Genomic DNA, 72,089 nt, shown 5'->3' on the forward strand with positions numbered 1-72,089 from the left:
GAAAGGGGTTGGGGGTACGGGTGGGGAGACACGGCAGAGGAAAGATAAAAACGGCAACAAAACCTGCCTGACACAATTACAGCCACATCTGCATAACAGAGACAGAGAACTCACTTAGGAGTGGTAATTAGATTCTCCAGTGATTAGGGACACTTTCCAAACATGGAGAGAGGAAATGCAAATCCAACCTTGAAGTGGAAAAAGCGTGTAAAGAATTGAGTATCGCTAGTGAGTGGCGGGACGGGAGGATGGCCGACCGGAGAGCTAATGGATTCCAGGCCTGACCCTGCCAGCAAGCAAAGGTTTTCAACCCAGATCTGCTTGTCGGGATCAAGGAGGATAGTGTTGAAGACCTGCAAACCTGCTGTCTAAGTAAAGGGAACGGTAAGAGCACAGGCCCCGCTGAAGCATGCCTGGGTGTTCAGGAACTGCAGGGAGCCTAGTGGCTGGAGCTGGGGCATGAGGGGAGAGTGGGCAGAGAGGAGATCGTAGCTCACACAGGCGTTGGGCATCTCCTATGGGTCCTGGATTTTACTCTGAATGAGAGAGAGGCCATTGGAGGGTTTTGGGAAGAGCAATGATGTGACAGGATTTTCCCTAAGGGCAATTCCACTTGCCATTTGCCAGACTGTACACGGCAAGGCTAGAAGCAGGGAACCCAGTTCCGGAGGCAAATGCAGCAGTTAGAGGGCCTAGGTGGTAGCCATGGACATGGTAGGAAGTGCTTGGAGCCAACAGAATTGGTTGCTGGATGGGATGTAGAAAATGGGAGAAAGGATTCAAGGATGATGGCTCAAGATTTTAGCCTGAGCAACTGGGGCTACTGTTTTGGGATGGGAAAGAATGGGGAGGGAATAAAGGTTCTGTTTTGTAGATATTAGGCTTGAGATTCCTGTTAAATATCCAGGTGGAGATGTGGCGAAGGCAGTTGGAAATTGAGTCTGGAGTTCAGGGGAAGAGGTCTGGTCTGGAGGTATAGATTTGCATATAGATGGTACTTAGAGTAATGAGAATGGATGAGATCACCTAAGGAGTGAGCACTGACAGAAAGGAAGGGAGGGAGGTCTGAGACTGAGCCCAAGGCTCTAGCTATTTAAGTTATTTCTGGCAGATAGGTGGTATAAGAGCATGATCCGTCTGGGTAAACTGAGGCCTATATTTCAAGCATTCTATTCCCATCCACACCAACTCCTACAAACCTCTCAGGGCCTCAGATCCCAGAGATGGGTACTGAGGCATCCAAGTATCATTTCGGGAAATGGAGACAGAACAGAGCTAACTGTGACCTGGACAAGTCCCTTCCCTTCCCCAGACCTCAGCTTTTGCTTCTGTAGAAGGCGTGGTGGATACTTGGTCTCTGAGGGCCCTTCCAGCCTGAACTCTCTGAATTTCACTCCAGAAAGTCCAGTGCACTCTGGGGACATAACTGACCTCAGGGAGACTGTTGGGTTGATACCCTGTTCCCCTCATCTGGCTCTCATTATCTACAATATAGAGTTGATCCCTGTTACTGTGGATTCTGTATTTGCAAATTCTCTTACTCACTAAAATTAATTCTTCACCCCCAAATCAAAACTCAGGGCGCTTTGTCGGTCGTTCACAGACCTGTGCAGAGTGGTGAAAAATTTGAGTTGCCAGAGGCATGTGTTCTCAGCTGAGGTCAAATGAGGCGACCCTCTGCCTACTTGCTTCAGCTCTCCTACTGTAAACAAGTGCCCTTTTCATGGACTATTCAGTGCCACATTTTCCTCATCTTTGTGCTTTTTGTTGGTGATTTTGCTGTTTAAAATGGTCCCCAAGCACAGTGCAGAAGGGCCGTGTTGTGTTGCTGAGCAGAGGCAGCTGTGATGCGCCTTATGGGGAAATCACGGGTGTTAGCTGAACTTCCTTCGGGAGTGAGTTTTAGTGCTGTTGACCACGAGCTCGTTGTTAGTGAATCAACGATATATATTAATAAGATGTCTTTAATAAAAAACACACATAAAGCAAAGTCATGTGTTGATTGATTGACGAAGATGTTGTGACCAGGGGCTCACAGGAAGCTAACCTTGTATTTCCCCAGGAGCGATTGTTCAGGATTTGCTAATCCAGTGTCCACAGTGACTCGCAGACCCTAACTACTGTGGATAACCAGCAGTGGCTGAATTTGGTTTGTTAAACCCCAATACGCGCACACGTGAGGTAACTGCACAAATGCTAACGCGTAGCCCTGTGAGAAGCAGATGTCCTGACGAGCGTACAATACCTGTATACAGTCCTTTTGGTCTGTTCTCTTATCGTATCCAGTCAAAACTATTTTCTAAAGTTACTTAGTTTAGTTCTTTTCTTTCCCATCCCCTTCAGTGTAGGTATATGGTTCATTTGTACACAATCTGGTTTACTTCTTAGTGTATTCCATCTTGAGTTCCCCCAACATTCTGGTTATTTCTTTACAATCTGCATACAGTGACATTCACTTTTTGTGCTGTTCAGTGCAGTAGGTCTCGACAAATGTACAGAGCTGTGGATCCACCACCCCAGACATGATATAGAACAACTCCATCACTCCCCAAATTCCCTTGTCCTGCCCCTTCATGGTCAGTCCCTCTCCCCAGCACCAACCCCTGGCAACCACTGATCTGTTTTCTTGTCCCTAAAGTTATACCTTTTCCAGAATGTCATATAAATGGAATCATATAATATGTAGCCTTTTGGATCTGACATCTTGCACTTAGCAAAATGCATTTAAGACTGAGCCACGCTGTATGTCAACCAGTAGCAAAGTCATATTCCACTCCATGAGTTTGTTTATTTATTTGCTGGTTAAGGAACACTTGGGTCGTTCCAGTTTTTGGTGATTTTGAATAAAGCTGCTGTAAACATTCATGCACAGATTTTTGTGTGAACATGTTTCCATTTCTCTTAAGCCAAGAAAAGTGGGATTGTAGGGTCATATGGTAGGTGTATGTTTAACTTTATATGACACTGCCAAGCTGTTTTCCAAAGTGGCTGTATCACTGGCAATGTATGAGAGTTCCTGTTGCTCTACAAACTCATCAGCACTGGGTAATATTTTCAGGTATAAAAAAATTTTTCTAGCCATTCTAACAGATTTGTAGTGTTAGGTATCTCATTGTGCGTTTAATTTAACATTTCCCTAATGACTAATGATATTGAACATGTTTTCATGTGCTTATTTGCCAACCCTGTACCTTCTTTGGAGAAATGCCTGTTGTAATCTTATGTCCATTTTTTAGTTGGTGTTTGCTTCTTTATTGTTGAGTTTTGAGGGTTCTCTATATATTCTGAATACAAGTCCTTTGTCAAAAATGTGATTTGCGTGCTTCCCTGGTGGCGCAGTGGTTAAGAACCCGCCTGCCAATGCAAGGGACGCGGGTTCGAGCCCTGGCCCGAGAAGATCCCACATGCCATGGAGCAACTAAGCCCGTGTGCCACAACTACTGAGCCTGAGCTCTAGAGCCCGCAAGCCACAACTACTGAGCCCACGTGCCACAACTACTGAGGTCTGTGCACCTAGAGCCTGTGCTCCACAAGAGAAGCCACGACAATGAGGAGCCTGCGCACTGCAACGATGAGTAGCCCCCGCTCACCGCAACTAGAGAAAGCCCACGCACAGCAACGAAGACCCAACACAGCAAAAATCAATCAATAAATTTATTTTAAAAACCCAGGGCTTCCCTGGTGGCGCAGTGGTTGAGAGTCTGCCTGCCAATGCAGGGGACGTGGGTTCGTGCCCCGGTCCGGGAAGATCCCACATGCCGCGGAGCGGCTGGGCCCGTGAGCCATGGCCGCTGAGCCTGAGCGTCTGGAGCCTGTGCTCTGCAACGGGAGAGGCCACAACAGTGAGAGGCCCGCGTACCGCAAAAAAAAAAAAAAAAAAAGAAAGAAAAACCCAAAAAACCCCCAAAAATGCGATTTGTAAATATTTTCTTCCCATCTGTGGCTTGTATTCTACTAACAGTGTAATTTGCATAACAAAAGTTTTAAATTTTGAATAATATCTAATTTATCATTTTTTCGTTTTTCCCAACAAACAAGTTTCTGCCATTTTTAATTGTATTTTGAGCAACAAAAGATTCCAAGGTTACAAAAAGAGAATAGAACTCTAGCCCTTGGGCCTGGTCCTACTGCCCTGTGGAGGCCAAGTGCCGCTGTGAGAACTGAAGCCCCAACAAAAGAAGTTTAAAGCAAAATTAATGTTTCTTTAAAAAAAAAATCGTTATATGATGCTTTCTTTCTTTTTAAATTTTCTCCCTCAACATAAAAATTAATTCTTATATCTGGTTACATAGTCTGCTCCCTCCTGCTGCCAAATTAATCTCAAGGACAGCGCAAGAATGTCATGTCGAGGCGCTCCCTAATCAATATTCCGGTCTAGGGGAAAGAAGAAAGGTGTCACTGAGTGGTGGGGGGACTCTTTTTCCAGCTTGTGTCATCCCAATGGTGGTTACTCTCAGCACCTGAGTGGCTTATGGGATAGGACAACCCCACAGGCACTTCCCTGCAGGACAGTTAGCACCAAGGGCTAAGGTTGGGAGAGACTGCAGCCCTGATCTATCTACTGTGCAGGGAACAGAGTTCCAAAATGTGAAGCATCAGGCAGGGAGGGCACCACCAGAGAAGCAGCAGCATTCTAGAAATTCCTTTCCTTTGGGACATATGTGTGGGTTCCAGTCTTTGGTGGCCAATGGAATCTGTAGCTATGTGACAGCCCTTTCAAGTAGTACATATGCAAACTGTTTTAGACCACAAGGGTCACTCAGACCATAGCTTCTCATCTAATTCCACAAAAAGATAAGAGACAAGTGGGATAAGGAAAGGAATCAGCACTCCCGCTCTACTGAATTGGGCTTGGAAACCAATCAATGCATATTATCTATTTTCTGGCCAAATCTAATGGGGAGAAATCAAAGATGAGTCAAATGCTGCTTTTCCCTTTAAGACTCTATCTGCTAAATTACAATATTTACCACTTATTTTTGGAGTGGGAACATTCCAAATGGCTTATTACCTCAGCTGAAGTGTCTTTAGAGGAGTGACTAATTGTGGATTTTTCTGCCTTCACCTAGAAATGGTTAAGGGTTGGGAGGCTCTGGGCAACAGACCCCAGTGTCAATCTGTTAAATGAAGAAAAACACCCCTACCTGTGGGCAGAGATGGACCTGTACCTACAGATATACTACTTCTAGTACACTGATAAATTTTTTTAACAAAGAAAAACACATTTTCATTGTCAAAATCTTTACAGAACATATCCAAAACCAGAATTAGAGCACATGGACACCCAGTAGCAAGAGCACCTCAATCGCAGGTGAGTGAATTATTTGAAATGGAGCACTTGCTCCAGGTTCCCAAGTGCAGGAAACTGCCCTTTTCTTACAGGGATGGTGAAGAACAAAGAATACCCTTCCTTCTTCCAACTGCACAGGTCCCATTAGTGGGTCACTGGCTAATCGCTTGGGTGGGCCTTTGGCCCCAAGTCTTGGCCTTCCCTGTGGTAAATCCCAGTCAGTTCCAATGAGACTTCACCACCCTTTACACATTCTTCTGTCTTGGGTTAATAAAGTGCAACACATCATGTACCCTACCCTTCCCCCCCCCCCCCCCCCCCGCTCCTTTGCAAGCCTGTGGGTCAGGCCTCAATAGGAGCAGAGATCTCTTGGTTATCTGATCAACCCAGGTGTCTTTCCCATGGTCTCTTTCACAAGTACATGGTATCAGTTAGGAACTGGAACCAAATATAAAGGTGCAGAGAAAGGTAAAGCTCTCAGAACACATTATATCTATATATAGAAAATTCAATTTTGAACATGGATACATTTTTTTTCTTTTATGAATCATACTTTTGGTATTATATATCTAAAAACTCCTTGCCTAATCAAAGTCACAAAGACTTTCTCCTATGCTTTCTTCTAGAAGTTTTATAGTTTTTTGGTTTACATATGATCCATATGTAAAATGGTCCTTATGATCCATTTTTAACTAATTTTTAAAAACTTTATTTACTTATTTTATTTTTGGCTGCATTGGGTCTTCATTGATGCGTGCGGGCTTTCTCTAGTTGCGGTGAGTGGGGGCTACCCTTCCTTGTGGTGCGCGGGCTTCTCATTGTGGTGGCTCCTCTTTGTTGAGGAGCACGGGCTCTAGGCGCATGGGCTTCAGTAGCTGTGGCACGTGGGCTCAGTAGTTGTGGCTTGAGGGCTCCAGAGCACCCACTCAGTGGTTGTGTCTCACAGGCTTAGTTGCTCCACGGCATGTAGGATCTTCGTGAACCAGGGCTCGAACCCATGTCCCCTGCATTGGCAGGCGGATCCTCAACCACTGCGCCACCAGGTAAGTCCCCATTTTAAACTAATTTTGAGTTAATTTTTTGTGTAAGGTGTGAGGTATAGGTTGAGATTCATTTTTGTGCATATGTGTGTCCACTTGTTCCAGCACCATTGTTGAAAAGACTAACTTTGAGAAGTCTTTTTAAGTCAATTTAAGAGAATCTTTTCATGTGCCTCTTGGCCATCTGTATGTCTTCTTTGGAGAAATGTCTATGTAGGTCTTCCACCCATTTTTTAATTGGGTTGTTTGTTTTTTTGATATTGAGCTCCATGAGCTGTTCGTATATTTTGGAGATTAATCCTTTGTCCATGGCTTCATTTGCAAATATTTTCTCCCATTAAAAAAAATTCTTTTTATAAGTTTATTTTCATCTTGTTTAAGGTTTCCTTTGCTGTGCAAAAGCTTTTAAGTTTAATTAGATCCCATTTGTTTATTTTTGTTTTTATTTTCATTACTCTAGGAGGTGGGTCAAAAAAGATCTTGCTGTGGTTTATGTCAGAGTGTTTTTCCTATGTTTTCCTCTAAGAGTTTTATAGTGTCTGATCTTACATTTAGGCCTTTAATCCATTTGGAGTTTATTTTTGTGAATGGTGTTAGGTAGTGTTCTAACTTCATTCTTTTATATGTAGCTGTCCAGTTTTCCCAGCACCACTTATTGAAGAGGCTGTCTTTTCTCCACTCTATGTTCTTGCTTCCTTTGTCATAAATTAGGTGACCATATGTGCATGGGTTTGTCTCTGGGCTTTCTATTCTGTACCATTGATCTATATTTCTATTTTTGTGCCAGTACCATACTGTCTTGATTACTAGCTTTGTAGCTAGTAATAGCTACGAAGTAGCTTTGTAGTATAGTTTGAAGTCGGGGAGCCTGATTCCTTCAGCTCCGTTTTTTTCTCAGGATTGCTTTGGCTATTAGGAGTGTTTTGTGCTTCCATACAAATGGTAAAATTTTTTGTTCTAATTCTGTGAAGAATGCCATTGGTAGTTTGATTGACAGGGATTGCATTGAATCTGTAGATTGCTTTGGGTAGTATAATCATTTTCACAATATTGATTCTTCCAATCCAAGAACATGGTATATTTCTCCAACTGTTTATGTCGCCTTTGATTTCTTTCATCAGTATCTTATAGTTTTCTGAGTACAGTTGTTTTGCCTCCTTAGGTAGGTTTATTCCTAGGTATTTTATTCTTTTTTTGCAATGGTAAATGGGATTTTTCCCTTAATTTCTCTTTCTGATTTTTTGTTGTTAGTGTATAGGAATGTCAGAGATTTCTGTGCATTAATTTTCTATCCTGCAACCTTACCAAATTCATTGATTAGTTCTAGTAGTTTTCTGGTGGCATCTTTAGGATTCTCTATGTATAGTATCATGTCATCTGCAAACAGTGACAGTTTTACTTCTTCTTTTCCAATTTGTATTCCTTTTATTTCTTTTTCTTCTCTGATTGCCATAGCGAGGACTTCCAAAACTATGTTGAATAAGAGTGGCAAGAGTGGACATCCTTGAAAAGATGCTCAACATCACTAATAGTTAGAGAAATGCAAATCAAAACTACAATCAGGTATCACCTCACACCAGTCAGAATGGCCGTCATCAAAAAATCTACAAACAATAAATGCTAGAGAGGGTGTGGAGAAAAGGGAATCCTTTTGCACTGTTGGTGGGAATGTACGTTGATACAGCCACTATGGAGAACAGTATGGAGGTTCCTTAAAAAACTAAAAATAGAACTACCATATGACCCAGCAATCCCACTACTGAGCGTATACCCTGAGAAAAACATAATTCAAAAGGACACATGTACCCCAGTGTTCACTGCAGCACTCTTTACAATAGCCAGGACATGGAAACAACCTAATTGTCCAATGACAAATGAATGGATAAAGAAGATGTGGTACATATATACAATGGAATTTTACTCAGCCATAAAAAGGAACCAAATTGGGTCATTTGTAGAGATGTGGATGGACCTAGAATCTGTCATACAGAGTGAAGTAAGCCAGAAAGAGAAAAACAAATATCATATATTAGCACATATATGTGGAATCTAGAAAAATGGTACAGATGAACCTATTTATAGGACAGGAATAGAGGTGTAGACATAGAGAATGGACATGTGGACACAGTGGGGGACAGGGAGGGTGGGATGAATGGAGAGATTAGGTTTGACATAAATACACTACCACGTGTAAAACAGATAGCTAGTGGGAACCTGCTGTATAGCACAGGGAGCTCAGCTTGGTGCTCTGTGACGACCTAGATGGGTGGGATGGGGGTGGGTGGGAGGGAGGGCCAAGAGGGAGGGGATATAGGTATACATATAGCTAATTCACTTCATTTGTACAGCAGAAACGAACACAACATTGTAAAGCAATTTTACTCCAATTAAAAAAACCAAATAAATTGAAAAAAATGTCAATTGAGGAAAAAGACTGAGTTTCACAGTGGGTTGAGATGGTGGTCCGATTCTGACACTGATTCCAATGTGTGTTTTTTTTCAATGCTACCAAGAAATTAACTCAATTCTGACACTATCTACCTGGAGCCAGCATCATATCCCACAGCTTAAGGGCTCAGTCCCATAAGATTGCCCTCCCCCCCCAGATGCCAATCAATAGTCCAGTTACCTGTGCTTCTGACTGACTGGCTATAAATCAGAGGTTCCCACCATCCCCTCCTTAATTCAAGTAATTTGCTAGAGCAGCTCACAGAACTCAGCGAAATAGTTTACATATTGCTTATCAGTTTATTATGAAAAGATATGATAAAGGATAGAGATGAACATCCGGATGGAAGACGTGAGTAGGGCAAGGTGTGTGGGAAGGGACACGGAGCTTCTATGTCCTGCCCGGGCACACACTGCCCTAGCACCTCCATGTGTTTACCAACCTGAAAGTTCTCTGAACCCCATTCTTTTGGGTTTTTATTGAGGCTTTATTACATAGGCATGACTGATTAAATTATTGGCCATGGGCAGCTGATTCAGTCTCCAGCCCCACTCCCCTCTCGAGGTTAGGAGCATGGGACTGAAAGTTCCAGCCCTCCAATCACATGGTTAGTTCCCCCTGCAACCAGCCCCCATCCTTAGGTGCTTTCCAAAACTTACCTCATTAACATTAACTCAGGTGTGACTGAAAGGAATTTGTTGTGAATATCAAGACACCTTTATCGCTCTTATCGCTTAGAAGATTCCAAAGGTTTTAGGAGCTCTGTGCCAGAAATAAAGACCAAATATACACTTCTCATTATAAATCACAATATCACACATGGGAACTGGAAAAGGATGGAGGAGGAATCAGAGATGGTCCATGTATCAAATAATCCATCAGCAGCTCAAAACCAGAGGTGTTTAAGAGGAGATGAGTCACCCAGGAAATTATAGAAAGGCTTTGGATTTTCCATTCAGTCATTAAGGTGGGGAAAGGCTGTTGAGTCAACCTCAGGCAGATCTGAGGTCTCAGATCTAGCTGATGTCTGAGTACCCCCAGCAGTGAGGTGCATTCTCTCCCAGGTTCTGGCTCCTTGGCACGGCTGGCAAGGTGGGTGCTGCAGCCTGGGCTGGGAGCCAGGTTGACTCATCAGCCCAGGGTGTGCGTCTAGGGGAAAGGTTGTGTTGTTTGCTCTCACGGTGAGCCCTGTGACAATAACAGAACCAAGGTGTCCTGGTGCTTTGACTGCTTTCTCCCTGGGCTCTTGATGGAGATTGACAGGATCTAGCATCCCAGGTAATTCTATTGTCAGTTTCAGCAGCCTCCTGTACCTCATTAGACAAAAGCAGAGAGAAATGTCAGCTGCAGAGCAGAGGGGGCCTATTAGAGTGAGCAGCTTTCGGAGATGACAAGATGACAATCTGGGCCTTCCAACCAGCCCCTCTAGGTCCCGGGTGGGAAACTGGGACATTTGCAACAAAGCACTGTGTCGGGGGGTGGCCAGGGTGGACTGTTCGGGTTATGCTGCAGGCTCTGCTCATTGAGGGACGGAATGAGGGGAGGCTAAGAAAGGCTGTATTGGTCCAGCCCTTGGGTCAGAGGTTCCTCCTGGTGGTGGGACCTATCAGGGACGTGTCTCTGGGTGGCTCTGGTGTAAGCAGCAAGTGGATACATTGTTGGGGGTCAAAGCCTTAACTGATTTATCCAAACCTTTAGGATTTCACTCAGGATAGATAAATTGTAACAGACTATGGGAGAGAGAATCCTGGGCCCACAGGAAAATAGGAATCTTTCACTGTCCCACACTAATATCCTGCCCCCAGCCTGGGCCAGAAGCACACACAGACTTACATAGATACACACATAACACACCCAACACTCACATATAGAGCCTCATGTACAAATGCATACAACACTCACTCATCTACTTGTACACATTTTTTTTTTTTTGCGGTACGCGGGCCTCTCACTGTTATGGCCTCTCCCGTTGCGGAGCATAGGCTCCGGACGCGCAGGCTCAGCGGCCATGGTTCATGGGCCTAGCCACTCCGCAGCATGTGGGATCTTCCCAGACCGGGGCACGAACCCGTGTCCCCTGCATCGGCAGGCGGACTCTCAACCGCTGCACCACCAGGGAAGCCCTACTTGCACACATTTTTGAACGCACAGAGCACTAGACCAAACATATATGCCCAAACCACACAGACACACGACACATACAGGTTCATGTTAGAAGCATTCGTCTACAAAGTTTTTGTCTGTGGCTTATGGCATCAGCCTCTTTGCAATCTATTTACATCTTGGATATATACAGCTCACATGCACATTCACACACACCCACCGTTCTCACAACATACAGCATGCACTCAAACACCCATGCCACAAACATACTCATATACACATAAACATACATGCCTCTTCCATGTTCACCGTGCATGAAAGCTCCCCACCACACCGGGCCACTCTCCACGTGTGGACACCCACGTACTTATACTCTCTCCCGCAGGCTCTTGGCAGGCTAAGCCGACATCCACGCAGACCAGCGGAGCCGGGAGTGGTTTCCGCCTCCCTCCGGTCACTGACATGCAGCACCTGTCCTGTCTTTAGTTCCTCACACTCCGGCTTCAACTGGGTTGAATGTCAGAGGCTGCCTGCACAGAACCCAGAGCAGCCGTCCAGAAGCAGCTGTCCTGGGGGAATGAGGCTCCCTGAGCCTGGGAGGGGTGTGTGCCAACCTGGAAGGTCCATCAGGAAAGTGACCCTGGAGTGACCAGGTGCTAGTGACCACCCCACCCCTCAGTGGTGCTCTGGAGCGCCGTGGCCTGAGTCAGCACATGACGTCTCTTTCCAGCCCTCTTTACTCGCGCTCAGAATCCTGGACATTTGGGGGGTTCTAGGCCTTCCCCAAACTAGAAGAATGAGTGGCGCCTGAAAGAGATAGCAGCTCAAAGAACTCAAGTCAGATTCTGGGCTGCTGCCTTTTCCGTTAGCATTTGCTTCTGCATCACTAAAGCCCCGTAATCTAGAACATGCCTGGAACAGTGCATTTCAGCTGAAAAAATATGAAGGTACGTCAGCCTGGAAATAGGACCAACACTGCTTTTTCTCTCAGGGCCGTCTGTACATTACAAGGAGACATGCAAATATGAGGAATTTTTGCTGTTACCGTGACCAGCACCAGGGAGGTAAATCATTTTCTTCTCCAGTTCACATGTTTCTGGCCCAACCCACTCCCCATACCTTGCACTATCTGTCACTAGTCACCGTTATTTGAACATCTGTTAAGTCCCAGGTACTATACTAAATACTTTACAAATATCTCATTTAAACTTCACAACATCCTTGTTTAAGGAATATCACTCTACCCATTTTATGGTCAGGGATCCGAGGTTCTGAGAATCTGAGTAGCTTATCCAAGATCACACAGCTAACGAACAGCAAAGATAGGATTTGAACTCAGGTGGTTGTTCCTCCAACCCATGCTTTCCCCTCTGCACCAAGCTTACATCTATTATCACCAGCCATAGAATGTAAATTCTGTTCATATATCCATTATCTAAGTCTAAAACTCCCTTCCCATCTATGTTCATCTATCAGTCTTAAACTATAAACCAGATCATAGATGGCAGGAACTGTGTCTATTGAATTCATTTCACAGTGCTCAGCATACTTCCGGGAATATATAGTAGATTACTATCTTTAAAAAGTTACGGTTCTGTGAATTTCAAATTGTGCCTGGAGTTAAGAGACCAAGTTCTAGCTCTGTTTTTATTTATTTATTTTTAAATTTAATTTTATTTATTTTTTTATACAGCAGGTCCTCATTAGTCATCAATTTGATATGCATCAGTGTATACATGTCAATGCCAATCGCTTAATTCAGCATACCACCAACACCACCACCCCCAGCCGCTTTCTCCCCTTGGTGTCCATACGTTTGTTCTCTACATCTGTGTCTCAATTTCTGCCCTGCAAACCGGTTCATCTGCACCATTTTTCTAGGTTCCACATATATGTGTTAATATACATTTGTTTTTCTATTTCTGACTTACTTCACTCTGTATGACAGTCTCTAGATCCATCCATGTCTCAACAAATGACCCAATTTCATTCTTTTTTATGGCTGAGTAATATTCCATTGTATATATGTACCACTTTTCTTTATCCCTTCATCTGTCGATGGGCATTTAGGTTGCTTCCATGACCTTGCTATTGTAAATAGTGCTGCAATGAACATTGGGGTGCGTGTGTCTTTTTGAATTGTGGTTTTCTCTGGGTATATGCCCAGTAGTGGGATTGTTGGATCATATGGTAATTCTATTTTCAGTTTTTTAAGGAACCTCCATACTGTTCTCCATAGTGGCTGTATCAATTTACATTCTCACCACCAACAGGACAAGAGGGTTCCCTTTTCTCCACACCCTCTCCAGCATTTGTTGTTTGTAGATTTTCTGATGAAGCCCATTCTAACTGGTGTGAGGTGATACCTGATTGTAGTTTTGATTTGCATTTCTCTAATAATTAGTGATGTTGAGCAGCTTTTCATGTGTTTCTTGGCCATCTGTATGTCTTCTATTTAGGTCTTCTGCCCATTTTTGGACTGGGTTGTTTGTTTTTTTTAATATTGAGCTGCATGAGCTGTTTATATATTTTGGAGATTAATCCTTTGTCTGTTGATTCATTTGCAAATATTTTCTCCCATTCTGAGAGTTGTCTTTTCATCTTGTTTATGGTTTCCTTTGCTGTGCAAAAGCTTTTAAGTTTCATTAGGTCCCATTTGTTTATTTTTGTTTTTATTTCCATTACTCTAGGAGGTGGATGAAAAAAATCTTGATGTGATTTATGTCAAAGTGTTCTTTCTATGTTTTCCTCTAAGAGTTTTAGAGTGTCTGGTCTTACATTTAGGTCTCTAATCCATTTTGAGTTTATTTTTGTGTATGGTATTAGGGAGTGTTCTAATGTCATTTTTTACATGTAGCTGTCCAGTTTTCCCAGCATCACTTATTGAAAAGACTGTTTTTTCTCTTTGTATATCCTTGCCTCCTTTGTCATAGATTAGTTGACCATAGGCGCGTGGGTTTACCTCTGGGCTTTCTATCTTGTTCCAGTACCATATTGTCTTGATTACTGTAGCTTTGTAGTATAGTCTGAAGTCAGGGAGTCTGATTCCTCCAGCTCCATTTTTTTTCCTCAAGACTGCTTTGGCTATTCGGGGTCTTTTTTGTCTCCATACAAATTTTAAGATTTTTTGTTCTAGTTCCATAAAAAATGCCATTGGGAATTTGATAAGGATTGCATTGAATCTGTAGATTGCTTTGGGTAGTATAGTCATTTTCATAATATTGATCCTTCCAATCCAAGAACATGGTATATCTCTCTATCTGTTCGTGTCATCTTTAATTTCTGTCATCAGTGTATTATAGTTTTCTGCATACAGGTCTTTTGTCTCCCTAGGTAGGTTTATTCCTAGGTATTTTATTCTTTTTGTTGTAATGGTAAATGGGAGTGTTTCCTAAATTTCTCTTTCAGATTTTTCATCATTAGTGTATAGGAATGTAAGATTTCTGTGCATTAATTTTGTATCCTGCAACTTTACCAAATTCATTGATTAGCTCTAGTTGTTTTCTGGTGGCATCTTTAGGATTCTCTATGTATAGTATCATGTCATCTGCAAACAGTGACAGTTTTACTTCTTCTTTTCCAATTTGTATTCCTTTTACTCCTTTTTCTTCTGATTGCCGTGCCTAGGATTTCCATACTATGTTGAATAATAGTGGTGAGAGTGAACATCCTTGTCTTTTTCCTGATCTTAGAGGAAATGCTTTCAGTTTCTCACCACTGAGAATGATGTTTGCTGTGGGATTGTCATATATGACCTTTACTATGTTGAGGTAGATTCCATCTATGCCCACTTTCTGGAGAGTTTTTTATCATAAATGGGTGTTGAATTTTGTCAAAAGCTTTTTCTGCATCTATTGAGATGAGCATATGGTTTTTATTCTTCAGTTTGTTAATACGGTGTATCATATTGATTGATTTGTGTATATTGAAGAATCCTTGCATCCCTGGGATAACTCCCACTTGATCATGGTGTGTGATCCTTTTCATGTGTTGTTGGATTCTGTTTGCTAGTATTTTGTTGAGGATTTTTGCATCTATATTCATCAGTGATATTGGTCTGTAATTTTCTTTTTTTGTAGTATCTTTCTCTGGTGTTGGTATCAGGGTGATAGTGGCCTCATAGAATGAGTTTGGGAGTGTTCCTTCCTCTGCAATTGTTTGGAAGAGTTTGAGAAGGATGGGTGTTAGCTCTTCTCTAAATGGTTGATAGAATTCACCTGTGAAGCCATCTGGTCCTGGACTTTTGTTTGTTGGAAGATTTTTAATCACAGTTTCAATTTGATTACTTGTGATAGGTCTGTTCATATTTTCTATTTCTTCCTGGTTCAGTTTTGGAAGGTTATACCTTTCTAAGAATTTGTCCATTTCTTCCAGGTTGTCCATTTTATTGGCATAGAGTTGCTTGTACTGGTCTCTTAGGATGCTTTGTATTTCTGCGGTGTCTGTTGTAACTTCTCCTTTTTCATTTCTAATTTTATTGATTTGAGTCCTCTCCATCTTTTTCTTGATGAATCTGGCTAATGGTTTATCAATTTTGTTTACCTTCACAAAGAACCAGATTTTAGTTTTATTGATCTTTGCTATTGTTTTCTTTGTTTCTATTTCAGTTATTTCTGCTCTGATCGTTATGATTTCTTTCCTTCTGCTAACTTTGGGTTTTGTTTGTTCTTCTTTCTCTAGTTCCTTTAGGTGTAAGGTTAGATTGTTTATTTGAGATTTTTCTTGTTTCTTGAGGTAGGCTTGTGTAGCTATAAACTTCCCTCTTAGAACTTCTTTTGCTGCATCCCATAGGTTTAGGATCGTCGTGTTTTTATTGTCATTTGTCTCTAGGTATTTTTTGATTTCCTCTTTGATTTCTTCAGTGATCTCTTTGTTATTTAGTAACGTATTGTTTAGCCTCCATGTGTTTGTGTTTTTTACATTTTTTCCCTGTAACTCATTTCTAATCTCATAGCATTGTGGTCAGAAAAGATGCTTGATATGATTTCAATTTTCTTAAAAATACTGTGGCTTCTCGTGGTTGCCCGGGCAGTGCGCGGCTGGAACCACCAGCTGCTTCATCCCATGGCCAGGGGTGGCGTCCAGGTGGCAGAGCACCTAGGAACTCAAGGCCTGAACCCGGGGCCAGACCCCCTGCACTCCCCATCATGGTCAATGGCCCACCAGTACCTGCCTTACTGTGGGCCCAGGAGATGGGCCACGTCCTGGCAGGCCGTGCCCGCAAGCTGCTACTGCAGTTTGGGGTGCTCTTCTGTACCATCCTACTCCTGCTCTGGGTGTCTGTCTTCCTCTATGGCTCCTGCTACTATTCCTACATGCCGCCAGTCAGCCACCTCGGCCCCGTGCATTTCTACTACAGGACCGACTGTGATTCCTCCGCCTCCTTACTCTGCTCCTTCCCTGTTGCCAATGTCTCACTGGCTAAGGGTGGACGTGATCGGGTGCTGATGTATGGACAGCCGTACCGCGTTACCTTAGAGCTTGAGCTGCCAGAGTCTCCTGTGAATCAAGATTTGGGCATGTTCTTGGTCACCATTTCATGCTACACCAGAGGCGGCCGAATCATCTCCACCTCTTCACGCTCCGTGATGCTGCATTACCGTTCAAACCTGCTCCAGATGCTTGACACACTGGTCTTCTCTAGCCTCCTGCTGTTTGGCTTTGCAGAGCAGAAGCAGGTCCTGGAGGTGGAGCTGTACCCAGAATACAGGGAGAACTCGTATGTGCCGACCACCGGAGCCGTTATCGAGATCCACAGCAAGTGCGTCCAGCTGTACGGAGCCCACCTCCGCATCCACGCCCACTTCACTGGGCTCAGGTACCTGCTGTACAACTTCCCGATGACCTGCGCTTTCGTTGGTGTCGCCAGCAACTTCACCTTCCTCAGCGTCATCGTGCTCTTCAGCTATGTGCAGTGGGTGTGGCGGGGCATCTGGCCCCGACACCGCCTCTCTCTGCAGGTAAACATCCGAAACAGAGACAGGTCCCACAAGGAAGTCCAGCGGAGGATCTCTGCCCATCAGCCAGGCACAGGGCCCCAAGGCCAGGAGGAGTCCACTCAGCTGTCACCCATTACAGAGGATAGTGAGAGCCGTGCAGATCCCTCGGAGCCAGAAGGCCAGCTGTCTGAGGAGGAGAAACCAGATCAACAGCCCCTGAGTGGCGAGGAGGAGCTAGAGCCCGAGGCCAGTGACGGTTCAGGCTCCTGGGAAGATGCAGCTCTGCTGACGGAGGCCAACCTGCCTGTTTCTGCCCCTGCCCTTGCCCCGGAGACCGTGGGCAGCTCTGAACCCTCCACAGGCACTGTCCGACAGCGCCCCATTTGCTCTAGTTCCTGAAGAGAATAGGGCAGAGTCCCCACACTCCAGCCCTCTCCCCCCCGATCCCTTTCCCTTTCCGGGGCTCCCCCAATAAACTCTTTTCATGCCAGCTGCCTCCCTGACTCTGAACTGGATTCAGGGCCATTTGAAAACGTGATGTTCCCCAGGCATCCCCCACCTCGATTGGAGGAGGTTGTCTTGTCAGGGGCTACCGATGGGGAAGACCTCCAGACCCTGGACTATTTCAGGCACAGCTGTTTCCATTCATCAGCCTAGGACGTCCAAGGAGCGAAAACCTGCCCACTCCATCCATGTGACTCTCATCTCCCTCTGGGGAGGGGGATAGCATAGGGCGGGTCTGGAAAGCTGGGATACATCATTCTGGCCTCCGTACCCCTCCCTTTCTCAGTCCATTGGGAGGCAGAAGACAGGAAATGACTGCCATGGATGTGGTATGATTTTTTACTGAAACAGCATTTTGTAGCCCAGGCCCCATGCTGTCCACAGCTGTTTTTCTCTCTGATACCAGCCAGGTGGCCCCGTCCTTTGTGTTCCCCTCCTCACCCCCTCACATGACTTCAGCCTTTGGATTCTCAGCTCCTGGCTGCTTTCCACATTCCACTGCTCTTTCAGAACCCAGGCATCCTGGCCTCCAGCTGAAACCGCTGCATGTGGCTTCCCCCACCCCTGGCCCCGTGACTCAGGCCCTCTGAAGGGACCAGCCCTCTTCTTGGCACTCACTGGGGAGGGGGGCAGGGGAAGGGGGGCCAGGTGGTGACATCACAGTTGAGGGGTATAAAAGCTTTGAGCCAAAACAGAATTGAAATTGAAGACACTGAGAAAACCTGACTGCGCAGCCTGTGCTCCTGGGGACCTCTTAGGACCCCCGGCCTGCTACTCACTGCATCAAGGCCTACCCACCGACCCCATGCCGGGAAATCCCCGCCTTCTGTGGCTCCTGGCTGTCACCTTCTCCTCGGTTCCCAGAGCGCAGCCCTTGGCGGGAGACGCGGAAGAAGAGGAGCAAGATGAGACACCTCTGCCGGCTGTCCCCTGCGACTACGACCGCTGCCGCCACCTGCAGGTGCCCTGCCAGGAGCTGCAGAGGGCCGGCCCGACGACGTGCCTGTGCCCTGGCCTCTCCAGCGCCACGCAGCCGCCCGAGCCGCCACGCCTGGGGGAAGTGCGCATGGAGGCCGAGGCGGGCCGCGCCGTGGTGCACTGGTGCGCCCCCTTCTCCCCGGTCCACCAGTACTGGCTGCTGCTTTGGGAAGGCGCCGGGGCTCCGCAGAAGGGGCCCCCCCTCAACTCGACGGTCCGCCGAGCGGAGCTGAAGGGCCTGAAGCCCGGGGGCGCATACGTCGTCTGCGTGGTGGCCTCCAACGCGGCCGGGGAGAGCAGCGTGCCCGGGGCCGAGGGCCTCGACGGCGCGGGCGGCCCCGCCTTCGGGCCCTGCGGCCGGCTGACTGTGCTGCCGAGGCCACTCACGCTGCTGCACGGGGCCGTGGGCGTGGGCTCGGCGCTGGCCCTGCTCAGCTGCTCCGCCCTGGTCTGGCACTTCTGCCTGCGCGAGCGCTGGGGCTGCCCCCGCCGAGGCCGCCCGAGCGGCGCGGGACTCTGAGGCCGCCCGGGGGCCTCTCCGGCCAAGCTAAGCCCGGCGCCACTCCGGGGGAGGTGGCGGCCCCCGACAGACGGCGGGATGGAAGGCCGGGCGCTGGGCCCCCACTGAGTCGGTTCAGGCCCCAGACTTTCCACTCTGCCCCGAGCTTAGGTTTAGGAGTAGAGAAGGTCAGCAAATTTTTTCTTAAGGGACCAGAATAGTTTAGGCTTTGTGGTTCCAGGGGATAAAATCGAAGATATCCTGTAGTTCTTACACAACCATGTAACCATTTAAAAATGTAAACATCATTCTTAGCTCTTGGGCCTTACAAGTCAGGCCCTGGCCAGATTCGGCCCGTTGGCTACGGTTAGTCTACTTCTGTCGTACAGCCTCAAAAGGGCCCTGCCACTATGGGTGGCTTCCGTGGGGTTTTGAGAATAAGCTGCTGCGGTATGGGAGTTTGGGGCTAGAGACCACTCCTTCTCCTTCTGCCTTTTTGTTTAGATAGTGAGGATGCGCACTGAGTTAGAATCTACCTGTGTCTGAGGTGGGTGGAAATAAATGACTGACATGGGGTGGAGAAGAGAAGGACTGCCCAAGCTGCTGTCTGGGACAAGCTTGCGGTTTTGCTAGTAAAATTATAATAATAATAATACAATAATAGCAAAGGAGTCCCCCACCCGCATTTGTGTTTATTGTATATTCACTGTAACAACATTAAAGGAGATGTAAAAGGAAAAAATAAAAAATACTGTGGCTTGATTTATGACCCAAGATGTGATCTATCCTGGAGAATGTTCCGTGTGCACTTGAGAAGAAAGTGTAATCTGCTGTTTTTGGATGGAATGTCCTATAAATATCAATTAAATCTATCTGGTCTATTCTGTCATTTAAAGCTTCTGTTTCCTTATTTATTTTCATTTTGGATGATCTGTCCATTGGTGTAAGTGAGGTGTTAAAGTCCCCCACTATTATTGTGTTTCTGTCGATTTCCTCTTTCATAGCTGTTAGCAGTTGCCTATGTATTGAGGTGCTCCTATGTTGGGTGCATATATATTTATAATCGCTATATATTCTTCTTGGATCGATCACTTGATCATTATGTAGTGTCCTTCCTTGTCTCTTGTAACATTCTTTATTTTAAAGTCTATTTTATCTGATATGAGTATTGCTACTCCAGCTTTCTTTTGATTTCCATTTGCATGGAATATCTTTTTCCATCCTCTCACTTTCAGTCTGTATGTGTCCCTAGGTCTGAAGTGGGTCTCTTGTAGACAGCATATAGATGGGTCTTGTTTTTATATCCATTCAGCAAGCCTGTGTCTTTTGGTTGGAGCATTTAATCCATTCACGTTTAACGTAATTATTGATATGTATGTTCCTATGACCATTTTCTTAATTGTTTTGGTTTGTTTTTGTAGGTCCTTTTCTTCTCTTGTGTTTCCCACTTAGAGAAGTTCCTTTAGCATTTGTTGTAGAGGTGGTTGGTGGTGCTGAATTCTCTTAGCTTTTGCTTGTCTGTAAAGTTTTTGATTTTTCCATCGAATCTGAATGAGATCCTTGCCAGGGAGAGTAATCTTGGTTGTAGGTTCTTCCCTTTCATCACTTTAAGTATATCATGCCACTCCCTTCTGGCTTGTAGAGTTTCTGCTGGGAAATCAGCTGTTAACCCTCTGGGAGTTCCCTTGTATGTTATTTTGTCGTTTTTCCTTTGCTGCTTTCAATAATTTTTCTTTGTCTTTAATTTTTGCCAGTTTGATTACTATGTGTGTTGGCGTGTTTCTCTTTGGGTGTATCCTGTATGGGACTCTCTGCGCTTCCTGGACTTGAGTGGCTATTTCCTTTCCTATGTTAGGGAAGTTTTTGACCATAATCTCTTCAAATATTTTCTCGGGTCCTTTCTCTCTCTCTTCTCCTTCTGGGACCCATATAATGTGAATGTTGTTGCATTTAATGTTGTCCCAGAGGTCTCTTAGGCTGTCTTCATTTCTTTTCATTCTTTTTTCTTTATTCTGTTCCACAGCAGTGAGTTCCACCATTCTGTCTTCCAGGTCACTTATCTGTTCTCCTCCATCAGATATTCTGCTATGGATTCTTTCTAGTGTATGTTTCATTTCAGTTATTGTATTGTTCATCTCTGTTTGTTCTTTAATTCTTCTAGGTCTTTGTTAAACATGTTTTGCATCTTCTTGATCTTTGCCTCCATATTTTTCCGAGGTCCTCGATCATCTTCACTATAATTATTCTGAATTCTTTTTCTGGAAGGTTGCCTATCTCCACTTCATTTAGTTGTTTTTCTGGGGTTTTATCTTGTTCCTTCATCTGGTACATAGCGCTCTGCCTTTTCATCTTGTTTATCTTTCTGTGAATGTGGTTTTTGTTCCACAGGCTGCAGGATTGTAGTTCTTCTTTCTTCTGCTCTGGCCTCTGGTGGATGAGGCTATCTAAGCAGCTTGTGCAGGTTTCCTAATGGGAGGGACTGGTGGTGGGTAGAGTTGGGTGTTGCTTGGTGGGCAGAGCTCAGTAAAACTTTAATCCACTTGACTGCTGGTAGGTGGGGCTGTGTTCCTTCCCTGTTGGTTGTTTGGCCTGAGCCACCCAACACTGGAGCCTACCTGGGCTCTTTGGTGGGGCTAATGGCAGACTCTGGGAGGGCTCACGCCAAGGAGTGCTTCCCAGAACTTCTGCTGCCAGTGTCCTTGTCCCTACAGTGAGCCACAGCCACTACCTGCCTCTGCAGGAGACCCTCCAACACTAGCAGGTAGGTCTGGTTCAGTCTCCACTGGGTTCACTGCTCCTTCCCCTGGGTCCCAATGCGCACACTACTTTGTGTGTGCCCTCCAAGTGTGGAGTCTCTGTTTCTCCCAGTCCTGTTGAAGTTCTGCAATCAAATCCCACTGGCCTTCAAAGTCTGATTCTCTAGGAATTCCTCCTCCAGTTGCTGGACCCCCAGGTTGGGAACCTGACGTGGGGCTCAGAGCCTTCACTCCAGTGGGTGGACTTCTGTGATATAAGTGTTCTCCAATCTATGAGTCACCTACCCAGCAGTTATGGGATTTGTTTTTACTGTGATTGAGCTCCTCCTACCATCTCATTGTGGCTTCTCCTTTGTCTTTGGATGTGGGGTGTCTTTTTTGGTGAGTTCCAGTGTCTTCCTTTTGATGATTGTCCAGCAGCTAGTTGTTATTCTGCTGTTCTCTCAAGAGGGAGTGACAGCACATCCTTCTACTCCGCCATCTTGGTTCCAAATCCTAGCTCTGTTTTTAGAAAAGAACAAACTTCAGAAAGACCTGGGTTTGAATCCGACGCCATCACTTACTAGGAATGTCTTTCCTGTCTCTGACATCAGTTTCCTCATTTGTAGAACAAAGTACTAGACGTGATGATCTTTTGGGTTCCTTCCAAACATGACTCTCCAAGAGCCTACTGTGTGCATGATGATGATACAGAGTGCAAGTGACGATCTAAAATCGTTTCACGTGCTTAGAGAGCAGACCACTTCCTGAACACCTTCTCTTGCCTCGTCCTGTGCACCTTCTTGGTTGGTAGGCTCCTGCAGAAATCCAGATCAAAGACACCCTTTGACAGCCTGCCTAGAAGACAGGAGCTTCCCAAAGCCATAGTCAGTCACCCTACCCATGAGCCCAACACTTCATATGCTCTTAATGAGCCTGTGTTAGGAGAATGGTCCAGAGAGATGACTGAAGGCTGTGAGAAAGAGAGCTGCAAAGGTACAGGTGAGCTGAGGACATGGGTGGTCAGACTCTTCTGTGTGGCAAAGGCCCCTGACATCTGTTGACAAAAGGGGAGGGAGGCAGGTCCTCAATGGGACCTGATGGGAAGACAACAGCCATGCAGGTCCACATATTCATTTCCTGTCATCAGCAGGTGCTTGGTAAAACAGCATCACTGTCCTACAAAGAGCTGGTCTGGGAGAAGGAGTTGGGATTCTAGACCTGGCTCTGAGGCACTGATTGACTCCCAGCAAGTCATTCATCTCTCTGAGCCTCAATGACCCTGTCTTTATGCAACCAGGTTCTTTCAGGCCTCACCGCTCTGGAGATATAACCAGAATGTGAATCACAGTAATGGTTGCAGACACTAAGGCTCTAGGGTTCCCCGGGGAAAGTACTGGAGTCTTAGTCTCCAAATACTCCTAGTTCAAAGGCTTCTTGGTCCAAGAAAAAAGCGGCCTCCTCTTCTTCTATACCTGTGGCATCCGCCCTCTGTCCTCTATCATTCTCCACTCTCTCGCCCACTATATCTCTTGTGAACCTCCTGTACCCAGAAGCTCTGGTCCCAGCAGTGTGCAAGTAAGTGTTTAAGCCCAGCTTTGTGGTGAGGGGAATGCCTAATTTATAGGGTTTGCCATGTGTCAAGCTGTAAACACTCTCACCGAAACTAATTTCAAGATACCAAATGTGACATCATCGAATGCAAAGGCAGGAAGAGCTGTGCAGAAGCACACCATTCTACAGTATTTTCACCATGCAGATACAAAAGACATAAATAACTTCAAAAGCAGAGATAGTAATAAAATGTTGTAAAATAATCAGGAAGTGATGAATTTTGAGTATTTATTACCTTTTCTTTTATAATTTATTTGATTGTAACTTTATGTAATTTGCTTTTTAGTAATGGGTGTGTTTTAACAACTGTCTCATAAAATTTCTGAAAAATGCATGGTCCTCCCCATTCTGTTCTTCTCAGAGGTATGTTGAGATTTGCAGAGGTACATAGTTGAGGCCCTGGCTGCGGAAGCCTTGTGGGTGAAATAGGGGCATTTATTTCTGCATGACTGTTTTGTCTCCCTTCTTCAACTTCAGTTTCCCCATCTGTCGTATAAAATATTCCTTCCAGATTCTCCTCCCTTTGTTAAGATGGTATTGAGAGAAATGAGGTCCAGTAGTAGTAACACCCTGCGTCTCATGGAACCTTACAGTTTACTAAGCCCAAAGCGCGTGTTAATTCTCACAGCAATTCTGTGAAATGAGGTAGATGGAGAAGTGAAGTTAGTGGATGGACCATTTCACACCGGATCAGCAAACTTCTTCTGCAGAGGGTTAGAAAGTAAATATTTTAGGCTGCGTAGGCCATATGGTGTCTACCGCAACTGATTCTGCTCTTGTAGTTGAAAGCAGCCATAGACAATGTGTAAAAAAAAACAAGAGCAGCTCTGTTCCAGTAAACTTTACTTATGGACAATGAAATTTGAATTTCATATAATTTTCACATGTCAAATTATTCTTCTTTTGATTTTTTCTAACCATTTAAAGATATAAAGATAATTCTTAACTCTCAGGCCATATAAAAACAAGTCATAGGCAAAATTTGAACTGCAGGCAATAGTTTATCATCCTTAACAGAGGAGGAAATTAAGCTTTGAAGAGAACGTGACTAGTTCAAGTTGATATAAATGGGAAGAGCTGGGACTGGCTGGGATCCAACTCTGCTGAGCTTTCCACTAAACCAATCGGCCATCCAAAGGAGCGGCTCTTGTTCTTTAATACATTCACCTGTGCGTGAATTTTCCACTGTGGGAGTCTCTGTAATCCCCGGGGGATTGTGAGTCATCTTCCCTTACTGTCCATTTCTGACTCTTTAACTGTAGTGGGCTGTCCTACGCATCAAAGTCAATCAGAAGAGGTTTTTGGACAATGTATACTTACAAGCAATTTGTAACCTGCTCCCCTTCTGTTAAGGCAGAAAATAAAGAACCACTGTTACAAATGTTGATTTTATGACTCTGTCCTATTTTCTCCCAGGTATACTAAATTTTCACAAAGCAGGGACTACCTATCCCTTCATTATTCTGTATTCTCAAGTGTGTAGTCCAGGACTCTTCCTGTAGGAAAAACTTGGTGACTAATGACAACGCTCCCTTGAGTCACAGTGATGTGTGACGAGAGGTGGTGTGACTTACCTGTGTGATTTCTTCTCCCACCAATATATTATAGCAAAAATTTTAAACATTCAGAAGGTTTTTTTTTTTTTTTTTTTTTTTTTTTGGCCACGTTGGGTCTTCGTTGCTGCGCGCAGGCTTTCTCTAGCTGGGCAAGCAGGGGCTACTCTTCGGTGAGGTGCACGGGCTTCTCATTACGGTGGCTTCTCTTGTTGCTGAGCATGGGCTCTAGGCGCGCGGGCTTCAGTAGTTGTGGCTCACGGGCTTAGTTGCTACGCGGCATGTGGGATCTTCGCGGACCAGGGATTGAACCCATATCCCCTGCATTGGCAGGCAGATTCTTAACCACTGTGCCACCAGAGAAGTCCCTAGAAGAATTTAAAGAACTGCGTAGTGAACACCCACCGCCTAGATTCTATAACTAGCATTTTACTATATTTGTTTTATTACACATCTGTCCATCCATCAGTCCATTCTTTATGCTTTTAACACATTTCAGTGTAAGTGGCATACATCAGTACACTTAACTTTTAAACATTTTAGCATCTTATTAACTAGAGTTCAGTATTTGTTTACGCTTATAAATTTATCTATCTATTTATTTATTCTTGGTCTGGTATACATTCGAGAGGCTCTAGAAGCTGCCTGCAGAAAATAGCTCCCCACTACACTGACCCCTGAAGACTTTACTTGGGCATTTCTTTCTTTGACTTTTCCAGGGCTTTGCTAATGCAAATGCCTTTGGTGAAGAGAACTCATCTCTACCCAGCAGCAGCTGGAGTAGTAGAAATAGAATTTGGCCAGGCCAGGGTTTGAATCCCCACTCCATCACTTAATAGTTGCGTGTCCTTGGACAAAAAGCACTTTTTTAATCTCTTTGAGCCTCTTCATATGTAAAATGTGGTTAATAATAACTACCCTGAGATAATAATAGTGAGGATCAAAAACTGTGTTTGTGAAATACCTGACAAATGATAGTGTGGTAGGACAACCAGATCGAGAAACGAATTGTGCCTCTATTTTCCTGTCTATAGGCATGTCACAAAAGAGTGAGAACTGTTTCCAGCTTCACCCCAGTTCCACTCCAGGGAGATCATCCACGCTTTGAGTACTAAGGTTTAGGTTCTTCTTAACCCCTTGGGTGGACAGGACTGCTTCCTTGTGTCTCCACTCTAAAATATGAAGCGAAAGAAATTCTAACTTACCAAAGCTGTGGCTGGAAAGAGTTGGCTCCACAGGAGGCTGCTGCTTGGACTGGAGCTGGTGGGAGTGGTTTGAACCCCAAGGGAGAGTGAGGAGGAGTGAGGGAGTGGCAGGCTCTGTGCGTGGGGGAGACCTGCCCTCCACACCCACACAGCGACCCAGGACACAGCTGAACCTCTTATAGGGTCTGGAGGACTATGGCCAAGTTAGCACGGAGAGACTAGCCCCTAGGGGCAGCCCTCACTCCCTTGAAGGGACCCTACAGGTTTGGACTATGGGCAGAAGACTTTCCCCAAGCTTTCTAAATTGAGTAAGGATCCTGAACACTCAGACCACCTTACAGAGGGGAAGCATAGTGGAATGTCCCTCCAGCTAGCTAGGCAGAATCTCACAGTCATATTTCATTTAGAAAATTAACAATCCATCCTTGCAGTTTCTTTCCTTCTTTTTCCTTCCAAAAGTCTGTGTCTTGAGAGACGTGCCAATGGCAAGTTGTTACATGGCAGAAACGGAGTTAGGGACTCTGGAGAGATTCTTTCCTTCTGGCAGAGACAGACCTGAGAGACACTGAGAAGAGCGATCTGGCTCAGGAGTACTCAGCCCCCCATCTGTGGGGAGGAAGAGAGACTGAGGAAAGGGCAGAGGGAGCCGAGGGGAGCAAGACAGAAGGCTGGCATCTGGACTCCCCTAACCTTCTATCTCAGAGCCAGACAGGCTCTTCTGCTCCCACTTATGTCCCAAGCTGCTTCTTCCTGTAGCTTGTCTGCTGGAGAGTAAAAAACAAATGGAACATGCAAAAAAATTCAGCAGAAATAATTACAGGTTACTACAAATCAATTGGTGAATAGGGAATAGCTGCAGGCAGGTAGCCCAGTCAGGGTTCTTCAGCTTAACACCCGGCCCTCCCATGGCACCTCCAGCGTTAGTCTCCGGGGCGTGAGACCAGAGAGTCCTGGATGTGATGCCCGAGGATCTGGGTGTGGGTCCCAGGCCCCCCCTGACCAGCTGTGTGAAGCCAGGCAATCCACTCCATCCCTCCTCGTCTTGGTTTCATCACCTAGACTGAGATCCAAATTACATGTACTACTATTATCTGTCACGGCTTGTTGAGGGAGATGAATCTCAAGGGATGTAGTAGATGCAAAAGTGCTTCAGATGATCTCCTGAATCCATCCACTCGTCTCCATCTCTATCAGTGGCTCCTTGAACTTACTCCCACCGTCTCTCATCCAGCCTGCTGCAATGGCCCTACTGACTGGCCTGTATCCACTCTAGCCCCATTTCTAATCTCTTCAGTAGGCTTGCAGCCAGCTTGATTCTCTACGATCCAAAGTCTGACCATGTACCCAGGGTTGTCTAGTCCCTGAGGACTGAAGGGAACGTGGGACCGAGGGTTGCGGTGCTAAAGGTAGTTTGGATTAAGAGGGAGAGAGAGTGCTGGCGAGGAGGGTAGAAACGAGGTGGTACAGCTCAACAGCATTCATGGCGTGTTCTGTGGCGTGGTGAGGGGATGTGAGGGGTCTGTTACAGTGTCCCGTCCTCGTGTTGCTTAACAACTATGGGTTTGCAAATGTGAAACAAATGGAGTGCAAAGTTGTGTACTCCTAATTATAAAATATTTCCATCTGCTGCAGAAGCCCCAGGAAGCTCATGGTAAGGGCTGGAATTAAGACGAGACCTTGAAGAGCTGGATTACGGCAAAGAGGGAAAGATGGGCTTCTGGAGAGGGGATCAGATTGGGCTATTCTTGGTCGGCTGGGGATAGCGGTGTGGGGACCGAGTAGTGGGGAGAAGGGGCCCAGCACTAGGAAGCTGACTGGACTCCGTGGGGCGGCTGGCTGGGTAGTAGAGTCAGGTGAAGCAGGACTTCAAAGTCTAGCCTGAGGCGATGAGATCTAATTTAGACTAAATGTGGATAACCTGATGAATTATAGATTTGCTTAATGGATAATTTCATAGCTCAGAAGTGGAGGAAGCAAGGGAGAAATTCACTGCTCTGGACTTAACTCTAACCAGCCTCAGGGAACACTTGTTGGCCATCAAGTGACCGAGCCTAGGGAAAGTGACTGTCAGCCTGGAGTGGTCACAGTAGGGAGGGCACCGTGGCCCAGCAGGCATCGGTGCTAAGCTTGAGGGAAGGGAATCTGAAAATCCCTGCTTGGGAAAACAGAGGGGTCAGTCCCTTGGCCAGAGACTCAGGAACAGTGGCAACAGTGGTGGTGTGGGGAGGGGTGGCTGAGTTCACAGAAGATCCGGGCTCTGAAGATGGAAATCTGCAATTGGCCACAAATAATTCTAAAGAGAGAAGGCATTGGCTCGTCCTCACCCCACCCCCCACATACACACTTGTTCTCTGCTCCTGTGTCTGTCATTAGGCATTCAGGAGGTTAATTCTCCCAGACACCCCGCTGAGAGTACCAGGAGCCTTGCACAGTGGAACTGGAATGGTGTCGCAAGGCTCGTTACAGAATCCCTGAGGGAGGCGATAAAGAAGGGGTTTCTCCTCCCTTGGCCTCTCCAGGTGGCCCTGTGCCTCTCGTCTCAACTTCGACCCACCCTGGCAGGCTGAGTCCCTTGCCCCGACTCCCAGCCCTCCTCGGACTCCGTCCCCTGCCTCTGGCCATGCCTACGCTCTCCGGGTCCCCCTCCAGCTTCCTGATCTGAGACAGGTCCTCGCCCTGTGCTGTTTGGAAGAGAAGAGGGCAGGAGCTGAGGTGGTCAGGAAGTGGAGCCCAGGGACTCCAAAGCCAATCATGCCACCTCCCCCCAGAGTTAGCCCAAAACAGCATAGAGGGAAGTAGGGGCAGCATTCCACGCCCCCCTCCACCATCACAAGGGGGCTTCTTGCCACCGCAGGGCAGCACCTGGTGCAGGGCAGGCACATCAGGTTGAAGGAGCAGTGGATGTTTGAAGCACTTACCAGGCGCTGGCCCTGTGCCGTCACTCCAGGCACTTGGGATGGATTAGTGAACCGAAGTGGTGAGAATTCCCGCACCAGTCAGGCTTCCATTCTAGGGAGGGGAGAAGGGCAGGGGCAGCACACCTAACAAACGAGTGCATTGGGTGCTACATTAGAGGGTGATAAGTGTTACGGGGAACACAGAGCAGAGTATAACGGGATAGGGAATGGGGAGGGTGTTTTAAACAGGGCGGTCAGGCCGGACCTCATTGGGAAGGTGACATTTAAGCAAAAACTTGAAGAGGTGAAGGAGAATCGCAGGCAGTGGAAACAACTAGAGCAAACAGCTAGGAAGGAGAATCGCAGGCAGTGGAAACAACCCTGAGGTGGGAGGGGCTTGGCCTGCTGGAGAAACAGCAGGAAGCAGAGAGGGTGGCCAGACGTGTGGACTGCTACACAAATGAACAACTGAATTCAGGCCTTAGAACAAATGTTACCTACCTCCGAGATCCTCCTTGAACTCTACACAAAACAGCACCCCGGCTCTACCCCTTCACCCTGCTCTGTTGTCTTCATTACCCCCACTATCATGAGACATGTTACATATTTACTTGCATTGTCTGCCTCCCTGAGAGTCGATATAAGCTTCATGAAGGCAGGGACGTTACCTGTGTCTGCTCTGTCCCCAGGGTCTGGCTCATAGTCAGTGCTCCATTAGCATGTGCCAAATGTCAGAACTGCTTGTGAGTGTGATGCCTTCCACCCCAGAGGCTGCAGAGGAGCCTCACAAGGTAGTTCTTTATTCCCTGAACTGCAGGGAACGTTCTGACCCACCATGACTCTCGTCATCCTGAGGGGAAGTCCATAGCAGTACCACAGGGCTCTTTCACTGGCCTTGATCAGCTGAGGGCTGTGCAGGCAGAGTCTCCTGTAAGCATTGTCCTAAGACCTTCCTCGCAGGCAGGCAAGTATTTTGCTTTCCTTTATTCACCAAATATTTGTTGGGCAGCTACTATATGCCAAGCACAGAGGAGCAGTTGGAATGATGCCACCCTAGCCCTTTGCAGGACCCCTAGGGCCCCCCTTCGTTGGGCAGATGGGTGGAGTACGCCAGGTGCATGCCAGGCCCTGGGAATGCAAAGATGAACAGCACAGTAGTATCTGCATTAACCAAGCTGCTGACAATCTAGTAGATGTGAAAGACATGTAAACAACTATCTCACAGTGATAAGTACAATGACTGTGTATACAGAGAACAAACTGAGAGTGAGTGTTGTGTCACCTTGCGGTCTGGTTTGAAGTACCCCCTCCCCCCCAATCCTTTTCCTGCTGAGCCTGGAAAGAGGAATTCACATGTATGGGTTAAGCATTGTGCTCCCCTGGTGGCCTGGACATAATTAATATTCCTGAGAGAGTAACTAACACATGATGCAATTTAGGCGATCACCTTCTGATGTATGAGGACACAAGATGCCGTGTGAGGGGGCTGATGGAGAGAAAGGAGGGGCTGAGGGACCCTCCTCTCCCAGCTCTCTGTCCCCTCTCTTTCAGTGGTCTCCATTTTTAGGTGCCAAGGCTTTCAGGCTGTCTGGGGGGTTCTCTAATCCTAGAGGGAAAGATTTGATAAACACGTTAATTAACACATTTACTCTAATAGGCTCATGATCTGGGATCTCCTCACAGCTCTGCTTTCTTTTCTCCCTTGCTGCATCCACTGGGGCAATTAAAATTTCCATCTCCATGCAGCTGGATGTGGCTTCCTGAACCCCTTCCTCACCCTCTGTCTCTGAGGCCAGCCCTTACCATCCATGTCCTTGCTGTGGATAGGGCCTGAGGAACATGGGGTTTCTTGATTTTTAGCATGAATTGGAGAAAGACTCCTATAACTACCTTTGTGGACAAGCTAGAGGAATAAGTTGGATGATAGCATATTAGATAGAGATCTTTTTGGTTTAGTAGCCAAAAAGTATTGATTATTATCATCACAGAGATAAACAACAGGGCTTTTTCACTGGTTTTGACTTTTTCAAGATTTTAATCAGTGGCTTGGATAAAGACTGAATAGCACAAAGGTTAGAGGAAAACATAACACAAAAGTCAGTAAGCTCAGATATGTAAAGACCCGATGAGGAGGGCAAACCAGATTGTCTGCTGGATGACCCTTGCACAGCCCAGTGGAACGCTGGCTCTGTAGGAGGGCTTCAAGAACTTGGGTTGGAGCCAATGCTGATATGCAAACTTCTCACACCACTCATCGGGGAATAGGATATTTCTCATGCCAACAAGGTTGTAACCCATGTTGCAAAGCTCAGGATCTATCCCCTCTGACCTTCATCATGAATATGCAAGGCAATGGGGCACCAGGTTCCCTCTCTTGGATCACAAACACACACACATGGCACTCCAAGTCATGGTCGGCCTAAGCATGCCTCTCCTTGAGATGACAGGTGTCTGGGAGGACTGTGTCCATCCTGCCAGCCACATGCCTGAGCACCTCTACTTTGAGTCTACATTGTATATCATTTATACAGTGTTTATCCTTGCTCCTTACTCCATAGATGAGTCAAAACAAGATATTTTTGGGGCTTCCCTGGTGGCACAGTGGTTGGGAGTCCGCCTGCCGGTGTAGGGGACGCGGGTTCGTGTCCCGGTCCGGGAGGATCCCACATGCCGCGGAGCGGCTGGGCCCGTGAGCCATGGCCGCTGGGCCTGCGCGTCCGGAGCCTGTGCTCCGCGGCGGGAGAGGCCACGGCAGTGAGGGGCCCGCGTACCGCAAAAACAAAACAAAACAAAACAAAAAAAAACCAAAAAACAAAAAACAAGATATTTTTTAGAAAAATATAATGTTATATAGATAAATACGCTGCGTGTAGGCTTAAAAAATCAATTATATAAGTCCGTGGTGGAGACTTGCCATCATAGCTTGAGAGAAACCAATGAGTTTAGCAGATGCAGAATGAGTAAGGGGAGTGATATGTGGTCTGTGGCTTGATCCAGATTTCAGGAGAGGACCTTGCCCACCCCTGGACAACGATGCCTAGTGCTGCCCACTCTAGTCCCAAGGAGAAGCCAGGCTAACAGCTGCTGCGGATGTACAGACAGAGTACTTACAAGGCTGGTGGAGCAGCCAGAGAACCAGACTGGAGCAGACTAACTGTTTGAGGCTGACAAATTTAGAGTAAGGCTAGCCCAGGCTCGTGTCCAGGATTCTAAAGCAGAAGGGAAGGTCGAGAGAGACAGGGAATGGACCTGGATGACTATGAGAGGACCGAGGGAGAAGCCAAAGCATACCATACTGGGGCAAAAAGGAGCAAGTGGTTAAGGGGCTGAGTCAGTCACTGAGGAGGGAAGCTGATGTGGGCTGAAGAAAAGGAAGAGAAGGTGGAATGCTGCAGCCGAGGAGCTTCTCTGGAAAGGGTGGTTTCTTTGAGGAAACTCCAGTACAACTATCTTCCTTATTTTAAAAACTATTTATTCTTTTTTTAAAAAATCAAAGTAATGCATGGGTACCGTTTTTTTTTTTTAATTCAATAGTACCACTAAGTCTACAGTGAAATCCTTTCCCCCTACTTTTTTGAATTCCTGCTTCCTAGAAAAAACTGCTTTTGACTCTCTTCTCTGTTTTCTTTTGTTTTCCCCCAACCCCTTATTTCTAAAGAGCAGGATTATACTGCTACCTCTTGGTTTTTCAGTTTTCGCTTTTTTGGATCCTATACCAACCTTTCCTGCACTCCTGCCCCACTCACAATCAATTCTTCCCATCCTCCCATTATAGTACTCTCACCTTGTGGGTGAAATCAGTGTTCAGTGTTGATGGGTTATGGTTATGGAAATGTAATTCGCTGCTTATCTGGGGAATACAATAAAACTATTTTATTTTTTGGACAACTTTATGTTTTGCTGTAGTTAATAGTTGCCTCATTGTTTGCCTGCTTGCTTAGTTTTCCATGTACTTATCACAAATTCATTTCCAATTCTCTGGCCAAACAATAAAAATCATCTCAATATGTGCAAACATATTAAGTAGCCTTTTTTTTTTCCTTTTTTTTCCCTCAAAGATTTCTCCCCTATACCCTTTTTCTTTCTGTTAGATCTAACTTGTAACTGCTGAAGCTTGCTGCACAACCGTTATCACGAGCATCCCTTCATCATTAACCTGAGAATTTCTTTTGCCTCTCTCTTGGGTTAAATTTCTTATTTTCTGAATTCCATATTTTTCTCTTTCTGAGGTTATTTACTCTTTTTAGCAGAATACATCTGCAAGTAGCTTCTTGTGAAAGATAAAGGGGAAATTAATTTTTGAAGCCTTGAAAATGTCTGAAAATGTCTTTATGTATTTTTTACAGATTTACTGAGATATATTTCACATACCATAAAACTCACCCACCTAAAGTGTACAATTCAATGGCTTTTAGTAGTATTCACAGTAGTATGAACACCACAATTTAATGTTAGAACATTTTCAACACCCCCAAAAAGAAACCCTGTCCACATTAGCAATCATTCACTATTTCTGCTCACCTTACTTCCCCAAACTCCCTGCCTCAACCCCAGACAGCCACTAATTTACCTTCTGTCCTTATGAGTTTGCCAATTCTGGACATTTCACCATATAATATGTGGTCTTTTGTGACTAACTTTACTCACTTAATCTTTTCAAGGTTCACCCATGTCGTGGCATGTATCAGCACCTCATTCTTTTTCATTGCTAAATAATGATTCTGGCATATGAATATACCACGCTTTGTTTGTTCATTCATCAGTTGATGTATACGTGGGTTGCTTCCACTTTTCGGTTATTTTGAATAATGCTATGCTGGACATTAATGTATAAGTTTTTTGTGTGGACCTACGTTTCATTTCTGGGGTATATACCTAGGAGTGGAATTGCTAGGTTCCATAACTCTATGTTTAGCATTTTGAGCAACTGTCAAACAGTTTTCCAAAGTGACTGAACCATTTTACATTCCCACCAGCGATGTATGAACGTTCCAATTTCCCCATATCCTCACCAATACTTGTTCTCTTTTTTATTTTAGCCATTCCAGTGAGTGTGAAGTGATTGGCTTTACATTTCCCTAAGAATGATGTTGAGCATATTTTCATGTTTATTTACCACTTGTATATCTTCTTTGGAGGAATGTCTATTCAAATCCTTTGCCAACTTTTAAATTGTACGATTTGTGTTTTTATTGTTGTAAGAGTTCTCTATGTAGCCTGGATATATGTATTGTTCTATGGGTTATCTTTTCACTTTCTTGCTAGTGCCCTTTGATACACAAAGGTTTTCAAATTCAATAAATTCTAATTTATCTATTTTTCCTTTTGTCGTTTGTTTTTAGTGTCGTATCTAAGAAACCACTGCGTAATCAAAGACCACAAATATTTACTCCTATGCTTTCTTCTAGGAAGTTTATAGTTTTAGCACTTACATTTGGGTCTGTGGTCCATTTTGAGTTAATGTTTGCGTATGGTGTGAAGCAGGGGTCTAACTTCAGTCTTTTGCTTATGGATATCTAGTTTTCACTGACCATTTGTTGAAATAAAAAAATCTATTCTTTCCCTCGTTGAATTGTCTTGGCACCCTTGTTAAAAATCAGTTGACTATATACTTGAGGGTTTGTTTCTGGACTCTCAATTCTATTCCATTGATCTATATGTCAATTCTTATGCCAGTACTACATTGTCTTAATTACTGTAGTTTTGTAGTCAGTTTTTTTTTTCTTTTTTGTAATCAGTTTTAAGTTGGTAAGTATAAGTCCTCCAACTTGCTCTTCTTCTTCACCATTGTTTTGGCTATTCTGGATCTCTTGCCTTTCCATATGAATTTACAATCAGCTTGTCATTTTTTGCAAAAAGAATCTAGAATTTTGATAGTTATTGCATTGAATCTGTAGATCAATTTAGGGACTATTTACCATCATGACAATGTTAATTCTTCCAATCTATAAACATGGGATCCCCTTCCATTTATTTGAATCTTTAATTTATTTTTAAAATGTCTTGTAGTTTTCAGTGTACAAGTCTTGCAGTTCTTTTGTTAAATTTATTCCTAGGCATTTTCTTATTTTCACTGTGATTATAAATGGAATTGTTTCCTTAATGCCTCAATTAGATTGTTCATTGTTAGTGTATGGAAAGATAATTAAATTTTTAATACATTGATCTTGCATCCTGCCACATTGATGAATTCATTTATTAAATCTACTAGTTTTTAGATGATTTCTTAGGATTTTCTATATACAAGGTGTTGTCATCTGCTAATAGTTTTATTTCTTCTTAAGTGGATAACTTTAGTTTTTTTATTGACTAATTGACCTAGTTAGCCCTTCCTGTTTAATGTTGAAGAGAAATGATGAGAGCAGACTTCCTTGTCTTGTTCCTGATCTTAGGATGAAAGCATCCAGTCTTCCACCATTAATTATGATCTAGCTGGGGGTTTTTCATAGATGCCTATTATCCGATTAAGGAACTTCTCTTCTATTCCTAGGTTGTTAAGTGTTTTTATCATGAAAGAATGTTGAATTTGTCAAATGCTTTTTCTTTGTCTATTGAGATGATCGTGTGATTATTATTATCCTTTATTCTATTAATAAGGTGTGTTACATCGATTGATTTTAGTAGGTTAAATCAACCTTGCATTCCTGGGACAAATTTCATTTGCTCACTGTATAATCCTTTTTTATGTTGCTGAATTTGGTTGAGTATTTGAATTTGTTGAGTATTTTTGAGTATTTGAATTTGTTGAGTATTTGAATTTGAATTTGTTGAGTATTTGAATTTGTTGAGTATTTTTGCATTTATATTCATAACAGATAGTCTGTAGTATTGTAGATGGTCTGTAGTATTCCTGTGATAATATTAGTTTTGGTATCAGAGTAATACTTATCTCATAGAATAAGTTGGGAAGTGAGTTTTATACATTCTTAAACTTTAATAGTTTAATTGGATTGAAAGAAATTTCTTTAGAATAAGTTTCATAGAACTTCTGTAAAAGAGCAGATAGTAAATATTTTAGATTTTAGGGGCCACACATGGTCTCTGTCACATATTCTTCCTTGTGTTTCTTTCTATAACACTTAAAAAATTTATATATCATTCTTAGCTCAGGGGTCATAGAAAAACAGGCTGTGACATAGATTTGGCCCACAGGCCATAGTTGGCCAATCCCTGCTTTAAAATTTCAAAGGCATTGCTCCATTCTCTTTTGGATTCTTTCCTTAACCTTTTTATGTAATCTTTGCTGTTTTGCTTTGTTTTTTCTCTGAAAGCATATATATTCTTCTATTTATCTCTGGAATCTGGAAATTTCTCAAGGGTGTGTTCTGGTGTAGGTCTTTTTTATTCTTATTAATAGGAAATCTGTCAATATGAAAACTGTTAACCTGGAAATATATATACTTTTAGTTCTAGGAAGGTTTTTTTAACATTATTTATTTGCTAATTTCTCCCCCATTTTGCTGTTCTCTCCTTCCCAAACTCCTGTTATTCATAAATTGATTGTTTAGTTTTCTTAACTCTTCTCTATTGTCACCCTCCCTCATTCTTTTTATTCCAACTCCTAGGAGGTTTCCTTAACATAATTTTTAAACTTTTTTGACTTTTGAAATTATATCTATCTATCTATATCGATATATATATTACACAATATACAATTTCTAGGAACTCTTTCTTTTTTTTTTTTTTTTCTGGTACGCGGGCCTCTCACTGCTGTGGCCCGTCCCGCTGCGGAGCGCAGGCTCCGGGCGCGCAGGCCCAGCGGCCATGGCTCACGGGCCCAGCCGCTCCGCGGCACGTGGGATCCTCCTGGACCGGGGCACGAACCCGTATCCCCTGCATCGGCAGGCGGACTCTCAACCACCGCGCCACCATGGAAGCCCCTAGGAACTCTTTCTTATTCTTTCTTATTCTCTGAACTCTTTCTTATTCTCTTATTCTCTTTTATAGAATCCTGTTTTTGTTTCATGGATGTAATGTATTCTCCTAGAGCTATAAATATACTTAAATTTTTTTAAAATTTTCTTATGCTTTTTTTCATTGTGTGTTTCTTCATTATTCTTTCTTCCCTGTTGTTTTACTTTGGGGAAGACTTGTCTAGATGTTTTCCTCCTGATTGTTGATACTTGATTACCCATTCAAATTTAAGAGTAGGAGACAAAATCTGATTAGAAATTCAGCTGGGCTTGTCAACTAGTGGGCTTCACTAGTGATCGAGCAAGGATCCTGTCTTTTGAGGAGAAGAGGAACAAATATAAATTTCTTTATTTTTTTCCTCTTTTCCGCCATGAAGAATTCTATAATCTCCCGCCTACAGGTGGGTGGTAAGTGTAGGACTGGCTGTCTATGTTCTGGGAGCCAAGTAGGGGAAAAGGAGGACTAGGGTGGCAGGGGACTCATATTTCAGGATATAAGCTTTGATTTAATTCCCCTTTGCTCACTCCTGGCTCATCTGTGTTGGTATTCCCAGGTACAGAGCCCCTCTAGTTCAGTCTCAAGAGAATAAACCTCTATTCTTTTGTTAGGGTGGGATTGGGATAGGTACATAGTTCCAGGGGTGGGAGATTCGACCTGGGAAATCTAAATGCTTCTTATAAAGATCTTCAACCAATCCTCCCATTTTAGCCCCACCCCACAACTCCCACTTCAGCAATACCAGGAACCTCCAGTTCCAAAACCTTTACAAAGCTCTGGGGTAGTGATTGGCTTCTTTTTATTGGCTTTCCTAAGGTTCAATTTTCTTGGTCTGCTAAGTCAGTTATTATTTGCACGCCAACATTTCAGTTTCTAATTTAAAAAAAAAACATTTCTATCTTTGACTCATCCTCTTTGAACTTGAGGGTTTATGACTTTAAATTATTTTAATCTAACTTTAGTGAGATACTGGAAAGAAGTTCAGATAAGTACGTGAGATCAATCTGTCATGTTTTATAGGAAATTATTACCTCCTTTTAAAAGAAGATGATTCTACATCCTCTGGCAGTATTCTCACTGAGGTGCACTCAGCCCCTCCCTGTCACATCCTGTGGATATTTGGGACCCCCCCCCCCACTGCTGGTTCTTATGGTCTGGACCCCCCACAAAAGAATTCTCAAGTCAATAAGCCTAGAAAAAGTGAAGCAAAATAAACCCAAAGCAAGCAGAAGGAAGAAAATAATAGAGATAACAGTAGAAATCAATGAAATTGAAAACAATAGAGAAAATCAGTAAGCTGGTTCTTTGAAAAGATCAATAAAATTGACAACCCTCTAGCAAGGCAAACCTCTAGCAAGAAAAAAAGAGAGAGGACACAAATTATCAATATTAGGAATGAAGCTGGGAATAACACTGGAAGCTCTGCAGACGTCAAAAGGATAAGAAGGAAATGTTACAAACAATTCTATACGAATATATTTGACAACTTTGATGAAATGGACCACTTCCTGGAAAAAAAACAAACTACCACAACTGACCCAAAATGAAATAGATCATTTGAAACGTTCTATAGCTATTGAGGAAATTGAATTAATAATTAAAACATTCCCCCAAAAGAAATCTCCAGGCTCTACACCCTTGCTGATTTTTTGGTCTACTTGTTCTCTCAGTTGTTGAGAGAGGGATATTGATGTCTTCAACTACAGTTGTGGCTTGTCTATTTCTATCAGGTTTGCTTTACATATTTTGCAGCTCTGTTCTTTTGTATGTACACATTTAGAATTGCTATGTCATCTTGATAGCTAACCTTTTTATCATTCTATAATGTCCCTCTTTGTCTCTGGTAATTTTATCTGATATTAATATAGACACATTTGCTTTCTTTTGATTAATGTCTGCATGATATATCTTTTCCCATCTTTTTACCTTCAACTTGACTATATTTTTATACTTAAAATGAGTTTCTGGTAGACAGCATATAGCTGGTCATATTTTTTAATCCACTCTGCCAATCTCTGTCTTTTAATTGGTGTATTTAGACCATTTATATTAAGTAACCATTGATATGTTAGGGCTAAAGCCTGCCATTTTGTTTTCTGTTTGGTTCCTCTGTTATTCATTTCTCTATTTTTTTTCCTAACTTCCTGTGGACTGCTCAACTACTTTTTTTGATGTTTGTTTGTTTTTTTGTGGTATGCAGGCCTCTCACTGCTGTGGCCTCTCCCGTTGCGGAGCACAGACTCTGGACGCGCAGGCTCAGCGGCCATGGCTCACGGGCCCAGCCGGTCCATGGCATGTGGGATCTTCCCAGACCAGGGCACGAACCCGTGTCCCCTGCATCAGCAGGCGGACTCTCAACAACTGCGCCACCAGGGAAGCCCTCAACTACTTTTTAGAATGTCATTTTGATTTATCAGTAGTGTTCTTAAGTGTATCCTTTGTATAGCATTTTCAGTGATTGCTCTAGGCATTACATTATATGTAGTAACTTTTCACAGTCTACTGATGTCATCATTTTAACAATTTGAGCGTAGTTAGAGAAAACTTAAATCCTTTATGTCCCTTTACCCTCCTTGTTTGCAACATAATTTTCTTATGTATTTCCTCTACAAGAATTTAGAACCACATCAGACTATGTTATAATTTTTCCTTCAACCATCAAATATTTAGAAAATTCAAGAAGGAAAGCTTCTTACATTTACCCATACGTGTACTCTTTCTATTGTTTATTTTCCTTTCCAATGTTCCAAGTTTCCTCCTTTTATTATTTCCTTTGTTTCAAAATTTTCCTTTAGCCATTTTTCTTTTTTTTTTTTTTTGTGGTACGCGGGCCTCTCACTGTTGTGGCCTCTCCCATTGCAGAGCACAGGCTCCGGACATGCAGGCTCAGCCTCCCCGCGGCATGTGGGATCTTCCCGGACCGGGGCATGAACCCATGTCCCCTGCATCGGCAGGCGGACTCTCAACCACTGCACCACCAGTGAAGCCCCTCCTTTAGCCATTTTTATAGGGTAGATCTGCTAGTGACAAATTCTTAGTTTTCCTTTGTTTGAGAATGTTTTAACTTCTTTTCATTTCTGATGGATATTTTCAGTGGGTATAGGATTCTAGGTTGACAGTTCTTTTAGTACTAAAAACAAAAATATTGTGCCACTTCTCTCTGGCCTCCATAGCTTCTGATGAGAAATTGCTGTCATTCAAATTATTTTTCTCCTACAGGTAGTGCCATTTTTCTTGAACTGTATCAAGATTGTTTGTCTTTAGTTTTCAGAAGCTTAATTATGAAGTATTTGGGTATGAATTTCTTTTGGCTTATCTTGTTTGAGGTTCACTCTGATTCTTGAATCTATAAATTTACGTCTCATCAAATTTGGAGAGTTTTTAGCCAGTATTTCTTTGAGTACCTTTTCATCCCCACCCTCTTTCTCTTCTCCTCCTGGGACTCTGAAGACATGGATGTTAGATCTTTTGTTATAGTCCCACAGATCCCTGAGGCCCTGTTCTTCTTTTTTTTTTTTTTCAGCCTATTTTCCCTCAGTGATGTAAGATTTGGTAATTTCTATTGTTGTATCTTCAAGTTCACTGATTTTTTAAATGTCTCCTTTATTCTGCTGTTGAGCCCATCCTTTGAGCATTTTATTTTGAGTATTGTATTGTTAAGTTATAAAGTTTCCATTTGGTTCTCTTTTATAACCTCTACTTCTTTGCTGAGACTTTTCCACTTGTTTCAAGTGTGCTCATAATTGCTTGTTGAAGCATTTTATCATGGCTATTTAAAAATCTTTGTCAGGTAATTGTAACATCTTTGTCATCTTGATGTTGGCATCTATCGATTATCTTTGTTTTTTCATTCAGTTTGAAATCTTCCTAGTTCTTGATAAGGCACATGATTTATTGAAACCTGGACATTTTTATGTTATGTTATGAGACTCCAGACCTTAGTTAAACCTTCTTTTTTATCTGGTTTTCTCTGACAAAGCTCCAACAGAGGAATATGTTGTGGGTGACCACCTTATTATTGGCAAGTGAAGGTAGAAGTCTGGTTTCCCATTCAGCCTGCAGCCAAGGGAGGGAGGTTCCTCATTGCTGCTGGTCAGGGGTGGGAATTCCAGCTCCCCACATTGTCTCCTCTGGCACATTTTATTGATGATGAAATTCCTGACTTTTCACTAGGTCTGACACCATGCCAGTGGAGAAGGGGAGGGGAGCTTCATTATTGCTAGGTGGGGGGTGTAAGTAGACACTTCCCATGTTACCTCCACTGACATTGTGGTTGGGGGGGGGCATCTTGGTATCAGTCATCTGGAATGAAAGTCCCTGGTCCCTACTTGGCCTTCTCTGACAGCATCCTGGCAGGTGTGTTGGGACACCTCATTACAGCCTAGGCAGGACAGGAACCTAAGCTTCCCGTTCAACATTTGCTGGCATGGGTGGAGGTAGGGTGATGGTTTTTTTCTGTGGTGTTTGGCTGGAGTGGAGCAGTAATTGTCTAAACATTTTCCATCTTGCTAGGCTGCCCCTTTCCTGGTCCTTTAACTCAACCAGGTTTTTGCTGGAGATTTTTCTCTTTTTTTGTGTCTGTTGTCTTCTTTTTTGTGCCTCTTGGTTTTTCTGGGTCACTGGCTTCTTCAGCTCTAAGTCTGAGATGTATGAGGCCAAAAGAAGATCCATGGACCTCACTACCATGTAATTCCTTAGGTCTTGAAGTACCTAGCCAGTCTGCCTTTGGCTCTCCACCTTTCCGAGTCTTCTTAGGTTTATGTTATATGTAATGTCCAGGGTTTTTAGATGTACTTAGCAGGAGGAACCAGGGAAAGGACATCTATTCCATTGTCCCAGAAGCAGAAGTCCCCAATACGTTACTTTTTCCATTTCATAAATGAGTAGAGAGACTCATTTGTGTTTGTCCCAAATCACAAGATTCCAAGCAGGATATAAACTAATTACCATGGAGCTTCTCCTCCTGCCAGAAATCAGGGTGCCCAGAACATGTAAGAGCCAGCACTGGGGCTCCAACCATCCACAGGACGTTGTATGCCCCCAAATCACATGGCAGTTACCTGCATAACTAGAATGTAATCTCACATTTGTATGAGTCTACAACTAAGACTCTTTTCTCCTATGACACAGGCTCATGGGGCCTAGGTCCAAATATAAGAAAAGTGGTCATATGAAATAAGGATTAGACTTACTTCTCATGGATTCAGAGAACAAAGCTGTCCAATCAGAGAGCAGAAACCATCCATCAGAGATGCTATGGTATGGTTCAAAGGACCACCTGGATAAGAAAGTTAAACATGTCATTAAAAATGCAGATCCTGAGGTGATTTTGTATGTGTGCCTCCTAATGATTGTTAACCATTGCTACAGAGAAAAAAGGGGGAAAGTTCCATGACAGATTAGAGCTCTTCAAACTGAGACTCTGTGATTCTCCTGAGGGCATTGCCTCCGTCACCCCACATGGGTGATGGCCCATGCTGCTCTTTCAATTACTGGTAAAACTAGCCTGGTGAGCAAGGCCAACCCAGTCCTGGCTTATGGGAACATGTCGTGAGCTTCCTCCAGGGGAAGGGAGATTTGGGGTCGGGGAGGGGACCAAGGGAGGGACCTAGTAAAAGTGGCAGATAGTAGACTAATGGGATTAATACAAGAGAGTCATTAGCCAAGGATTCTGGAACCTTGACAGCCCTCTCTAGCAAATGGCCCAAACCGCCCCCTTAGTAGCATTAAGTGAAATTAGAAATCAGAGATGCTGGCTGATCAATCCCCTTGGGGTTTCTCTGCAGACATTGTGCAGTGGGGTGGGGACGATCCTTCGAGGGGTGACAATGGCTTCTCTGCCAGCAGCTATAGCATGTGGTCTGCTCTGTCAGCTTCCCTAGCCCCTGGCCTGGAGGCAAGGAGCCAAGCAAGCAGGCCTGAATCATGGTCAAATCATCAACCCATTCCACAGCACCCCACCCCGTAGCACAAAGTCACCCTCAAAGAGGAGCCAGTTAGAGGCAAAATGCTTTGTCTCAGAAATTTCCATGGCCACAAAGTTTAGGTTGGAGTGGTGTCCTGGGCAGAGGTCACTGTGGAATGGTGCCAGGAGGGACTTTCTTTTATTCAACATAGCCTGAGCCTAAGTTTCTTGAGAATCTAAGAGGCCTCAGATTGAGAAGAAAGGCCATGATCCACTGGGTACCACATCTCCTTCCAAGGCCAGGTTCTGGGGCAGGAGCATACTCAGAAGCCCATTTGGGGCTTAGACACTTGGAAATTTGGTGACCTGAGTTACCTCCCATCTCTTTCAGCATGTGGTCCACCAAGGCTCATTGACTTTGCCTGATGGAAGCTTTTGGAATCTCCAGCAGAGGCCTTGCCGCTTCGTCAGTCCACTTGCTCACATTCTCCACTGCCTTGGCTTATTCTATGGTGTTAGTGGTGATCCATTATCCTCTGTTTCTCATGACAAACCTTGGTTACCTCATCAACCACTTCGCTCCTTTCTCCTAGGATGACGGATGGGGAAGTTAACCAAGCCAGGTTGAGATGTGAGAGCAGAAGGTTAAGCAGTGGGGGCTCCTGTGGCATAGCTGAGCCCCCTGAAGGGACCGGGACTGTGGTGCCAGACGGGGAACACCTCAGCTCCCAGGATGCTTCTGTGTCAGCAACAACCATCAACTCTGCCTGCCTGAAGCTCGCTGGCCAGGCCTGGGCTCCTGCTGGGAAGAGCTCTTCTGCCCCTCACTGAGACTGGTCGCAGCACAGTCAGCAGCAGAGTGGGCCAAAAGCAATTTCTTCATGATGTTTCCAAGGGTGTGATTTCACACATTGTGCATTTCTTTGGGGTCCCTGGGGGTCTGATGGCATCAAACCCACAGCCAGCAGCACCTCAAAGGTGGGGTGGGTGGTGAGCACACGTATGGTGTGTGTGTGTGTGTGTGTGTGTGTGTGTGTGTGTGTGTGTAATGCCTGCTGAGACTGTCCACAAACAGTTCTGCATGCACCAGTAAGCAAGGTGTTTCTAGGTGCCCAGTGAATACTCTTGTCTATACAACATCAAAATGAGAAATCAATTCTGGTAATTACCCTATTTCCTTGATCCTAATATGCCATTGATTATAAGATACACCACTGATTTAATAGCTGCTTCAAAAAAAAAAGAAAAGAAATTTACACATCTATTTTAAGACACATCCTTATTTCAGAAATGTTAGAACATGTGTAGGGGAAGAGGAGAGATGCATATTATAACGAAGAGAAAATGGTAATTGGGAGATAGTCAAACCAATTGCCTGGTTCATCAGTAAATGCAGTCAGCATGATTTATTGACCTGTTCTGTGAGAGAGAACCTTTTCAGGTGAGAGATTTTTGTGGGTTGGTGGGCACACTGGCCAATGACTCAACCACCTTGAGTTCAATGACTGTGCCCCACGCCTTGCCCTTTCTTGCGGGCCCCTTCCCAAAGAGCATTTCCTCATATTCACTGCCATGCCAGGCATCTGATTCTAACTAAGTGACTCCCAGAATTGAAGACAGAAAGGTACCCTCATCTCCTTTCATCTGGCACTGGCTACTGCGCTCAGGGCCTCCCCACAATTCCCCAGGGACTCAGATCTCCCTCCTATGGTGTCAGCATCACAAGAGACCCATACCCCAGAGCTGGATCAAAAGGGCTGGGGACTCTCCTCCCACCCAATGTCCAGCGAAGACTTATTGAGACCATTATCATTTGCTTCCTGCCTGTCTCTCCCACCTTCTCTCCCAGTACACAGCCTCCAGCCAAACCGTCTGTCACCACCTCTCCAGCATGCCAGGCTTCCTCCTGACCCCAGCCTTTGCTAAGGCCGTTCTCCTAAGCTGGCAGGGCCTTCAATACCTGTGATCAACTTTCCAATCTATTATTTTGAAGAGGAAAAAAGGTGGGGTTTAGACACACACTGTATTGTGAGGTGGCCCTAATAACAAGCCAGCAGGACACTTGGAAGGTCTAAGGCCTGAGGTGGGAAGTGGTAGGAAAAAAACATCTTTTTTTTTGTTTGTTTTTTTGTTTTTTTGTTTTTTGCGGCACACGGGCCTCTCACTGCTGTGGCCTCTCCTGTTGCAGAGCACAGGCTCCGGACACGCAGGTCCAGCAGTCATGGCTCACGGGCCCAGCCGCTCTGCGGCATGTGGGTCTTCCCGGACCGGGGCACGAACCCATGTCCCCTGCATCGGCAGGCGGACTCTCAACCACTGTGCCACCAGGGAAGCCCCGGAAAAAAACATCTTTGAGAAAATGAAAATCAGAAAATTTTGATCCACACTGGAGAGTGGGAGGAACTGGCTAGGGACTGAGTGAACAGGGGGCTGGAGTGGTCCAGGGAGAAGACAGTTAAGAAAAAGACTTAAGAGGGAGAGTCTTTACAAAGGTGCTGGAGAAGAGCCCTGCTATGAAGAAGGCCGGGATAATTTCAGGGATCATAATCCTATAAGTCTCTCTCAGATCTCAAACTCTTCTCCTTTACCTGGTTTTTCTATCTTTCATTCAGGGTTCTCAGCCTGGGAGTTAGGGTGCTACCCCTGCCTAGGGCTGTTTAGAAATGTCTGGAGGAGTTTTGATTGTCACTATAACTGGGTCTGTACTGTCATTTAGTGGGCGGGGCCAGGGATGCTAAGTATGCTGAAGTTCTTGGGATAGTCTGCACATGAATGAACTATGTGTCCCAAATACCTAGCTAACCCAGACTGAGAAATATTAGTCCCTGCGCTACTTCACCTGGCCTCTAGGGGCTGGCCTAAGTTTGCCCTGACTGCTCGTCCCTGTCAGACAGTCTGATTTGGAATTTTCAAATAGAAATTTCTTAAGAAACTACGAGAAGACAGATGGGGAATTATCAAAGAAAGCAACAAAGCATAAAAACAGATGAGCATCAACAGATTTCTGAGTCTAAGGAAGAACAAGTCTATTCGGTCTAATCACAGAAGCACTTTTTTTTTTTTAACCCACAGTTTTCCCGATTGAAACAATTTACTAGGTGCAGAGGCCTCATTTCTCTCCTTATTCTAAGGACACCACAGCAAGTCATAGTTCAGGCTGGTTCAGATGCTGTCCTGTTTAAGCTTTCCAGAGACCAATTCCTGGACCTCTCTCTGTGCGTGACCCAGAAGGACCATGGGCTCAAATTCACTTCAGTCTCAAGCTGCCCTGGCCTACTGGGCTCTTCCCAATTTCCGGCTTTTTGTTTTTTGTTTTTTTTGCGGTACGCGGCCTCTCACTGCTGTGGCCTCTCCCGTTGCATAGCACAGGCTCCGGACGCACAGGCTCAGCGGCCATGGCTCACGGGCCCAGCCGCTCCGCGTCATGTGGGATCTTCCCGGACCAGGGCACGAACCCATGTCCCCTGCATCGGCAAGTGAACTCTCAACCACTGCGCCTCCAGGGAAGCCCCCAATTTCTGGTTTTTCACACTAGCCCCAAGCACCAGGTCTGTCTGAGTAAGGTGTGGTCTTCTGATTTTCCTTTTAGGGTAAGTATAAGGCAATACTAGTAGCTGTAACAGAGTACTCATAAACTCTCATGATTTAACACAATAAAAGTTTATTTTTCACTTATTTAAAGTCTAAAACAAGTATTCCTGATGGGTAGCATCTCTCCTCCAAGTGGTAATTCTGGAACCTAGGCTCCTTCCATCTGGTGGTTCCCCCTCTTTGATATGTAGTTTCTCAGCTTGCCATCTTATCTGCATCAAGCCTGCGGAGAGGAGAGATCCTGGAGGATTGCCTGTGGGTGGTGTTCAAGGGCCAGACCTGGAATTGCCACACATTGCTTCTGTTTGTGTTCTATTGGCAGGAACCCAGACCCATGGCCTCACCTAGCTGCACGAGAGACTGGGAAATATACTCTAGCTGTGTGTCTAGGAAGACAAAGAGTTTGATTTGATAATCAGCCAGCGGTGTCTGCCCAAATCCCCACATTTATGGGCTTTTAGAAGTCCTGTTGTCATTTTTCTCTACCATTTCTGGCTGGTACACAGCAATTTCCTGGTTAAGAATAAATGGCTGGTTCTTTAAAAAATAAAACATAGGATTACCATAGGACCTGCAATTCCACTCTTAGGTGTGTACCCCAAAGAATTTAAAACAGTACTCAAACAAATACTTACACACATATATTCATAGTTGTACTATTCACAACAGTCAAAAGGTGGAAACAACCCAAGTGTCCATCAATGGAATAAATGGATAAACAAATTGTGGTGTATACATACAATGGAGTATTATTCAGCCATAACAAGAAATGAAGTACGGATACATGTTACAATGTGGATGAACTTCAAAAATATTCTAAGTAAAGAATCCAGACATGAAAGGTCATGTTACATAATTTTGTTTATACAAAATGTCCAGATAGGAAAATCCACAGGATAGAAAGCAGACTGGTGGTTGCCAGGGACTAGAGGGAGGGGGGAGTAGAGAGTGACTGCTTGTGTACAGGGTCTCCTTTAGGATGAAAATGTTTTGCTTTCAATTTCCCAGATGATTCCATGCCCTGGGGCCACTCTTGCCTTTTGAGACGACCACATTCTGTCTGTGGAATGTGTGTCTCTCTAAATACACTCGCTTTCACTTTAAAATAAAATAAAATAAAACAACAAAATAAAATACAGTGGTTAATTTTATATTATGTGGATTTCAACTCATTAGAAATTTTTTAATGATTCTAAACAAAAGAATAAATGGATGGGTTTTTAAATTTTTGTTTTCAGTGAAGTCTAGCTTTTACCTATTATTCTTTGTTAATTTTTCTGCTCTGTATCACATACGATGGTGCATATCACCCTGGCCTGGTCCAGCAGCTTACTTCATCCTATACTCTGTTTAAAGACATCGGGGAATTAACTGGCTTATTTTTCCTTAACTCCTTGGACTTTTCCCTTGGGTTTAGTTTACGATAATAGGAAATGCATTTCTGACATATAGAGTGATGCTCTGTCAGAGTTCATGTGCTGAACAATGATAATTGACATACCCTGGACTTGGTTATTTTTACTTAGTTACTATTCTAACTGCCATCCACTTCTGGAAGCTTCTGAGCTTCCTTCCCACCATGCCTGCCCTCATCCAGTAGCTGCCCCTCCACCCCTGTCCTCTGGGTGCTGTCTAGGAGATTGAGAGCTAGGCATTTTCAAGCCTTCCTAGGAAACCAGCTCCAGTCTTTTCTGCACATACGAGTCAAACATCCACTACAATTTTTAAAATATCTTAAAAAATTAATCATATTCTGCTCCTGCGTCAAATAAAATAGCACAACTTACCACGTTGTTTTGTACTTCTTTTAATATAGAACTTTTATTCCTCTAGAGTATAAGTCCTTTGAGGGTAAGAACCATGCCTTAATTGGCCCTATATCCTTGGCACTTAATACAGTACCTGATAAAAAGGATTGCTCAATAAATATGAATTAAATGAATGAACAAAATGTAATAACATACAGATAAGAAAATGGTTGTTTTCTCATAGGAATAAACAACTTGATGGAAGCCATCCTCTTGTAAAGAGAGCAGCTTTTACCTGAAATCAGTGGATTGTTCATTCCTGGAAGAGCACAAAAGAACCATTAACTAGGGCTGGCAGGAATTATAAGCAGGCAGGCTCAAGGACAAGCTCTTATAAATGGGAGTCTAGAACTCAGGAACAGTGGAAGGGGCAGACCAGGAGTGGCAAGAATAGAGAAACCAGTCCTGCTCATTGGGGGAGGGTAGGCAGGTTCTGCCATAGGTGGTGGGGGAAATCCAGACAAGCGGTAAACTCTGTGTGCAGATGGGCATAGGTGGCCGTCTTAGGGAAGCCTATCAAAGGGAAAAGGAGAGGACCCCAGCAGCTCTGGACCTCGGTACGGGGCAGGGGGAGTGCTACGAGCGGGAGCTATGGGAGAGCCAAACGGGCAGGTGGTCAGCATCCAGGAGAACTGGCAGCCGTTTGGGCTGTGGGTGAGATTTCTGGAAAGAATGGTGGAATTCAGTACCCTGGAAAGATAAACAGGAGTAAGGCTGGGTCTTGGCTTTGGAGCAACTGGGTTCTTGCCAAGTTTTCTAGGCAGAAAACTGAAGAGGCCCAGGAGGGATGTTTGCTGAGAACCCGGATGCAAACAAAGCCCAAGAACTAGGTTGTGCCGTCGGAGCAGGGCTTGGTGACTTGCAGCTGAGCTCCTGGACTAGGTAGGGCACCTTCAACTTGCCCCACGACTGAGGTCAGGATGAGTCTCGGAGGCTGAGGCAGAAGTGAGAATGCAGACTAGACTAAAGTGCTAGAGTCTAGGGTCTAGAGTCTAGGACCCACTAGAGAACGGGGAAGGGAGGCCGTCGGGGAGCAAAGAGCCATTAAAGTTAAACCTTTGAAAAGCAGACATGTGGTTGCCAAGCTGGATTCAATGATCAGGTCAGGTACCTATAACTTACTCCACTGGATTTAATGTATATACATTTTAAAGATTTTCTTTCCCCATAGCAAAGTAGATTTATAATCTGAATGGCTGAGCTTATTAATTTTAATAACCTCCTCCAGAATGGAAGTATATGCGAGGACAAGAAGTAAGGGCCTATGTTCTGAGGTCTAAGAAAGGAGAGGATCCCTCCCCAACACCTACAGCTATGGAGGCCACAGGGGGTCTTCTGGTGACCATGACCCCAGGGGAGGTTGCTCAGGCCTGCACTCCCGACCTGTCCAGCTGGCATGCCTGCTTCCCTGAGGGCTCCAGACAAATACAGCCATCTGTTCTCTTACTCAGTGGTTGGGTTGTTCAACTCTTTCTAGATGTGTTTCCCCTAGCTCTCAGTAGAGCACCCCCAGGCCAGTACCTGGGAGAGCCTTAGGAAGTTCTGAGTGGAAGGCCGGCTTGGCCGAGGGCTGGCTACCTTCTTTCCCGCCTGTTTTGAGTGTGCTTCTTCAGTCTTCTAAGCAATTTTATGAGTTATCCAGTGCTTCTTCAATAAATTCCCTTTTCAGATGACATCAGTCTAAGTCAGTCCTGATATTTACAGTCAAGAACCCTAGCAGAGGGGCTTCCCTGGTGGCGCCGTGGTTGAGAGTCCGCCTGCCGATGCAGGGGACACGGGTTCGTGCCCCGGTCTGGGAAGATCCCACATGCCGCGGAGCGGCTGGGCCCGTGAGCCATGGCCGCTGAGCCTGCGCGTCCGGAGCCTGTGCTCCGCAACGGGAGAGGCCACAACAGTGAGAGGCCCGTGTACCGCAAAAAAAAAAAAAAAAAAAAAAAAAGAACCCTAGCAGATATGGAAATCAGAGTCTTAAGTGGTGGCAGGAAACAGACTTTTGGAGAAATGGAGTGTTGGGATTTGTAATCTGCCTGGTTGGAGCTGAAGACAGTGGGAATCCGGCCAGGAACTCTAGCACCCTGTGGCTCAAGTAGCAAAACAGCTCCTGAGTTACCACCTGCAGACAAGGGTACAGAGGCTCTGGAGCAGATGCTCTTGATGCCTGCAGCACATCTCCCACCCTCCAGGTTTCAGTGCAGCGGTGGGGCAGTCACATTTAAGCGTGTACCAGGGTCTCTCTGCTTTTCTGCCTCAAAGCTTTCTCCAAAGGTGTGGGACAATGCCTCAGCTCACGATCAGTGCAGCCAGCTCCCAAGTGTGAGGAAAATTAGCATTCCTGAGGGCAAACCTCAACCAAAAGGGGATGGGAGCCAGTGGACAAGTGGTTCCACTCCCTTCCTTCAGAGGACAATTCAAAGGTGCCTCTCGCGTGCTTCGGAAGACCCCCAGTGGGCATAACCCACCACATTCAGCAGCGCAATCACACACCCTCTGTTCATTTTTCTCTCTTTCCTGTCTCACTCACCCTGCTTCCTCACCTGCTTCCTGATGGAAACCCCAGATAAACAACCTGCGTCTGAGTCTGCGTCTCAAGCTCGCTTTCAGGAGAGCCCAAACTAAGTCAAGGAACAGGGTGGAGCGAAGAATGAAAGGGTGGGAGCTGGAAGGGACGGTGGCAGGGTGGCTGTAGGCTTGCTTCTGCCAGCACTGGGAAGCTTGCGGAGAAAATGGAAAACCCAAATTCATACATTCCAGCCCAAGGCATTTATAGAAACCCAGGGACTTTCTATGACCTTACTAAAAGGCTTTATTCTAGCTCGGTCGTAGGACTGAGATAGTCATAATCAATTAGAAAGTTTAATCCTATTAGTGGTCAAATGACAAATTTGTTAAAAAGCCACAGCTTCTCTACATTTCTAATGTGAAAAATAGGGCATTGACCAGCAAAGAGTGGGGCCCCAAAACCTGGACTGAGGATATGTGGGAAGTCTGGGGGGACTCAAAGCACCCTGAACCTCTCACCCCGACTGAGTCTTTCTGGCTAGAGACAGTAGCTACTCCCCCTCTGCAGCTGTTTCTGCCTTGTTTGTAAACCCTGTATGGACCCACCTTATGCAGTTACCTTGCAAGGATAAGAGTCACTATCCTTATTATCTCCAGACAGAAAAAAATGATTAGACGTAGACCACAGCATGCTGGGGGGTGGGGGGGTGGAGGTAGTTAATTACATGGTCAAGCTCTGGAGGAGAAAATGTACACACCAAAAGTACAACATGACATTATTAATTTGAATCACCAAAAATCTGAGGAATCCATGTGAGAATGAATTATGAGAGAATAAGACCAAGAAAAACATACAGTATGAGATTGTCTGAATCTGAAGATTCTCAATTGAATGTCCTAACCTAAGTCACTAATTCTAAGTTCTAATTCTGTGTTTGGTTGACTGAAGCATGGATTCCACACTAAATGGAGTTGAGAAGCCAGAAATTCCTCAGACATAAGGAAGGAATGCAGAGAATGGAGGGCATAGAAATGTGGAAATAGATTTATATGAGACCCACCCACTGACTCTGAGAGGACCCAGAAGATATTTCTTTTTTCCCACTGTCTTGAGGAATATATATTTACCGAGATGTCTAGTGGGTCATGTCCTCTTGCCCTGGAATTATGGTTAAGGCCAAAAGTTAGGATAGAAGATGCTAAGTACATTCTAAATACAGAGTCATCATGCCACCTCTATTCAGGACATACCAGGGGCACCGTCACCACCAACACCCTCACTGTCCCCACGATGTGCAGTGATACCTGAGAGACATAAGCTAGCCTTTGGGGGATACAGTGTTTATGGTGAGAAGCTATTCCCTCCCTTCACACCTGATGGGTGGAGAAAGGAGAGGGGATGCCCTAAGAGAATCACTTGTAAAGAAGGGTGCAGAGAAGACTGCCATTTCATGTCCTGGTTGGATGCCTGCTTTGCTGACCTGAGCAAGGGAAAGGAGACCTGGGGAAAGATGGTGGGGCCAAGTCTGTGTATGGGGTGGGGATGGGCAGTAAGCTTATACTCCTATCATTTGGCATGGTAAAGACCCATGAGTTTCCCAACAGTTGGGTGGCCATAGCAGAAGGGAGCTGGTCTTGAGTTATCTTGTCAGTGACTCCACATGAGGACTGACTGCCCACCAAAGTCATCCTGGCAGCTGGAGACCAGGGTTGAGTATATTTGGTGGGGAGTCGGGGGGGATGGGGAAGTAAGCCAAGCCAGAGTCAATCTCCTGGGTCAGAGAAATGTAGAGTGCAAGTCCCCACAAGGTCCACCGGGAGCTCACATTTGAGCCGAGCATTTGGTGCCTGTCCCACAAGGGGCTCGATGACCCGCCAAGAAGCAGCAACAACCGACAGAAGAAAGCCTGCAGCCTCTCCCAGTGAAGAAGGGAGACGTTTGCCCTTTTCCTTCTTGCTCCTCTTTGCCTAATCATATAACTGCCCAAAACTCCAGGACAGGCAAATAGAGGTCTGATTTGAGCTAAAATGGAAAATCATGGCCCTCGCCTCTTTCCCACTCCTAAATCAGTTCACAGACATGGAACAAAGGGAAAGTCAAGTGCCCTTGAGGAAAGATCCTGCAGTAACACCATGATAGTGCGTTGAGAATCTTCTAGCTTTCCCTGAAGGGATCTGGTGGCCACCTACCAAGGTAACTATGTATTGATCGGGGTAACTGGATTACCCAGATCTTTCAAGGTTTATTGGACACTGGTTCTGGTATAACATTAATTCTTGGGGACCTCAAATACTACTTTATCCATTGGTCAATGTGAAGCTTTGGGGGCCAGGTGATAAATGGATTTTTACCTGAGTCTGTCTCATGGTAGACCCCATGGGGTACCCCATGGTTATTTTCTCAGTTCCTGACTAAACAATTGGAATAAACAACCTGAGTGACTGGCAGAATCCCTGCCCTGGCTTCTGATCCATGGAGTAAAGGCTATTGCCATAGGAAGGACCAAGCAGGGGTCTCTGGAGTCCTCCCAGAGCCATGATGGATGCAGAGATTAAGGCAACCATCGGCAGCTTCCAGCTTTGAAAGGAGCCAAAAGCAAGAGACATTTCTGTTGAGGGTCCAAGTCGAAATGTAAGTACCTATGGCCTGTGCGTCTCATGACCCAGCTGATCCAGTGGTGATCAGGATTGTGGTAGGTCAGGATTCCACATAGAGCCATTGGACAACACCAGTGGGAGGATTCCAGTGGGGGCTCCTGGGGCTTTCGAACAATGATATCATCTCTTTGCCCAGTAATTCTTCATGTGAGAAACAGCTCTTGACTTTCTCCCACAGCTCATAGACTAAACACCAGAACATAGATACCAGGGGATCATGCAACCCACGTTGCCCATTATGAACCGTGTATGATGTGACCAGTAAACCAAGAAAAGCGTACCCAGCACCACCACACCACCAGGTGGAAGCAGTATATTTGGGGCTGGGTCAAGCAGGGCCTGAAGACACAAGCCTGATGCATTTGGGTTACTTTCGACACACCTGCTCCTGTTCTACTGCCGCCTACCCTCAGCACACACCTACGAGCTCGTGGAGAGCGCCCTATGACCTGTTGACTGCAGAGGACAAATGGAGGCTGATTTGCAGGTGGCTCTGTACAATATTCTGGAATCTCACAGTAAGGGACTGCTATGGCATCAGAACTGCCCTCAGGGCCAGCCTTGAAGGACAGCAGAGAAGGCAAGCCCTCCCAGGGACAGGACTTTTGCAGTATATTTTCACCACTCAGATGAGGAGAGTTGGCCTGAGGTAAGCAACTAAAGTGACTCGTGAGCAGTAGCAAGTGGTTTGGCCCGATGGCCAGGGATTTGAAAGGAACTAGAGGGAAAATTAGTGACAAGGAGGTTTAGAGATGGGGACAGTGAGTGGACCCGTACCCTCAAATCACAGCACACTGTAGCCTCCCTCCTGCCTCCAATATGTGTCCCACTTTATCATCCAAGTGACCTTGCCAACTGGCTAATCTAATCCTGTCACTCCCCCCACAAGAATTGTAATAGCTCCCTATTGCTCAGGAGATAAAATATAAAACCTTTACAGAACCTGTCCCTTGCCTATTTGTCTAAGTTCATCTCTTACCACTTCCCTAACACTTAGGCTGATTCCTAAAAGCATGCTTTTCTTTCTCAGGCTTCTGTACCTCTGCACGTGATTTTTCCCTCTGCCCGGAAGCATCCTCCAGGGCTCAGCACAGAGGACATCTCCAGGAAGCCTGCCCAGATGCCCCCAGGCAGGCAGATTCAGGCTGGAACCACATGCTTGGGCTTCAAACCTGGCTCTGCCACTTAACCTTGGGCACATTACTTAGCCTTTCTGTGCCTCAACTTCCTAGCCTAAAACATAGGCGAGGCTGGTGCGAGGATTAATAAATATATAAGTATTAATAATTATTATTATGTTTATAAATAATAAAACGTAATTATACAAGGAAATAATACAGAAGCAGAAACATAAAAGCAGGGTTGGGCCTGACACAGAGCGAGTGCTCAGCATGTGTTAATTAGATACTCTTTTCCCTGTGTTCCTCGGTACGCTGTGCACGTGCCCAAGCAGACAGGGTAAGGGTAGTCTCCCCTCTCTGCATATCTGGTATCCACCAAGTGCCTGGCATATATCAGGCTCTCAGTAAATACTCGTGGGATGAACAAACAATGTCTGGAATCAGAATCAGAGATACAGTCTCTGTTCTGTTATTTACTAATACAACCTTGGACAAGTCACACAGCAAGTAAAAGCTTCAGTTTCCTCATCTGCAAAATGAGGATGACAGCACAAATATTGAGCTGAACCATAGGAAAGTGACATTTTTGTAGGTCAAAAACAATTGACTATCAGCAATTTCGTATGCTTCAACATAATTCTTACACTTAGGGCTAAAGGGAGGCCCAAATGAGGTAATGGATGTGAGAGTAATTTATAGGCTGTAAAGTGCCGTAACATGTCAGTATTGATTATTATCAGATATGTGTGGCAAGTTAGAATTGATGGATTTGAGTAGAATCATTTCATTTAATTCTGTTTGTATAATAAAGAACAACTTGGAGAAACAGATTAAAATTTTAAATTCAGGGCTTCCCTGGTGGCGCAGTGGTTGGGAGTCCGCCTGCCGATGCAGGCGACACGGGTTCATGCCCCAGTCCGGGAAGATCCCACATGGCGCGGAGCGGCTGGGCCCGTGAGCCGTGGCCGCTGAGCCTGTGCGTCTGGAGCCTGTGCTTTGCAACGGGAGAGGCCACAACGGTGAGAGGCCCGCGTACTGCAAAAAAAAAAAAAATTTTAAATTCATATGACAGGTGGCATCAAAGCTGGATTTGAACTCAGGATTCATGGGCTTGGGTGGGCCGCCATGGGAGGGCAGGAGCGCAGGGAGGCCTGGCAGAGAGCTGTGGGTCTGAGAGAGGCAGTAGCCTGCCTGTCTTCCAGCCTGTGCTCAGTTCGCATTCTGTGGCTCTCGGAAGCCCCTTAGGGATTTTTCCGGCACTCTGGTTCCTCCAAGAGTACATGCTGTATTTGTTCACAGTCACTCGCCTTGCCCAGACTCCCAAGGTGACAGCCTCCCTGGAATTCCTGATGCAGTAGGAGCTTCCCTGGTGAATGTCAATACACAAAGGTCCATGGGAGCCTGCAGCTTCCAGTTTGGAACCCCCACTCCATCCCCAGTGACTCTGCCGAAAGAGATCTGTTTATAGACTCCAGGTCCTGCCAGCAAATGTCCTTCTTGCTGTCCTTCCACCAGCTCAGATAGGTGACCACGTTGTCGGATATAATTTGGGGGGGGGGATGGGCTTGATGACTTTTGAGATCCAGGCAGGCCAAGCAGAGCTGGTGTCTAGCAGAATTAACACTGAGCTGCCTTTAAACCAGAGCCTTCCAGTTGCTTCCTTTTTGCCCTCTTTACCTTCCTATGCAAAAAAGACTCTCAATCACCTACACTTAGTGCGAATTTAAATCATAGCATTATCTACCATTCGAGCTGGAAGCGTTCTCAGAGACGACCCACAATTTATAGCTGAGGGAACTGAGGCCCAACCCCAGAGATAAGAGGCTTGATTTGAAACTAGGCCTGTAGAATCCCAGATTAGCACTCTTGATGTCAAGTGACATGTTTTCAACAATGAGCTCTCATTTATAAGAATATGAGTGTATGACATAAGATAGTCCTGAGTTCATCTAAATCTACCCCTTACCAGCTGTGTGACCTGGGGAGTATCACTTGACCTCTCTGGGCCTCAGTTACCTCATCAGTAACAAACTTCTCAGTGTTGTAGAAAATCAAATAACATGTAAAGTGCCTATCACACCCAGAGTGTTTCATTTCACTGTGGAATAAAAGACAAACTGTTTTGAAGAATCAATAAGCAAGCAAGACTTTTGGCAACACTGGTCAAGGAGGAGGAGAGGAGAGGAAGGCACTCTAACATATCTGATGTCACACTATTTTATCCTGCTTTTGTATAGGACTGGCAGGTTTTTTTTTCCCCCCCAACTTGATTAAATTCAGGAAACATTTATTGAATGCTTATTATGTGCTAGACTAGGTTAAGTTTTGTGGGTGCAGATATACTAAGTCAGTGTCCCTGCACTCTGGAAGGTGACCCTCTGGCTTGGGAGACAGATGGGTGAACAAGGAACTGTGATGCTGTTCTGCATAAGAGGTGCACTAACAGAGGCGTGTACAAGGGAAAGGGCATTCCAGGCAGAAGGAACAGTTTGAACAAGTGCCTGGAGGCATGAAAATCAATTTGGAGGATGTATCAGGGAGGCATAGGCTTGGCAGCTGACAATAGAAAGCTCAAAATAGCAGGGGCTTAAGCAAGCTTGAGGTTTATTTCTCTCTCACATAAAAGAAGTGCAGAGACAGGCAGCCCAGGGCTGATGTGGCAGATCCTCAGTCATTGGGAACACAGGCAGTGCAAGGTGCTGCTTAGAGCATGGTCTCCAGAAGCACACTGTCTGGGTTTTAATTCTTTCTCAGGCCATGAGACAGTGAAGAAGTTATCTTTCCTCTCTATTTCCTCAGCTGTAAAATGAGGATAATAAAAGTACCTGTCTCATAGGATTGCTGAGGATTCAATGATTTCATATAGAAAAAGTGTTTTGAACAGAACCTGGTACAGAATGGTGTCATATGTATTTTAATATTCTAATTTTCTACTCTAACATCCTTAGCACTTGGCTTTCATTCTCAAGGTCACCACATAGTCCAGAATGGCTGCTGGTGCTCCAGCCATTACATCCCAATTCTAAGTAGCTGAAATAAGAAAGAGGAGGAGGACAAAGGCCCCACCCTCCAGATGAGTCAGTTTCCTTTAAGCAATTTTCCAGAGTTCCCATGAATCACTTATGCTTATAGATCACTGGCCTGAACTTAGTCACCTGGTCTCATATAGTTGCAAGGGAGGCTTAGGATCATGGTTTTTGGGCTGGGTTCTTTTAGAAAAAAAGGAGAAGGAATACAGATTTTGATTGGTATAATATTGTGATTTATAAATTAAAAGAATGTATATTTGGTCTCTGTTTCTGGCACTGAGCTCCTAAAACCCTTGGAACTTCCTATGATAAGAGAAATAAATGTGTCTTTTGTTATGTTCATGAGGTAACTTTGGGAACGCCCCTAGGTAACAAGGGCTGAGGGCTGGTTGCCAGGAGAACCAACAGAGTATTTAGAGGATTGGAAATTTCTGTTCCATCCCCTGACCTCTGGGAAGGGGAGAGGGGTTGGAGATTGAGTTCAATCGCCAATGACCAATGATTTAATCAACTGTGCCTATGTAATGAAGCCTCCATAAAAACGTGAAGGACTGGGCTTGGAGAGCTTCCATGTTGGTGAACACGGGGAGGTTTGGGGAGGGTGGCATGATCAGAGAGAGCATGGGAGCTCCGAGCCCTTTCCCCATACCTTGGAATATGTATCTCTTCCATCTGGCTGTTCCTGATTTACATCCTTTTATAATACACTGATAATCTAGTAAGTTAAATGTTTCTCTGAGTTCTGCGAGCTGCTCTAGCAAATTAAATGAACCCAAGGAGGGAGTTGTTGGAACCTCTACAGCCGGTTGGTCAGAAGCCCAGATGATAACCTCCTGGATTTACTATTGGCATCTGAAGGATGGGGTGGCGGGGGTGGGGGTGGGGGTGGGGTGGGAGGGCTGGAGCAGTCTTGTAGGACTAAACACATAACCTGTGGGATCTGATGTTATCAGTGTCAAAATTGAGTGAATTGTAGGACATCCAGCTGGTGTTAGAGAATCGCTTGGTGGTATGGGGAAACTATCCCCCTTCCTCTCACACACCTACACATTGGAATCGGGTCTAGAATCCTTTTAAATTGGCAAGTTGCAGTAGCTGCCACAGGGAATAATAGATAAACTCCAATAGGTGTTTGGATAGGAAGAAGAGGAGTCTCTGTGTCTGTTAGGACTCTGAGCACCCAGCTTCCTGGTTCCTTTTATTGGTGTTCCAGTGTTCACCCCAACTGTGGTTGGTGGCAGAGCTCATTCAATCAGAGACCCTTCTGGAAACCTGCTCTACCTTTATGCTCTGGGTCCCAGGACCTTCTCTAGCCTTTAAGAAGTGGCGGCCTACCTGCTGAGCCCCTTGCAGGATAAAGGTTGGGCTAGCCTTTCTTCAGGATCCAAAATTCTTTGCCCTCAGAGCACTGCTCCTGACCTACCAACCCCTGCTGCCTTCACCCAGGAGAGCAGACAGACTGACCATGATAGTAAAAGCAGAGTGCCCAAGCTACACTTAACTTTACGGAGATGGAATATATTTATTATCCATTGCTGCATGTCTATTTACCCCAAAACTTAATAGCTTTAACATGATAATAAAAAAACAGACATAATAAACTCAGTTTCTGTGGATTGGGAATCTGGGAGAGACTTGGCCAGGCAGTTTTGGTTCAGGGTCTCCATAAGGTTGCAGATAAGATTTTGGTGGGGCTGCATCATCTGAAGGCTTGACAGGGGCTGGAGAAGCCACTTCCAAGGCAGCTCATCTATATGAGTAGGTGGTCCTGTCCTTTGGCAATAAGCCTCAGTTCCTCTCCCTGTGGACTTCCTCTGAGGACACTTGAGTGTCCTCATGATGTGGCAGCTGGCTTCCACCAGAGCAAGAGAGCCAGGAGATAAAGAGCCAGGGAGAAGCTTTCCTTTTGATGAACTAGCCTCACGACCACATAGCACTACTCCCACCACCTTCTATTTTTTAGAGTTGAGTTACTAAGTCTGGCTCACATTCAATGGGAGGGAAATTAGGTTACACCGTTTGAATGGGGAGTATTGAAGAGTTTGAAGAGAGGGCAGACAGCAGAAGCAAGAAGAACTACAATTCTGCAGACTGTGGAAGGAAAACCACATTCACAGAAAGATAGACAAAATGAAAAGGCAGAGGACTTAGTACCAGATGAAGGAACAAGATAAAAACCTCAGAAAAACAACTAAATGAAGTGGTGATAGGAAAACTTCAAGAAAAAGAATTCAGAATAATGATAGTGAAGATGATCCAGGACCTTGGAAAAAGAATGGAGGCAATGATTGAGAAGATGCAAGGAATGTTTAACAAAGACCTAGAACAATTAAAAAACAAACACCTAGACGATTTAAAGAACAAACAAACAGAGATGAACAATACAATAACTGAAATGAAAATTACACTAGAAGGAGTCAATAGCAGAAAAACTGAGGCAGAAGAACAGATATGTGACCCAGAAGACAGACTGGTGGAATTCACTGCTGCAGAACAGAATAAAGAAAAAATAATCAAAAGAAGTGAAGACAGCCTAAGAGACCTCTGGGACAACGTTAAACGCAATAGTGTTCACATTCTATGGGTCCCAGAAGGAGAAGAGAGAGAGAAAGGACCCGAGAAAATATTTGAAGAGATTACAGTTGAAAACTTCCCTAACATGGGAAAGGAAATAGCCACACAAGTCCAGGAAGAGCAGAGAGTCCCAGGCAGGAGAAACCCAAGGAGAAACACACTGAGACACATAGTAATCAAATTGACAAAAATTAAAGACAAAGATAATTATTGAAAGCAGCAAGGGAAAAATGACAAATAACATACAAGGGAACTCCCATAAAGTTAACAGCTGATTTCTCAGCAGAAACTCTACAAGCCAGAAGGGAGTGGCATGATATATTTAAAGCGATGAAAGGGAAGAACCTACAACCAAGATTACTATACCCGGCAAGGATCTCATTCAGATTCGATGGAGAAATCAAAAGCTTTACAAGACAAGCAAAAGCTAAGAGAATTCAGCACCACCAAACCAGCTCTACAACAAATGCTAAAGGAACATCTCTAAGTGGGAAACACAAGAGAAGAAAAGGACCTACAAAAACAAACCCATAACAATTAAGAAAATGGTCATAGGAACATACATATTGATAATTACCTTAAACATGAATGGATTAAATGCCCCCACCAAAAGACACAGGCTCACTGAGTAGATACAAAAATAAGACCCATATATATGCTGTCTACAAGAGACCCACTTCAGACCTAGGGACACATACAGACTAAAAGTGACAGGATGGAAAAAGATATTCCATGCAAATGGAAATCAAAAGAAAGCTGGAGTAGCAATACTCATATCAGATACAATAGACTTTAAAATAAAGAATGTCACACGAGCCAGGAAGGACACTACATAATGATCAAGGGATCAATCCAAGAAGAAGATATAACAATTACAAATATATATGCACCCAACATAGGAGCACCTCAATACATAAGGCAACTGCTAACAGCTATAAAAGAGGAAATTGACAGTAACACAATAATAGTAGGGGGATAAGCTCTCTCTGGGAAGCAGCAGCCTCTGCCTTCACGGGTGGTGGGAGAATCCAGCCTGCGGCCTAGAGTCCTTCTTGAAACTTACCGTTGATGTGAGCTTTATGACCTCTGGAAGAGCATTTGTAATGAAGGGGTGTGATCTCTGCGTCCTCAGCAAGTCACAACTGTTTCACAGTGATGAGACAGTCACCCTCTAAATGGAGGACCTTTGGCACCAAAACCCCGAGGCATTAGGATCATTCTGCATGGTCAGAATGCTGCTACGGTTATGTAAGACGGCACAACTATTCTAGGACGATGACAAACACGAGCCTAAAGGCAACCTGGGAAGCCTGCTTGCGTTAGCCCATCTTCGCTGGAAGACTCCAGGAACCAAGAAAAATGCAGACAAAAAACCCTTGTTTTAAAGAAACCCAGTAGGCGGAAGCCTCTATTTATACAGAAGCCACCTAAGGAGTGACTTCTTCAAGAGATCGAGGACTCCATTACAAAGCACGTTTCCTTGATGCCTTGAATATCACATGGGAGACACACATACTTCCTTGCATGGACAGGCCCACTGTATCAAGAGAGGCACATCTGCATTTATCTCTGAAAAGGATTTCTTTTGAGAAAGCACCTCCCTTCCCTGCAAGACCCCGGAAGACATATTGACAAGAGCAGGATTAAGCCACGTTGACAATGGGAGGATTATTTCCTAACCTGGTGTGTGACAAATGCCTATTAATAAATGAACAAGACAGACCTGTCTCCATTTTCTCCCAAAGCCTCCTCACCCACTGACCAGAGCCGAGGCGTCCATGCGGTCACTGATGTTTCCTGTCCTGCCACCTGCCCAGGCCCCAGGGAGAGTCCTTCTGGGTGCATCTGAGCCCCGGGGGCCCGGGCCTCCAGCACCTGGGTCAGGGGAGCTGCTTGACTGCCTCCCGGCAACGCCCCTCTTGCTTTGTTCTTGGCATTTCCATTGACAGAGGACAAAATGCTTTCTTGTCAGACAAAAATGCACACTGGGGAAGCTTGCCCAAGCAGTTTTTCTCAGGGAAGAAAAGAAGTTGTTGTCTGAAAACCTTAAACTGGCATTGAGACCTCAGAGGTCTGACTGGGCAGCTCTGGTTCTCAGCAGACCTACTTTTTCTGTTTTGAAAGTCCTGTTTCCTCCTTCACTTCCTGGCCGTGGAGCTCCGGGGACATTCCCCTGCAAGGTTCTAAGGCCTCTGTCACCACGGGTCTGCATTCTCCTCTCTCCATAAAAAAGAACAAAATAATGCCATTTGCAGCAACATAGATGGACCTAGAGATGATCATGCTAAGTGAAGAAATTCAGACAGAGAAAGACAAATATCATATGATATTACCTATAGGTGGAATCTAATAATAAAAAAATGGTACAAATGAACTTTTTTACAAAACAGAAGCAGACTCACAGATCTTCAAAAGTGTGGCTACCACAGGGGAAACATGGGGGGAAGAGATAAATTAGGAGGTTGGGATTAACATATACACACTACTATATATAAAACAGATAATCAATAAGAACCTACTGTATAGTACAGGGAACTCTACTCAATATTCTGTAATAACCTATATGGGAAAAGAATCTGACAAAGAATGGAGATATATATATATATATATATGTATATGTATATGTATAACTGATTCACTTTGCTGTATACCAGAAACTAACACAACATTGTAAATCAACTACACTCCAATAAAAAAAAAAAATGCAGCAAAAGAAAAAAATAGTAGGGGACTTTAACACCTCACTTACACCAATGGACAGATCATCAACAGAAAATTAATAAGGAAACACAAGCTTTAAATGACACAATAGACCAGATAGATTTAATTGATATTTATAGGACATTCCATCCAAAAACAGCAGATTACACTTCCTTCTCAAGTGCACAGAGGACATTCTCCAGGATTGATCACATCTTGGGTCACAAATCAAGCCTCAGTAAATTTAAGAAAATTGAAATCATATCAAGCATCTTTTCTGACCATAACGCTATGAGATTAGAAATCAATTAAAGGGAAAAATACGTAAAAACACAAACACATGGAGGCTAAACAATATGTTACTAAATAACCAAGAGATTGCTGAAGAAATCAAAGAGGAAATAAATAAAAGAATACCTATAGGCAAATTACAATGAAAACACAACAATCCAAAACCTATGGGATGCAGCAAAAGCAGTTCTAAAAGGGAAGTTTATAGCTATACAAGCCTACCTCAGGAAGCAAGAAAAAATCTCAAATAAACAATCTAACCTTACACCTAAAGGAACTAGAGAAAGAGGGACAAACAAAACCCAAAGTTAGCAGAAGGGAAGAAATCATAAAGATCAGAGCAGAAATAAATGAAATAGAAACAAAGAAAACAATAGCAAAGATCAATAAAACTAAAAGTTGGTTCTTTAAGAAGACAAACAAAACTGATAAACCATTAGCCAGACTCAACAAGAAAAAGAGGGAGAGGACTCAAATCAGTAAAATTAGAAATGAGGGCTTCCCTGGTGGCGCAGTGGTTGAGAGTCCGCCTGCCGATGCAGGGGACACGGGTTTGTGCCCTGGTCCGGGAAGATCCCACATGCCACGGAGCGGCTGGGCCCGTGAGCCATGGCTGCTGAGCCTGCGTGTCCGGAGCCTGTGCTCTGCAACGGGAGAGGCCACAACAATAAGAGGCCTGCGTACCACAAAATAAAATAAAAATAAAAAAATAAAATAAAAAAGGAGAAGTTACAAAGGACACCGCAGAAATACAAAGCATCCTAAGAGACTACTACAAGCAACCCTATGTCAGTAAAATGGACAACCTGGAAGAAATGGACAAATTCTTAGAAAGGTATAACCTTCCAAGACTGAACCAGGAAGAAATAGAAAATATGAACAGAGCAGTCACAAGTAATGAAATTGAAACTGTGATTAAAAATCTTGCAACAAACAAAAGTCCAGGACAGATGGTATCACAGGTGAATTCTATCAACCATTTAGAGAAGAGCTAACACCCATCCTCCTCAAACTCTTCCAAAAAATTGCAGAGGAAGGAACTCTCTCAAACTCATTCTATGAGGCCACCATCACCCTGATACCAAAACCAGACAAAGATACTACCAAAAAAGAAAATTACAGACCAATATCACTGATGAATATAGATGCAAAAATCCTCAACAAAATACTAGCAAACAGAATCCAACAACACATTAAAAGGATTGTACACCATGATCTAGTGGGATTTATCCCAGGGATGCAAGGACTCTTCAATATATGCAAATCAATCAATGTGATAGACCATATTAACAAATTGAAGAATAAAAACCATATAATCATCTCAATAGATGCAGAAAAAGCTTTTGACAAAATTCAACACCCACTTATGATAAAAACTCTCCAGAAAGTGAGCGTAGAGTGAACCTACCTCAACATAATAAAGGCCATATATGATAAACCCACAGCAAACATCATCCTCAGTGGTGAAAAACTGAAAGCATTTCCTCTAAGTTCAGGAACAAAACAAGGATGTCCACTCTCACCACTGTTATTCAACATAGTTTTGGAAATCCTAGGCATGGCAATCAGAGAAGAAAAAGAAATAAAAGGAATACAAATTGGAAAAGAAGAAGTAAAACTGTCACTGTTTGCAGATAACATGATAGTATACATAGAGAATCCTAAAGATGCCACCAGAAAACTACTAGAGTTAATCAATGAATTTGGTAAAGTTGCAGGATACAAAATTAATACACAGAAATCTCTTGAATTCCTATACACTAACAATGAAAGATCAGAAAGAGAAATTAAAGAAACAATCTCATTCACCATTGCAACAAAATGAATAAAATTCCTAGGAATAAACCTACCTAAGGAGGTAAAAGACCTGTACTCAGAAAACTAGAAGACACTGATGAAAGAAATCAAAGATGACACAAACGCATGGAGAGATATAACATGTTCTTGGATTGGAAGAATCAATATTGTGAAAATGACTATACTACCCAAAGCAATCTACAGATTCAATACAATCTCTAACAAATTACCAGTGGCATTTTTTACAGAACTAGAACAAAAAATCTTAAAATTTGTATGGAGACACAAAAGACCCCAAATAGCCAAAGCAGTCTTTTTTTTTTTTTTTAAATTTAATTTAATTTATTTTTGGCTGTGTTGGGTCTTCGTTGCTGTGCAGGGGCTTGATCTAGTTGCAGAGAAAGATGAGCGGTGGCTACTCTTCGTTGTGGTGAGCAGGCTTCTCATTGCAGCGGCTTCTCCTGTTGCGGAGCACAGGCTCTAGGCACGCGGGCTCAGTAGTTGTGGCTCGTGGGCTCTAGAGCACAGACTCAGTAGTTGTGGTGCACCAGCTTAGTTGCTCCACGGCATGTGGGATCTTCCTGGACCAGGGCTCGAACCCCTGTCCCCTGCATTGGCAGGCGGATTCTTAACCACTGTGCTACCAGGGAAGCCCAGCCAAAGCAGTCTTGAGGGAAAAAAATGGAGCTGGAGGAATCAGACTCCCTGACTGCAGACTATACTACAAAGATATAGTAATCAAAACAGATTACTGGCACCAAAACAGAAATATAGATCAATGGAACAGGATAGAAAGCCCATAGATAAACCCACACACCTATGGTCAACTAATCTATGACAAAAGAGGCAAGGATATACAGTAGAGAAAAGACAGTCTTTTCAATAAGTGGTGCTGGGAAAACTGGACAGCTACATGTAAAAGAATGAAATTAGAACACTCCCTAACACCATACACAGAAATAAACTCAAAATGGATTAGAGACCTAAATGTGAGACTGGACAGTATAAAACTCTTAGAGGAAAACATAGGAAGAACACTCTTTGACATAAATCACAGCAAGAACTTTTTTGATCCACCTCCAAGAGAAATAGAAATAAAACCAAAAAAAAAAACAAATGGGACCTAATGAAACTTAAAACCTTTTGCAAAGCAAAGGAAACTACAAACAAGACAAAAAGACAACCCTCAGAATGGGAGAAAATATTTGCAAATGAAGCAACTGACAAAGGATTAATCTCCAAATATAAACAGCTCATGCAGCTCAATATTAGAAAAACAAGAAACCCAATCCAAAAATGGGCAGAAGACCTAAATAGACATTTCTCCAAAGAAGACACACAGGTGGCCAAGAAGCACATGAGAAGCTGATCAACATCACTAATTATTAGAGAAATGCAAATCAAAATTACAATGAGGTATCACCTCACACCAGGTAGAATGGGCATCATCAGAAAATCTACAAACAACAAATGCTGGAGAGGGTGTGGAGAAAAGGGATCACTTTTGCACTGTTGGTGGGAATGTAAATTGATACAGCCACTATGGAGAACTGTATGGAAGTTCTTTAAAAATCTGAAAACAGAATTACCATATGACCCAGCAATCCCACTACTGGGCATATCCCCAGAGAAAACCACAATTCAAAAAGACACATGCACCCCAATGTTCATTGCAGCACTATTTACAATAGCCAGGTCATGGAAGCAACCTACATGCCCATCAACAGATGAATGGATAAAGAAGTTGTGGTACATATATACAGTGGAATATTACTCAGCCATAAAAAGGAACGAAATTGGGTCATTTGTAGAGATCTGGATGGATCTAGAGACTGTCATACACAGTGAAGTAAGTCAGAAGGAGAAAAACAGATATTGTATATTAACACATATATGTGGAACCTAGAAAAATGGTACAGATGAACCCGTTTGCAGGGCAGATATAGAGACACGGATGTAGAGAACAAACGTATGGACACCAAGGCGGGAAAGCGTGGTGGGTGGGATGGTGGGATGAACTGGGAGATTGGGACAGTCATATATACACTTATATGTATAAAATAGATAACTATAAATAACCCAATTTCGTTATTTATTTCGTTATTTAGGGAGGGGGAAGGGTAAGCTCGGACAAAGTGAGAGAGAGGCATGGACATATATACACTATCAAATGTAAAATAGATAGCTAGTGGGAAGCAGCTGCATAGCACAGGGAGATCAGCTCGGTGCTTTGTGACCACCTAGAGGGGTGGGATAGGGAGGGTGGGAGGGAGGGAGATGCAAGAGGGAAGAGATATGGGAACATATGTATATGTATAACTGATTCACTTTGTTATAGAGCAGAAACTAACACACCATCGTAAAGCAATTATACTCCAATAAAGATGTTAAAAATAAAGATAACTAATAAGAACCTGCTGTATAAAAAAATAAATAAAATTAAATTAAAAAAAAAAGAATTTGAATAAATATTTTAAAACCACAACACTGCGTTTAGGCCCTGGGGAGCCTGGGGTGAAGGAGGCCTGAGGTAGAATCAGAAGGAGACTTATGAACCTCACCCTCACGTCCCTAGGAATTTAAAGGCAACTGTGGAAAATTCTTTTGGGTTAGGTTGTCACTGGAGAATCATATGATCTAATCTAGAAATTTCCAAATGCCAGGTGGCTCTGATGTTGTCTCAGCACCCCCTCTATTTAGTTAATGCTGATGGCCCAAAGGTCCTAAACTGCAGCTCGGCACTGCTGCCAAGGTTCATTGCCTCCTCACTAGAAAGCACCCTCCTGTGGTATGGAAAGGGAAACTGAGGTACAGGGAGGATTCTGGGAGAGGTCCGACTTATACCCCACCTCTCTACACCACAGCATCTCCCTCCTGATGCTCCAGGAAGCTAGCATTTGTGGGAAATGTCCAACATGCCAGCAGTGCTAAGGGTCTTTATGTTATTTTATCCTCCTCTTAACCCACTAAGGTAGGTATGGATTCCCCCATTTTACTGATGAGGAAACTGAGCCACATGTCCAAAAGATTATGCTGTAGAAGTAACCCAAGGTCACCCAGCCAGTAACAGGTACTGTGATCCTAACCCGGCCTCACTGACTCCAAAGCTAGTGCTCTTAACCTCTATATTCTCCCACCACAGAAATGTTCTAGGTTCTGGAGCTATGACTGTTCTGCTGCTTCCAGGGTACCTGGACATCTCTTAATTTACTGTCATAAAGCTGGTGTTCTCCAAGGTACAGAAGCCAGAGGTCCGAGGTTCCTTTGTAGGGAAGCAGTGTTCAGGCCCACTGCCCCCCATCTCACTGCAGGTTCCCCTTGGCAGGATCCTGGAAATGGGAGGCATAAATCCGTCCCCTCAGAGCTCCCATGTCACCAGCCGCCTATGTTAACGCCACGGGTCTGGGGTCATGAATAGCATAGTCAGCTCAGTCTCCAGTTCTGGCAGCAGCTGCAGTCAAGGTCAACAGTGATGGCGGCTGATTGTCTCTTACTCATCTGCCCAAATGCCACTGCCCACGTTCCCCACTCCTGCATCCTCCCAGCAGAGCAGTGGATCCCAGGGCAGCCGACACCCGTGGCAGCTAGTGGTGGGCACAGAGGACCGGGATCCACACCCAGGAAGTCAGGTCAGCGGAGGTGGGGTTTCACATCCATACCACCCTTTTAGAGGGCGCACCTGGACAAAAGCTGGTTGTTTAGGAAAGACCATGTTTCTAGACATTGAGACCTGTCAGCTCCCTCCATGAGAAGAAAATCTGATAAACAGTTCTATATGCTGGAGACTTAATGAATCTCCCTTCCTCACACAAGGCCAATCTGTAGCCTGAAAGATGATCAAGAAAAGGGGCAATTCCAGGCCCAGAGAAAGGACTCTACTCTGTTGCCATTGAGGCTTCAATGTGGGCCCCGTTGTGCCGCTCAGATCCCAGCATAGAGTCAGCCATCAACCTGGCCTCTGTCTGAGAGACTTCAGGCTCCCCTGGTGCAGAGCAGGTATAGCAGAAGTCCCCTTATTCCACACATCTCTCAGGAAAGACAGGTAGCTGATGTCCACCCTTCATGTTGTCTGCTTACCTAGAGCCAGCTGTGTTTGGTCCAAAACCTGTATGCCAGTAGTACTCTTTTGTAATTACATACTTTTAATTAAATATTATATAAACTGATAAAGTATGAGTGAAAAAAAATGTTTCTATGAAAATTGGGTTGAATACTTTGGAAAAAGCCCATAAAGGAGAGATAACTTATGAAGGAAGGAAAGAAAGGAAAAGAAAAGGAAAGGAAAGAAAAGAAAAGAAGGAAAAAAGCTTTCTATCTAGGTGTGCCTGAGTTGTCTGTAAAAGATTAGTGGGGAGGGCTTCTCTGGTGGCGCAGTGGTTAACAATCCGCCTGCCAATGCAGGGGACACGGGTTCAAGCCCTGGGCCGGGAAGATCCCACATGCCGCGGAGCAACTAAGACCGTGTGCCACAACTACTGAGTCCGTGAGCCATAACTACTGAAGTCCGCCTGTCCTAGAGCCCACGCTCCACAACAAGAGAAGCCACCTCAATGAGAAGTCTGCACACCGCAACGAAGAGTAGTCCCCACCCACTGCAACTAGAGAAAGCCCGTGTGCAGCAACGAGGACCCAATGCTGCCAAAAATAAATAAATAAAATAAATAAATTTATATTAAAAAAAATCAGTGGGGAAAAGTTTGGAGGGAAATTATAAAAGTCCTAACCACTCTGCATTCAGATTGCTATGCAAATGCTTTCAAGTCCTTGGATAAAATAGAAATCTTTGCTGATGCCTTATGAGTATGACTCATGGAAGAAAGAGGGAAAAACTAGTGGGTCTATACTTATAAAAAATGTCATGGTCTTACATCCAAAAATTTGTAAATTTTCAATTATAATTTTCAAGATAAAATATTTTTTAAGGAAGGAAATATTTTGGCTGAGTCCCTACTTGAATGAGGATGTTGACCTGTGTTGGTGGCAGCCTGTGCTTACAGAGCCTAATGAGAGAAGAGGCCATAGCACTACCAAAGGCTAATTAGAAAATCAATGCATCTAGGCCTAATTGACAATGCTAATCATCTCTTTGAACTAAAGTGTCCTAGCTTCATTAGAATCATTAGAGTCTTTCAGTGAGAGAACATCTTTAGATTTCCACAAGGAAGCAGGGTTTTCTACTCAGCAGACCTGGACTTAATCAATACTTCCAATATCTTGACCCACGACCTTACTCCAGTTAACAAATGCTGCTGCTCCATAGTAGACTTCATGCTCCTGCATTTCCTCCCTGCCGTGAGGCTGTCTCCTGTTTGGTCCTTCTCACCCGTGTGCATCTTTGTGCCTCACCTGAGTAACTCAGTGCTGCGGAAAGAAAACCTTATGTACTGCTGAACCTGCTTTTACCTTCATAACTTCATCCCTCAAAATGGCACCCAACACTGTCTGGCTACTCCACTATGGTTTTTTCTGAGGAAAACTTCTTCTACAACAGAAGAGGCCTATTTGATACCGTTTGTTCTTGCCTCAAGCCTCCCACACCTGTTCCTTCTTCCCTTACTTTCCTGGGAGAATAGAAACCATCTGATGTGCACTCCCTCATTTTTCCAAAACTTCTTCCCCTCTCCCTTTCTTCTTCTCCCACACTCTGGTTACAGTCAGCAATGCTCCATGAGGGCAGAACCCAGCACAGTGCCTGGCATATAGTGGGCTCCCAAGATTGATGATGAATAAGTGAATTCTCCATCCTTTCCTGATTTACCAGGTCACTCTTCTTTGTTTACATACGACCTCCTGGAGGGGTGAGAGGAAGAGCCCATCACATTGACTTAAGCATCTGGGATAAGATGAAAATGAAATCATGGCTGTTTTCATCATTCACAGATGATGTACTAAGTCCACCTTTCCAGGTTCATCTCGGTTTTATTTCCATCTGCCATTTGCATTTGCGTGTGCCTCTCCCAGAAGGTGACACTTTGCACTTCTGAGTCCTCAGCGGGTGGCAGTGTACTGCTTGACACATAGGTGGGGCTCCACAAAAGGTTGCTGAATTGTTGAGTGCCCGCAAACCTAATAGTCACTCTGGATCCCTCCCTTTTCTGCTCTTTCCACGTCCAATCCGCTAGCAGACCCCTGCAGTTTTTACTTCTATGTCAGGGGTCAGCCGAATTTTCCTGTAAAGGGTCAGATAGTAAATACCGTAGGCATATGAGCCATATGGTCTCCATCATAACTACTCAATTCATTATATTATGAAAGCAGCCATAGACACTACATAAATGAATGGCACAGCTGTGTTACAATAAAGCTTTATTTACAAAAACAGGCATGGACAGGACCTGGCCCAGTTTGCAGAACCCTGTTCTATATATCTCAACACTGTTCTTAGCCAGGAAAATAATGCTGAGAAAAAGAGCCATCCTTGGTGCCTTCCATTCTCTTCCAGAAGTACCTCGGGAAGGGTTAGTGTTGCCTTATGTGGTTGTGTGCCTGTGTTTGTATGCACCAGATCAATGGAGGTCTTTTCACCAGACCAACGAAGCTCTTTTCCTGGCCCTTGGATAGATCTCTCACATAACCCTTCTTTCTTGACAAGCTCATATATTCTAGACACAAAAGCTGGTGCCCCAGCACTGCCACTTTTTAACTGAATGACCTTTTCCAAGTTACTTAACCATTAAGGATCTCTCGTCTCATTTACAGCACTGGAGGAGTATTGCAACTTTACCCATGGAGTTGTCCTAAGGGTTATATGCGATGATGTATCTAAAATGCTTAGCACAGTGCCTGACACAGAACAAGTGTTCAAGAGCAGTATTAGTGCTAGTGTTGGTATTATTGTTATCACTGGATATTGATATATATCTCCACATATAAATGCAGCAGAGCTTCGTGTTTAGGAGCATGGGCACCTGAGTCAGTCTGCCAAGGTTTGGATACCAGCTCCATTACTTACTGTGTGACTTTGGGGAAGTGCTTCGGTTACCTAACTTGCCAGGTTGCTATGAGGTAAATGAGTTATATACATAGTGCTTAGAAGAGTGCTTGGCAAATATCAAGCACCGTGGAAGTGTTTGCTGTCATCATCACCATCATTGTTATCGGGATCAGGACAGAGTCCCAGAATCCCCTGGCCTCAGCCTTCCTGGTGTCCAGGCATCATGCTAGTTGCTCAACCCTTTGCAGAGCAGGATCTAAAAACTTCTGCCATTGTCCTCTCCACTTCTAAGAAAGCATTTTCTCCTCTCCTGCCTGCTTTAAACCAGTGGGTGAGGACCCTTCTCTCCCCATGCTCTGCTTCTCCCCTCGCCCCTTCTCCCTGAGGGTATTTGCATTCCCGGTATTTATTTAGTTCCTATAATCAGGCTGCTTGTACTGTGGTGATTGGAGTCATACAAACTGG

At 44.4% G+C, this 72,089-nt stretch overlaps 1 protein-coding gene and 1 pseudogene across 1 annotated transcript; both read left to right on the forward strand.

The window, feature by feature from the left end:
• The first annotated feature begins 15,894 nt into the window (after window positions 1–15,894).
• LOC117311162 (seipin pseudogene) lies at window positions 15,895–17,220 on the forward strand (annotated as a pseudogene).
• A 910-nt stretch (window positions 17,221–18,130) lies between these two features.
• LOC117311163 (LRRN4 C-terminal-like protein) lies at window positions 18,131–19,564 on the forward strand. The gene has a single exon (XM_033852391.2). It carries the CDS (start codon window positions 18,131–18,133, stop codon window positions 18,821–18,823), a length of 693 nt encoding a protein of 230 aa, XP_033708282.1. The 3' UTR covers window positions 18,824–19,564.
• The last annotated feature ends 52,525 nt before the right edge of the window (window positions 19,565–72,089 follow it).

This window comes from Tursiops truncatus, chromosome 1 (assembly GCF_011762595.2).
Source record: "Tursiops truncatus isolate mTurTru1 chromosome 1, mTurTru1.mat.Y, whole genome shotgun sequence".
Taxonomy (NCBI): domain Eukaryota; kingdom Metazoa; phylum Chordata; class Mammalia; order Artiodactyla; family Delphinidae; genus Tursiops; species Tursiops truncatus.

Coding starts and splice junctions, on each gene's coding strand:
- LOC117311163 (XM_033852391.2), top strand. CDS start 18,131: ATGCCGGGAAATCCCCGCCTTCTGTGGCTCCTGGCTGTCACCTTCTCC.